General features: G+C 50.9%; 3 protein-coding genes across 3 annotated transcripts; 1 reads left to right on the forward strand and 2 right to left on the reverse strand.

Annotated features, from left to right (window-relative positions):
• Positions 1 to 16,535: 16,535 nt before the first annotated feature.
• On the forward strand, positions 16,536 to 23,534 carry GIPR (gastric inhibitory polypeptide receptor). The gene is made up of 13 exons (XM_044667300.1): positions 16,536 to 16,597; positions 16,900 to 17,033; positions 17,690 to 17,797; positions 18,596 to 18,699; positions 18,822 to 18,925; positions 19,314 to 19,443; positions 19,806 to 19,965; positions 21,143 to 21,203; positions 21,402 to 21,471; positions 22,117 to 22,205; positions 22,285 to 22,423; positions 23,154 to 23,195; positions 23,288 to 23,534. The coding sequence occupies exons 1-13, from the start codon at positions 16,536 to 16,538 to the stop codon at positions 23,468 to 23,470; spliced, it is 1,386 nt and encodes a 461-aa protein (XP_044523235.1). The 3' UTR covers positions 23,471 to 23,534.
• A 7,197-nt stretch (positions 23,535 to 30,731) lies between these two features.
• SNRPD2 (small nuclear ribonucleoprotein D2 polypeptide) lies at positions 30,732 to 35,649 on the reverse strand. The gene is made up of 3 exons (XM_044667305.1): positions 35,536 to 35,649; positions 31,234 to 31,413; positions 30,732 to 31,018 (listed from the first exon to the last, which is right to left on the reverse strand). Coding segments are annotated over exons 1-3 (357 nt in total). The 5' UTR covers positions 35,538 to 35,649; the 3' UTR covers positions 30,732 to 30,843.
• A 1,756-nt stretch (positions 35,650 to 37,405) lies between these two features.
• Positions 37,406 to 46,506, reverse strand: QPCTL (glutaminyl-peptide cyclotransferase like). Its single transcript, XM_044668574.1, has 7 exons — positions 46,234 to 46,506; positions 40,790 to 40,939; positions 40,247 to 40,528; positions 39,985 to 40,137; positions 39,274 to 39,373; positions 39,086 to 39,202; positions 37,406 to 39,003 (listed from the first exon to the last, which is right to left on the reverse strand). The coding sequence occupies exons 1-7, from the start codon at positions 46,504 to 46,506 to the stop codon at positions 38,855 to 38,857; spliced, it is 1,224 nt and encodes a 407-aa protein (XP_044524509.1). The 3' UTR covers positions 37,406 to 38,854.
• Between the last annotated feature and the right edge of the window lie 4,422 nt (positions 46,507 to 50,928).

Below are 50,928 nucleotides of genomic sequence, written 5' to 3' on the forward strand. Positions count from 1 at the left end.
GCCCTCATATTCTGGAGCCCGAGGACAAAGGGGGAGGGAGCAGGGCTTTGGCCCGGCAAGCCGGTTCTCCCGGTGTGGATACTCTCTCCACTGATGCAGGTGGATTTAGTCATTCATTTTGTTCTCAGCCTCGCCTGGGGAAAGCTGTGGAATGGCAAGTGACTTGCCCAGGGTCACGTATCCAGTGGGTAATAGCGGCAGGATTGAACTCAGATCTTTCTTTGTCCAAGATGCCAGGACATGACATGTACGCAGATACAGAATAGAATCAATAGTGTGATGGGAGGAAAAGCAAGACCTGGAGGAATGTGTGAGGAGCCCTGCAGGGCCAGGAAAGGATACCAGGCCAGAATGGGTCAGGGAGAGGCAGACATTCTAGGAGTTGATTGAAATTCTGGGGTTCTGGGGCAGCTGGGGAGCACAGTAGATAAAGCTCCAGGCCTGGAATAGGGAGAACTTGGGTTCAAATCCGAACCTCAGGCACTTCCTAGCAGTGAGACCCTGGGCAAGTCACTTGACCAGGATTGTTTAGCCCTTGTCCCTCTTCTGTCTTAGAACTGATACCAAGACAGAAGGTAAGGGTTTAAGAAAAAAAAAGAGGGGACAGCCTAGGTGGCTCAGTGGATGGAGTAGCAGGCCTAGAGATGGGAGGTCTCAGACACATCCTAGCTGTGTGACCCTGGGCAAGTCACTTACCTCCCATTGTCCAACCCTTACTGATGTTCTGCCTTGGAACTAAAACACGGTATTGACTCTAAGATGGAAGGTAAGGATTTTAAAAAAAGAAAAGGAAAAAAATTCTAGAGTTTTGTGGGGAATAAAAAGAATTAATTTGTTCTTCTCAGGGTGGACATCCATCCTAGACCCCATTAGGGGATCAAAGCCTGTTTAGGGTTACAGAATGAGACCTCAGGGGCATTTGTGAGTGGGGAGGCCGCTGATCTCACTCCCAGGAGGAAAACCATGAGGCTATCCTACCTCCTTTTCTCCTCAGACCTTTAGGAGCCAGAGGGGGCCCTCCTGAGGACATGGCTACCTTTCCCCTCCCAGGTGGAAGCTCCGGATGAGCTCACGCTCTCGCTGGTTTCTGATTGGGTAGACTTTCGCGCCTAGATTCGGACCCCAGACAATGGGCCATCGGAGAGAGGGGGAGGGGAGGGGGGAGGGGCGCTTGCTTCAGGAATCGACAAAACGTTTCTAAGTGCACTCGGGCTCTGGCATTGCCATTAGGGCAACGGCCTCTTCCTCGAGTTAAAGAATAAAGCCGGCTTCTACTCTCCACGTCTGTAATTGTAATGTGGGCGGGCGCTCATTTGATTTTATCCCACTCAGGGCCGGGATTGCATTGATCCCAGTCTTAGCGGCTCTCTCTCGGTCTTTCACTCGCTCCCCTCCCCAACTCTGTTTCTCCCCTGCCCCGCCCCCTCAGTGACGGCCCCGCCCCCTCAGCGCCAGCCCCGCCCCAGCCGTGGCCCCGCCCCTACCCGTCCTTCTTGGCGCTGCAGTTGCTGCTGGAGGAGGTTGTACGGCTGCGCTCATCTCGGCGGACCGAGGAGAGGCGATCCGGGGAAGGGCAGCGCCGCCCGCTGTGGCTGGGGACCAAAAGAGCGGGGCTGAGGACTGGGGCGGCGGGCTGGAATACCTCCTCCTCCTCCTCTCCGTCGACCTCCTTCTCCCCACGTCTTGCCCTCTCTCTCCTTGCTCTTCGCCTCCTAACTCTCTCCGGGGCGCCTCGCCCCTCCTGCGGCTCCTTCCCTTCCTCCTCCTCCGCCCCTCTCGCCCCTTCCCGGCCATAGGACCCCAGATCTCGAGGCCGAAGGAACGGCAGAGACCATCTAGACCAGCCCCCTGATTTTAGAGATGAGGAAATCAAGCGAGGGCCTGGAAAAGGTGGACTGGAACAAGGTCACACAGATAGAAAAGGCTCCCACAATTCTACTCCCCCTGCGCAGCCTCAGAATCCCAGAGTCTCCCAGCCTCAAAGCTTACCTTCTCCCCGAGGTCGCTTCCTTCTTGGGAGAGGAGGGGGAGGTGGCATAGCCCCCAGGGCGGCGAGGAGTCGTCAGGCCATTCACCGAGGGCCGGGAGGGGAAGCCCTTCAGGAGCTGGCACACTGGGGAGAGGAGAAAAAGGCCAGTGAACCCCTGCTGGGACCTGAGATCGCCTGGGCCGGCGCTCCCCTTTTACAGATGGGAAGCCTGAGGCCCTACAACTGAAGGGGTGTGTCCAGATTCCTTGAGCTGGTTTTAGACCGTAGAGTTAATTCCAGCCTCAAGCCAAATGCAAGCCCTCTTTTCTGTATGCCTGGCTAGCTCCCTACCTGGCCCATTGACTCTATGGGAGCCCTTCCCCTCCTCCGCTCTCCCTCAACAGCCCTCCTGTCTGTTCTGCTTTGGATTTTGGCCCTCACGTTTCAGATGCTTTAGGATTAGATGTGAAGAGTTCAAGATGGGATAACTTCAGTATTGCATAGTTCTGTTTCTAAATGAGGAGAGAATCAGGTGTAATGGGAGCCTGGGCTCTCAGGTACTTCACGAGCCAAGTTACACTGAAGAAGTCTCTTCCCATCCCGGAGACTCAGTTTCCCTTTCTGGAAAACACAACAATAATACTTGCCATCCCTGTCTTAGAGAAGTTTTATTTAGGAAAGTGCTTTGTTCATCTTAATGTCCTAAATAAACTGAAATTATTAAGAAGATTCTATGGCTGGTGCAGCTAAGTGGCACAGTGGATGGAGTGCCAAGCCTGGAGTCAGAAAAACTTCGTGAGTTCAAATCCAGCCTTAGCCACTTACTAGCTGTGTGACCCTGGGCAAGTTTCTTTTTTGCCTCAGTTTCCTCATCTTTAAAATGAACTGGAGGGGCAGCTGGGTAGCTCAGTGGATTGAGAGCCAGGCCTAGAGAAGGGAGGTCCTAGGTTCAAATCTGGCCTCAGATACTTCCCAGCTGTGTGACCCTGGGCAAGTCACTTGACCCCCATTGCCCACCCTTACCACTCTTCCACCTAGGAGCCAATACACAGAAGGGTTTAAAAAAAATGAACTGGAGAAGGAAAAGGCAAACCATACCAATATCTTTGCCAAGAAAACCCCCAGATGGGGTCATGAAAAGCCTGAAAATGACTAAACAACTATCTATCCTCCAACAATCTATCTTCCACCTTCTATCTACCTAACAATTCATCTATCTACCTACTTATCCATCTATAGCCCTTCCTATCAAAATGCCTATCTATTTTTTTTTTTTAAGATTCTGGGGGCAGCTGGGTGGCTCAGTGGATTGAGAGCCAGGCCTAGAAGGAGGTCCTGGGTTCAAATCTGCCTTCATATACTTCCTAGCTGTGTGACCCTGAGCAAGTCACTTCACCCCCATTGCCTAGCCCTTATCTCCCTTCTGCCTTAGAACAATATACAGTATGGTTCTTTAAAAAATTATACAGCTAAAAATGAACCTGAGGAAGTCAAAGAAATGTGGGAAGACTTGTATGAACTGATGCAGATTTCATTCTAAGTAGAATCAGGGAAATAATATGAACAGTGTCTCCAACAATGTAAACAGAAAAAAAAATTTAAAACTTAAATTCTATTTAAAAGACAATTATATCCCATTTCTGTGCCCATTTTTAAAAACCCTTCTCTTCCATCTTGGAATCAATACTGTGTTTTAGGTTCCAAGGCAGAAGAGGACTCTAAGGGCTAGGCAATGGGGGTCAAGTGACTTGCCCAGGGTCACACAGCTAGGAAGTGTTTGAGGCCAGATTTGAACCCAAGACCTCTCATGTTTAGGCCTGCTCTCTACTCACCAAACCACCTAGCTGCCTTTCCATGCCTCTTAAACAGATGTGCCCTATGCCTGAAATGTTGTCCCTTTTCACCATCACCTTTTGAATTCATGGTTTCCTTCTCAGCATAATAAACTACACCTTCGGCGGAAGACCTTTCCCAGTGTGTTTTTCCCTTCTCTTCCAGCTGCAGCAGGAGGGGAAGAGTGCCTGCCCAACTATTGCTTTGTGTGATATGTACCTTGGCTATATCTATATATGTGTTCATCTCTTTGATAGAATGTAAGCTTCTCAAGGGCAGGGGCTATTTCCCATCAAGCTTTGTTTTTCTAGCTTCTAGCACAGTGACTGGCACAGAGTAGGCATTTTAAAATACTGACTGCTTGATCTGAATGTCTGGGCTTGGACCCAGAGAAGAACTGAGTTCTCCCTTCCTTGTAGAGAAGGAAAGACCATAGCAGCATCTCGGGCTTGGTATTAGGAAGGACCTGGGTTCAGATCCCATCTTAGACACTTCTTAGCTGTGTGACCCTGTCCAAATCGCTTAACCTCTCTGATCCATCATCTACACAATGGCACCTGCCTCCTGGAGTTGTTGTAAGGCACGAATAAGAATCAAGTCTGCCCAGTGTTCTGTAAACCTTAAAGCCAGACTGCTTTATAAATGTGACCTCTTTTGATATAATATCACATATATGAGGACCTCTGATTGGGGAAGACCTGAGTTCAAGTTCTACCTTGATAAGTAGGGCTGTGTGACCCTGGTCAAGTGACTTACCCCTTCAGTTCTCCCAGCCTTAATAGAGTGCTTGGCACACATTAGGAATGTGAAATAAATTCTTATTGGCTCATATACTTCCAATTTAGACCACAGTTTTGTTTTGTTTTTTAAAGCCCTTAGCTTCTGCCTTGGGATCCATCTTGATTCCAAGACAGATTAGCAAGGACTAGGCAATTGGGGTTGAGTGACTTGCCCAGAGTCACGCAGCTAGGAAGTATCTGAGGTCAAATTTGAACACCGGATGTCCTGACTTGAAGCTTCCTGCTCTACCCACTGAGCCACCTAGCTGCCCCCAACTGAGGCCCTAAATTGCAGGGCAGGGGCATTCTGCATTTCTGAAGGGGTTTCCTGGATGGGAAACCTAGACCAGGGAAAGAAGACGCCAGGCTCCAAGGGGATGGGAGTGGAGGCCGAATATGCTCTCAGACTGGCTCCTTCCACTGATTTTGCCAAATTGAAATGCTGGATGGGGGAGGGTCATATTTAGAAATGAAGGCAAGGAGGGCTTAGCATAGTGGCTGGTACACAGTAGGTGCTCACTAAGTGCTTGTTGACGTCATCTGGCCTGAAAAGACAGAAGGGGTCGCTCGAGTGCCAGTTCCGGGCTCTGCGACTAAGATCCCCTATTCGTGTGGGGAGCCCAGCATCCTCCGAGCATTCGCGAGGGAGAGGGGAGGGAGGGGGATGGAAAGCCAGTGCCTTGGGGCCGGGCCCTGGTACCTGTGGCTGCGGGGCCCAGGCGCAGCGGGGCTCGCCCTTTGGGGGTACCCCGCGCGCGAATCGCCGTCCCCTGCTCCTCGCACACGCGGAGGCGGCGCAGGGCGTCCGCCAGCGCCGCCTTCAGCACAGCCAGCTCGTCCTCCTGCAGCTGCAGCCGCTGCTCCAGCGCCGACACGCGGTCGTCCACCTCCATGCCGCTCCCGGACAGGCTGTCATCTAAGGGATGGAAGGAAAGATGGGAGTGGGGATGCGGCTCCCGTTCCCACCCCAGGCCAACTGGGAGAAGAATCTCCCCGCCCCGCCCCCTTCGTCTCCTCCGTGGGGGAACAGATGAGGCCGTCAGCTCCAACCCCATCCCTTTACAGAAGAGGAAACTGAGGCCCAGGACGCTTAAGTGCCTTGTTTCAGGTCACGCAGAGAGTAAACTGCGGATTCTGGATTTGAACCCAGGTCCTCACACTTCAGAGTGTGCAGTTTGAAGGAAAAGGAAGCGGAGACGCGGAACCCTCTCTTTCTTCCTCAACCTCAGCTATGGGAACCTTTCACTAGTCTTGGAGGGTCCGTCCCGAGGACCCTTGGGCAAGTCAGACCCCACTCTTGGCCTCGGTTTCCCCTTCTGGGCAACGAGAGGGCCGTTTGAAGCAGGTTGTGTCTAAGGGACCTTCCAGCGCTGCCATTCGAAGCTTTAGAACGCCGAGAGCCTCCGGTTCTAAGTTCTTTTTCCTCTTGCTTCTGATGCCCACATGTGCTCCCTCCCCCGGGCGAGTTGCAAGGACTGGGTTAAGGAACGCAGCGGCGACCCCTGGCGGCAAACGATGGGGGTGCCGGCAGAGCGGCGCCAAAGGGGAAGAGGTAGAGAGAGGCAAAGGGTCTAGAGCCCTAGGCAACCCCTTCCCCGGTTTTTCGAGTCAGAAACCTCCTCCAGGTCTCATTTTCCCCTCCCCCAGAAGATATTTCCTACGCTCCGCCCCCTGTGCCAGCCCGAACCCCACTTGTCTCATCAGCCACCTCTCCCAGCCCTTCCAGGAGTGGGAGAGGCTGAGGACCTTCTCCCCTTTCCCCCATTTCCCAGAGACCCAGGAGTTCCCTGTTCCCAGTCTTCCGGGTTGGTAGGGGTTTTTGGGGGGGGCACCTGCCATCCCGAGGTCCGCTAGCTCCTCCCGCTAGGTCTGGACTCCGCAGTGCCGCCGGCCCCGCCCCCTCCCTCTGCCCGCTGCCCAATCTCCTGCCCGAGCCTCCCCTGCCACCCCGCCCCCACTCCCCTCCCTTGGCCCGGAGCCAACAGCCTGCAGCGGCCAGAGGAGATGGGGGCTGGAAAGCGTCCCTCAGCAGAGGGACAGGAGGGTCCCTTTAGGTGGGGAGGTGGAGACGGAGAAGGGGGCGGCTCCACAGAGTCCGCCATCCTCTTATTTCTAAGCTGCCCAGGTTCCATCTTCCCAAGATTCCGGTTCTAAGCGTACTCACTCCAGGAGAAGGGCAAGGCAGGGGAGTGGTGTGGGGTCTGCATCGCGGGCACCTCGCCCCGCCAGGAGGAGGGAGCCAGGCGCCGCGGTCCTCCAGCTTTGCTCCTTCCAGCCCATCATCAGCCCACCCCCACCCCCACCCGAAGCCGCGTCAGGCCCTCACCCTCTTAATCTCTCAGGAGGAGTAGCTGGCACCTCTCACGGCTACTCTGAGGAATCCCCGAGTGCTTGGGAGAGGAGGGGAGGTGTTATATGGGGAGGAGAGGCCCCAGAACTGGAGATCTTTCCCTCAGTTTCTCTTCTCTTTTCCCCAAGAGGGCCCCACCCCTGAAACACTTGCATCTGGAGGCATGGAACGAGGATGTCGCATGCCACCCGTGGTCCAGTGCAGGGTAAGGGGGGTGGGCATCCTTTCCTCCAGTCTGGGCCTTTCCTGCACAGGAATCTGGCAGTCTCCCCCCACAGTTTTCCCAGGAGCACCTCTCCTTCATTCAGCCCCAGGCCTTCCTAGCTAAAGTCCTTTACCCATTTCCCCCTACCCCTTTGCTGCTTTTCTCCCCCCTCTTTATCTGTCTGCCTCCCACCCACCCCCATCCCGGTTACCCAATTTCTTTCAGGCTTCCTCTTCCTCTCTGTCCCCTTGCCTCTATCTCTCTCAGTGTTCTCAACCTACCAAGCCCCCTTCACTTCCCCATGGTAGTTTCTCTCTCCTGATCAGAGAGCTCATATTCCCTTAGTTGCCTCAGTTTCCCTTGTGTTGTGGTCCTTCTGCTCTCCTGTCTTCTCTTCCATTTTCCTGCCTTCCCCAGGGGTTCTCTGTGCACTGCTCCAACACGGGTCTTTCTCATCCTATCTTCCCTTTGACTGACCCCTCGAGGATCTTTGCCTCAGCCTGCTACCCCTTAACCCCTAGATCCCACTTGGACTTCAAGTCTCCAGTTCCTCCCTCAGTCCCCATCCACCAGGCCTTTGTCTCCCTCGGCTGCAGGTCACCCCCACCACTCCATCCTTCAGTTTCCTCTCATCCTCCTAATCCATCATCTCTCAAGCCCCCAGTTTTCCATTTCCCTTCAGTCATCTCTCAGGTTCCTCAGTCACCCCTCCCCAGATCTTTATCTCCCCTGCTCTTTCCCCTAGGCTCCCTTTGGATCCCTCTGCCCTTTCCAGGCCCCCGTGGCTCTCAGTCCCCACCTTCCTTGTTTCCTTAGTGACCCCATCTCCTGTACCACCATGCTCATTCTGGCAGGGAAAGGAAAGGGAGGGAGGGGGTGGAGCTAAAGTCCTCTCTCCCCAGGTTCTACATCCCCCTGGCCCTCTGCCCCATTCCCCTAACATTTCTCAGTTCTACCCTGCTCTTGTCACCCATTACCCTGATTGCCTCAGTTTCCCCAGCTCCCACACCCATAACCTCTTCCAGTCCATCCTCTGCCCTGCTCTTCCCAGGTCCTGGGTCTCCCCTTACTCTCCACAACCCCTCTGTTGCCTCAGTTTTCCCAAGTCCCCTGCTTTCGTCCTTCTAGTGTCCCCTGGCTTTGCCTCCTCCTGTTCCCTGCAGCCCCTTTCTTCTCCTTCAGCAAACTCTCCCTCTGGACTCCCTCATCTCTCAGCCCTTTCTCCCCCTCCAACTCCCAGTGCTTGGCTCCCTCCTCCCCAGATCTTTCCTTTCTTGGCCTCAGTTTCTCCCCAAATTCCCTCCCCACCACCACCACCTTTGTGTCCTTGCCAGTGGGGAAGGGTGGGAGGGGAGAAGAGATGTAGCAACGACAGCCCTGCCCTCTCCCCTGTCGTCCTCAGTCTCTCAACCTCCAGGAACCCCCTTTGTTGCCTCAGTTTATCGCCAGGCTCACCACCACCACCACTGTGCCCGCCAGCCCAAGGCAAGGAGTGGTAGGGAAGGAAAGAAAGATGAAACGGAGCTTTGCCCTGTCTTTTATCTCCCCTACACACGCCCACCCCCATTTATTGCCTCAGTTTCCCCCCAGCCTTACTTCCCCCAGTCCCATGGGCGGGAGGGTGACAAGGAGGGAGCAAGGAAGGGATGGAGCTGGGACCCCGAGCCGGGGACTGACCGTGGCAGAAGCGAAGCAGAGAGGCGGTGTCGTACAGGCTGGGGGGGCAGGCCGGGCCCGGCTCCCGCTCTCGCTCAGACATCGCTGCGATCCCAGCCCGGGCCCGGCCTCCCGTCGCCATGGCAACCAGATCCCCCCCCCCCTTCCCGGTGAAAAAAAAAAAAAACTCCTCCTGAAACTACGGGCGTTGGGCTGCGGAGACTGGATCGGCGCCCCACACTACCTCAGACCCCGGGCTCCCCCCACCTCAGCCTGCTGATTGGCTGCCCTCCGGCCAATGGGGCTACAGCAGAGCCAGGGATGCTAAGAGCCAGGGGCTGCCCGGATCCCCAACACCTTCCCCCTCCCCCACCTCGGGGAACCCCGCCCCCGCAGTCCTCCTAGCTTTTCATACTCCGATCCAGCCCCCAAATCTTAGCCCCGCCCCAGGACACACCCTGTGTTCTAGGTTCCTGCCCCACCCCCACAGCTGCCTCCAGAACCCTCCTTCCGTTCGGCTCTCTTAGCTCCACCCCCTCCTCAGACCCCTTAGTCGACTGCAGCTCTCCTCCTGGTCCTTGCGCCTTGGTCCACTTACTTCCAAACGCCTTAGCCTGATCTCGCTTCCTGTTCCCTTGGGAAACAGGCTTAGAAAAGCCGTGACTCCTGGCAAAGAAGTCCCTGTCGAAGCCTGAACGCAACCGTCTTCTAATTCCGCCACTTAAGTCCTTTCCATTTCTAACATGCTGCCTCTGAACCTCCGAACTGTCCAATAAGCCCGGCCCGTGAGACCTGCGTCCTGAAATCTTAGAACCTCAGAACATCACTGAGTTATACAGTCTACTCATAGAACCTTAGAACCTCAGAACTGCAAGCACTCAGAACCCTAAACTTGGGAATCTTGGCTTAAAAACTATAGCTAAAATTAAAAACATAGAATCTCAGATCTTTATTTAGCCCCTCTTCTGGACAATTCTCCCAGCTTGAACTTGCACTCGGAGCCTCTGTTGCTAGTCCCAGATTCTGAGGTACCCTCATGGAGTAAGACTATTTAGTGTTCCCTAAAGTCAAAAGTAAGACACAAGTAGTTGATGGCAAAGAAATTTACTTTGAGGAAGAGGAAGAAGAGTGGTGATGATCTCCCCATAAATCTGGGAGTTACCTTACAAAGACACACAACATCCATGTGAAGAGTCGTCACAGATTTAGTGAGGTACATGTGAGGCAATACCCATTGGGAGCAGCATCTCTGAGTGGCAGGTTGCTTGGCTGGACTCCTGCACTGGAATTGTGTGCTCTCTTCTCTGCTGCCAGGGTTTTCTCTCCTTGAAACTGTTTCTTGCCCACAGAGTCATTGCTTCTCTGTGTCTGGTCCCGTCTGGAGGTTGTGTTTCTCTGTTCCCTGCTGGATGAGTTATCTCCTACTACCAGGGGAGTAGCTTGGATACTAAGGGAGGCTTCACTTCCCAGGTGGGGAGGCATTCCTTTCCAGGCAGAGCTCTCTCTCTCTCTCTCTCTCTCTCTGTCTCTCTCTCTCTCGACTGCTCAAGGGTCTCCAGGGGCATATGACCAAGCAAGCATCCTCTCATCAGGAATGGGCTTCTCTTCCAAGTCTCCTCAGGTGTCAAGAGGTGATAAAAGGGTGTAAGGGTGTATAAGAACCTTAGATCGTCAGCACGCTGGAATCTCTCTGCCTCAGAATTTGGCAATCTCAGAATCTGACCATAATGCAGTGGAAAGAGGGCTCCCTTGGGAGTCGGAGGACCTGGGTTCAAATCACTACTTTGCCACTAAATATTTGTGGAACTTTGGGTAACTGCACAGTCAAGTCATTGACCCAAGAACCCTGGAATTTCAGAACTATCAACAATCAGAAGCATAAACACTTCAAAGTCATAAAACTTATGAACTGATTGATCCCTAGAACCTCAAACCCTCAAGGTTCTCAGCCTTAAGCTCAGAGGATGCGAATCTTCGAGCCTTATAAGCACTGAATGTTTGAACAATATCCAATAACGTTCTAAGAATTGGTATTAGAGGTGATTGCCCACCATGGAACATCTCAGAGATTAGAACCTTAGAACATTAGAACCTCAGAGAACCTTAGAACCATTAGAACTTTAGAACCTCAAAGAAACTAGGGTTTGGGAGAAAAGATCTTGGACCTCTAGTCCAAGGGGAACCTGAAAGCCAGAGAAAGGAAGTGACTCATGAAGGCATTGAAACAGAATGATCCAAGCTGGCTCTCCTTATTTCCATTGAGATGATCTTTCTGACCCAGAGAGCTGAAACCTGAGTTTTTGTGTATGCCCTTGGGAAGAGGAAGAGGAAGAGGAGCCAGCCGGCTCACACAACACACACACACACACACACACACACACACACACTCAGAGGAGTTAGGGAAAAGAACCCAGGAACCCTCCTTCCTTCACCTGATCCAATCTAAGGTCAATATCCTCTCCCCCCAATGGCCACCTTGGGATCTTGGGCAGACAGAAGCCCTCCAGTTTAAGACTCAGGTGAATGCCCACAGGGGCTGGCCCAGATCTTTCCTCATCTCTCTCTCTCCCCAGAGGCCTAGTGCCGAGAAAGAAGGGTTGACTCCGGAACTGACAATATTTGCTCCCCGGCTTCAAGGGAGTCACTATGACAACGAAAGGATCTGGACTCCAGACTCTGAGACTCTGGAGGACATAGACAGGCATAGAGAGAGGGGAAAATAAAAAATTAAAAAAAAAATATATATATGTATATATATACACATACACACATTTCTATATATATACACATATATAGTAATTCACATCAATTATATATCATACATATTATATTCTATACTAGATACACATATAATATATATGTAAAGACACATAAAAATAGATACAGAGATCGATATGTATATATGTAGAGAAATAGAGACAGATCCAAATACCCACATTTCTCCAAACACATGTAGCCTAATTCACATATAGAATATGTCCATTATAGTCTAGATACATACTAAGAGATATGTAAAAACAAGATCTAAAGATTGACACAGAAATATGTGTGTAAATATGTAGAGCTTCTGAGACACGCGCACACACACATATATGAGTCAGAGAGTCAAAGAAAGAGAAAGCTAGAGGCAGAGAAGATGGCATGTAAAGAGAGAAAGTCAGCCAGGGCCAAGATCAGACCCCTGAGGTTCCCTCAGCTGGACCCAGCCTTCTAGGTTCTCGGGCTCCCCCCAAGGGAGCAGAGTTAGCATCAGCTGGAGTGGTTTCTCTACCATCCGTGTGGGTGGCATCCTGATCCTGGCTGGGAGTAGGGACTACAGGGATCCGGGCATGAACAGAGGAGTGCTGGCTGCCTTGTCTCGGTCTCTGTTTTGATTCCGATCTATCGTTAGCTCCCCTGCCACTGGCTCCCTCCATCAATTCATTTTCTTGTCTCTGAATGTGTGTCTCAGCAGGTTTCTCTGTCTCCCACCTCCCCTCCCCCTTCCCCCCCCTTCAGCAGTGCCCTCTCATTTCTCTGCCTCATCGACCTTGCCATCTGCCCGGGCTCCAGGCCCCTGCCTCTTCCCCCAGGATCTGTTTCCTGTCCCTTCTGTCTTTTCAGCCCCAGGCCACAGCCCCCTGACTAGCCTGGAAGGCCTAAGGGGAGAAGGAGAAGTTCATTTAGGGGAAGCTCTCAAACTCTAAGCCAAGAGGGAGAAGAGTGAGAAACAGTAGGAGAAAGCCTGAGACAGAGACAAAGAGAAGCAAAAGCTCACAGAAACCTTTCGAGACAGTCTGGGGTGGAGACAGAGAATGAGAAGAAACAGAAAAAGGAAGAAAGAGATCCCCTGGCTCTCCTCTCCTAACCTTACTGGATCCTAATGGAGCAGGAAAAGGAGAGTCTTAGATTTAGGGGTCAGCCCAACCAGCTCCCCTCCACCCCACTTCCTTACTGTTCTTCTCTTCCATCCATCTTGGGTTTCTTTTTTTTTTTTCTTTTCTTTTTTAAACCCTTACCTTCCGTCTTGGAGTCAATACTGTGTATTGGTTCCAAGGCAGAAGAGTGGTAAGGGCTAGGCAATGGGGGTTAAGTGACTTGCCCAGGGTCACACAGTTGGGAAGTGTCTGAGGCCAGCTTTTTTTTTTTTTTTTAAACCCTTACCTTCTGTCAAGGAGTCAATACTGTGTATTGGCTCCAAGGCAGAAGAGTGGTAAGGGCTAGGCAATGGGGGTTAAGTGACTTGCCAAGGGTCACACAGCTGGGAAGTGTCTAAGGCTGGATTTGAACCCAGGACCTCCCATCTCTAGGCCTGGCTCTCAATCCACTGAGTTACCCAGCTGCCCCCCCTCCCTTGGATTTCTTTAAGTGCTTTGAGACATCAGAGATTTGAGGAGTAAGAGTAAGAGGGACTTCACACTAAGCAGTCATTTTTTTAAACCCTTACTTTTAGTTTCAGTGAAAACTCGAAGACAGAAGGGCAAATGGGGTTAAGTGACTTGCCCAAGGTCACACAGCTAGGCAGTATCTAAGTTCAGATTTGAACCCACGTCCTCCTACTTTCAACTCTGGCTTTCTATCCACTGAGCCAGGTAGGTATGCCCAACTAGGCTCCTCCTTCCTACTCCACCAGGGCCTCGGGCTGCTAAGGACAGATATATTTTCCACAGTGTCTTCTTTTTCTCCCTCTGTACTTCAGTTTTCTCATTTACCCTTTTTGGTGGCTCAGTCTCCTCTTCAGTGAAATGGGAAAATGGGTTCCTGATGGGCTGGTGTAGGTGTTCATGAATATTCAAGACACTGAATGTGTATGAATTATTTCAAAAATGAAGAGGCAGTTTGTGCTACTTCCCAGACTCAAGGACCACAGGGTGGGAAACAAGACATCCAGAAACAGGTCAGTAGCATCAGAGATCAAAATAGAGGCAAAATACTGGATGTCCCGAAAGACAGTTCAATTTTTGTTTATTAAGGACTTTTTGGGACACTTTACATTTGTGTCTGTTGATGCTTGTCAAATTTTCCATGAATCAAAAAAAAAAAAAAAAAAAAAAAAAGATCCCCCGTAGTATAGCATATGCTCTACTTGGAGTCAGGAGGAATTGGGATTGAATCTGGCTGTGTGACTCTGGGCAATGTAACCAGCAAAAGATGAAATGACTGAGGAAATAAAGGTTTGATCTTCTGAGCCTGTCGATTTATTCAGCAATGCATGCCAATTGCCCAATAAATCGGGACCAAGCCTCCTCCTCGGTTTAGGGCTGGACCCCAAACACAGGGTAGATGGACAAAAATAATTAGTCAAATGAAGCCAATTCATTGAAATGAAACCATTCACTAGGTTATCTGATTTCTAATTAGATGAAAAATTAGGGACTCTCCAAGTTGAGAGGGGGAGAGAGAACAGGTACAATTCCTTAAAGTCAGGAAAAGTGGTGCTTCGGTTCCTCCCCAAGTGTTTGTAAACAATCAAAGGAACATGGAAACAATAAATGATTAACCCATATGGGGCCAGTTTTCAGATGGCATCTGGGATGCCAGAAATGTTCAATTATGAGGAAACTCTTTGCATCCATCTTGGGAGCTGACTGTGTTTCTGGTTAGTTTCCTCTGCATTCTTGATTAAGGGTCTCTAAACAGCAGGTACAGGAAACCAGTTCTGTTTTCCAGCCACAGAGGACTGGATTCAAACACTGCAATAAGGTTTTCTTCTCATTCCTACAACTGAATAAACCTTTCTCACAAAACAGAACTTAGACTAGATCCATAATTGAATAGAAAGAGAATTGAGCAAGTTCCAGAATTGAGTCACAAGATGGAGTCAGTGGGGGGTCACTCAATTCCCACAATTAACCACTTCTTGTCCTGATCCCCTCAATTTTCTCCCAATAAGTCGCTTGACTTTTTTGGGTCTTTGTTGCACTTGCCTACCTTTAAGATCCTTCCCAGCTCTGAAATCTTTGATCTATCACTTCACAATAAAGCAAAGAAAAATAAGGGGGAGAAACTGAGACCAAGAGAAAAAGGAGAAGAGACAGAGACTCCAAGACAGAGAAGAAGGAAGGACCAGAGTGGAGAGAAAGAAGCCCTGTCTTGTTTGTTCTGCCTTGTTTTCCTTTCATCTGTGGGAGACCTAATATGACTGAGACATTGAAAGGGATGGAAACCGAGATAAAGTCTAGTTGAAGGGGAAGGTCTCCTCCAGCTTCCAAATGGAGAGAGAGAGAAAGGGGAGAGGAAGAGAGAAAGGGAGGAAGGAAGGGGAAGAGAGAGAAAGAAAGAGAGAGAGAGAGAGAGAGAGAGAGAGAGAGAGAGAGAGAGAGAGAGAGAGAGAGAGCACCCTGGATAGGTATGGGAGGGCTGAGCCTGTGACTGACTCCATGTGTGACAATGAGCGCTTGCACCCACCCCAGGGGCGGAGCTCAGAACCCAGAGCCTGGAGGAGAGACCCAGAGGAAGAAGAGGAAAGCAACAGCCACAAGTGAGAGAACAGGTAAAGGAGAAATCGGACCTTTTTGTCTCTGCCTCTGTGTGTGTGTGTGTCTGCCTGTCTGTCTGTCTCCCTTGGTCTGTTGGTCTGTCTTTCTGCCTCTCTCATAGCATTGAGCTCTGTTCAGGACCTTAGGAATGACCTCATATCTTGTCTCTCCTCCCTTGCCCCCACCGACCTTCCTTTCCATCCCTTCTGTCTCTCCAGGTCTTGGTGTCTGATGGGGATGTGGAGGGAGGTGGGAAGGTGTTGGAGGGATGGAGGCAGAGGAGAACTGTTGGGACAAAGATGGAGCTACCTTCTCTCCTTCGTTCAGACTCCTGGGTTCCTCCCTCCCCACCCCAATCCCCCTCTAGCCTCCAAAAGTTTTATCAAATAAGAGGGAAGTAGATGGAGCCCCTCTTGAGGGAGGTGAGGCATGGGGGCAAAGCAGGGATTCTGCAGGCAGGGAGCCTTGGCCATTCCTTCATTCTCAGGCTGGGAGGGGAAGTGCCAGAAGTGGCTGAGACGGGAGGGCAGCTTACAGATGAGAAACTGTCAAGCAAATCCTCAGTTTCTTTGGTGGATCTCAAAGCGCCTTCTGGAAACTCCAGAAAAGGCTTGATCCGGGGAGGGGGTTGAAATCCCGCTTCCTTCCCTTTATCTTGCCTGTAAAATGGGGCTTGGAATGGCATCTGCCATCAGGAGGAGACCTATGGTTTTCATGGGCGTAGAGAGCCGCCGGGGGAGAGAATTCCCTTTACCAGTAAAGGTTAGCTCTTCCCTTCAACCTAATCACAGTCTTGCCAAATTGCATAGACCACAGCACTAAGATGTGAAGAGACTCGTTCAGGATCATCTTGGCCAAGGCGGTATTTGAACTCAGATCTTCCTGGCTCCAAAAGCATCTATCCCTCATGCTTCTGTGACCCCTACAAGATTGTTGGGGATCAATTAGGAAGTGCTTTTTTGTTTGTTTGTTTGTTTAATTAACCCTTACCTTCTGTCTTGGAATTAATCCTGTGTATCGGTTCCAAGGCAGAACAGAGGTAAGGACTTGTCTAGACTAACTAGAGTTAAGTGACTTGCCCAGGGTCACACAGCCAGGAAGTGTCTGAGGTCAGATTTGAACCCAGGACCTCCCATCTCTAGGTCTGGCTCTTTATCCACTGAGCCACCCAGCTGCCCCCCTATAAAGTGCTTTCAAACCTAGAAGCGCTCCAGGGGTTCCTTGTCCCCCCCTCACTCCCGCAGCTCCAAGGCACCCGTGGGGTCTTGGGCTCTGAAGACCTGTGATGTTGAAGCCTCCATCTCTCTTGATTCTCTTGCTGTCCTATTCAGTCCTGTGGAGAGCACAAGTAAGGGGACGGGGGGGGGGCGATGACCCCTTAGACACCCCCTAGGAGTGGAGTGGGGCGAGGGATAAGAAGGGGCTCCTCCTCCCAGGAGAGCAAATGGCGGGTTTCTAGACACCCTCCTCATCCCCAAATAACTACGCTTTGGAGGCAGGCGTGAGGGAGGACGTGCAAATAGGCTAAAGGGGGCCCAGGGCCCGTTTCAGGGCCGGGAGGAGGAGGTGGGGGGGATGGGGAGAGCTTGAGGCCCCACGCCAGCTGGAGTAGAAGTTCCAAGAGCCTTTCCTCCTCCCCTGTGTCCCTGGGGGTCTGGGGAGGAGGGGGCTTCTCCACAGGCCAGCTCTCCGGGAAGTACAGCCTTCGAGGAGCTCCGACATCGGTGGGCCCAGTACCGGGATCAGTGCCTGGAGGCTCTAGCTGCTGCCGAACCCATAGCAGGTGAGCTGGGGCTCCCGGTGGACAGAGACGGGGCCCATCTGGAATCTCAGGGAGAATCAGGGGGGAAGAGTCACACCTAGACCAAGTCACTGCTCTGAAGTGGCGACGCCCCAAAGTGGGGATTGGTGGATGGGTGTGGATGGGTTTGAGCAGAGAGTGAAACATATGTGTTGGAGGGGGGCAGCTGGGTGGCTCCATAGACTAAGAGTCAGACCTAGAGACAGGAGGTCCTGGGTTCAAATTTGACCTCAGACACTTCCTAGCTGGGTGACCCTGGGCAAGTCACTTGACCTCCATTGCTTAACCCTTCCTACTCTTCTGCCTTGATCCAATACACAGTATTAATTCTAAGATGGAAGGTGAAAAAAAAAAAAAGAAGTATTTGGGTTGGAGAGGGAAGGTGGGAAGGAACTGGTGAAGTGTCTAGGCTTAGGGGAAGGCACAAGGGTGGACATTCCATGGAGCAGACATTTCCCAGATTTGGGGGTCACGCTTGTGAGCTGAGGAAGGAAGGGAGGAGGCAGTCGGGAGTAGCCTTTGGGTTTTATGGATGGAATGGGGGGAAGAATCCATCTTCTTCCCTGATCCCTCGAGGGAGCCTGGGAGAAGGACCTGGGAGTGAGCAGCTTTGCCCCCTTTCCCGCCTCGTCCCTCAGGCCCTGCCTGCAATGGAACCTTCGACGGGTATGCCTGCTGGCCCCGCTCAGCCCCTAACACCACGGCCAGTGTCCCCTGCCCCTGGTACCTGCCCTGGCGCCAGGAAGGTAAGGATCCCCTCTCTGGGAGAATAAGAGAGAGGCCCCCCCTTAAGGCTCCCTCTGAGTTTGGGGCCTCCTCGATTTCCCTTCTTCTACCCGTTTCTGGTTTCTCCATGTCTCTTTGTGCTTCGGCCTCTGTCTGTAAGTGTCTCGGCTCCATCTCTCTCTATTTCTCCCTTCTCTCCTTCTCTGTGTTCTCTCTGGTTTTCACTGTCTCTTCTCTCTCCTCTCTGTGGTTCCGACTCGCCTGGTCTCAGTCGATCTCCAGCTCTGTGTTTCTCTGGTTTGAACGTCTAAGGATTATCTGCATCTCTGGTTTTCTAAGCCCAAGTCCTGGATCTGCCCTTCGCTCCCTGTGGGACGTGGGGAAAGTCACTCTTCCCAGATGGGCCTCAGTTTCCCCCTCACCCTCTGTAAAAAGAGGGATTGATTGGCTTAGCCGGTTTCTAAGATCCCTTCCCTCTCTGTTCCAGAGGGCCTTGAGAGCTAATGCCCTGTGTGGTAAGGAACCCCCAGTCTGACATATTAATATTGTGCTTCCCTTTTCCTGTGATCTTCTCTGTGTTTCTGTCTAGACTGGCACAAGGACTGACTTGAATGGGTTCAAATCCTGCCTCAATCTATGTGACCCTGGCCAAGTCACTGATCCTTCTAGGTCTTAGTTTCCCCATCTGTAAAAGGAAGAGGAGGTACCCGACGGCCTCCGAGGTCCCTTCTGCCTTAAAACTGATGACTGTGTGACTTCTCTTTGGCTATCTAGGTGCCCACCCCAACGTTACACGGTGTCTTCCATCTTTTCCTCAGTGGCCACGGGCTCCGTGCTGCGTCTCTGTGGGGCTGACGGGGAGTGGGGACGCTGGAGGAACCATTCCCAATGTGATGCACCAGAGGGAGAGCAGGTCTTCCAGGTGAGATGGCAACATAGGCCTGTCCTTAGGGGGAGTCTGGGAAAATCTCACTCTCCTCTAGGGACAATGCCCCATCGGTCTCCGTGTGGTGCTCCGACCTCTGGGGGGCTTCCTTCCGGCAGGGCCAAAGGCTCATCCTGGAGAGGCTGCAGCTGGTGTATACGGTGGGGTACTCGCTCTCCCTGGCGGCCCTGCTGCTGGCCCTGCTGCTCCTTAGCTCCTTCAGGTAAATGGTCCTGGGGAGACCCCCGGTCTGAAGGGTGGGACCAGGCCTTGCTCTAGAAGGGGGGTCTTCAAGCATCTGAAGGGCCTACGGTCGGCAACTGATTACTCTTGTTCTTGTCTGGCTCTGGGGGGGAGAACTAGAAGGGTTGGGGGGGGCCTACACGGATCTAGGGACCGTGTCAGGAGAATGTGGCTGACGTAGAGCCGTCCATCTCGGAGCGAGTGGCTTCTCCTCACGTGGCGGCACTCTTCGGGCACTGGTGGAGGGTCAGCCCGGGGCACCCTTCCTTAAGGGTAACCAGAAAGGAGGCATTTGGGAGCACGAGGGGCTGCCTTGGTGGCCAGTGGGTGGTAGGTCAGCAGATTCTGGCATGATCCCATCCCTCCAGGAAGCTTCGATGCACCCGAAACTACATCCACGTGAATCTGTTCATCTCCTTTGTCTTTCGGGCAGCCGCCATCCTTACTCGGGACAAACTACTGCCCGCCTTGGGCCTTCACACTGGACACCGAGCCCAGGTGCTCCCTCGTCAGGCAAAGTCTTGGTTCTCCCTTCATTGCCCCGCCTAGCGTGTGCCCAGAGCCCGAAGTTCTCTTATGCTAACGTTCTAGGTTCTCTCGTCCAAGGAGCTTCCCAGCTGGGACGGTGGTCTAGGTTTTATCTTCCGACGTTCTATGCTCTATGAGCACTGGACTCTTCCTACCTGCCTTGGCCCGCTCCCCGCTATTTCACTGATCACACTCTCCCTAGACCGGGTCTGGAATGGGGGCCTTCATCAAGGGAGGGAGCATCTGGGTGATGGGGGGGGGGAGATGGCTGGTTAAGAGGGAGTCTCTCCTGGGAGGGTTGCCCGGATTCTGATCGTCCCACCCTTGTCCAGACCCTGGCCACCTGCCGAGTGGCCCAGATTGTGACCCAGTACTGTGTCAGTGCTAACCACATGTGGCTGCTGGTGGAAGGCGTGTACCTGTACAGCTTGCTGGCGCTCATGGCCTTTTCAGAGGAGAGACACTTCAGATGCTACTTGTTTCTCGGCTGGGGTGAGTCTTACCCCGAAGGCTTGGAATACGGTCCCTCCTCGCTCTAGCGAGACCCTTCCCCCTCGGATTCCAGGCCGGCCTTCCCTTCCCTCTTAGGAGCAATACTGTGTACTGGTTCCAAGGCAGAAGAGCAGTAAGGACCGGGCAATGGGGGTGAAGTGACTTGGCCAGGGTCACCCAGCCAGGAAGTATCTGGGGTCAAATTTGAACCCAGGACCTCTCCTCTCCAGGCCTGGCTCTCAGTCCACTGAGCCATCTAGCTGCCCTCTCAGCATTTATTAAGTGCCTTCTGTGGGCAGGAGCTGTGCTACACCCTAAGGACACAAAGGCAAAAAGTAGTCCCTGCCTTTCAGATGGAAAAGACGACATGTGAATAACTGGAGGGACAGAGACAGAGAGAGAGAAAGAGACAGAGACAGAGACAGAGACAGAGAGAAAGACCAAGACAGAGACAGAGACAGAGAGACACAGAGAGAAAGACAGAGAAACAGTGATAGAAACAGACAGGAGACACAAAGACAGAGGGAGACATAGAGACAGAGGGGACAGAGAGACAGAGGCAGAGCCATAGACACACACACAGACAGAGAGAGACAGAGATAGAGACAGAGACAGAGAGAGACAGAGACACAGAGACAGAAAGAGACAGAGATAGAGACAGAGACAGAGAGAGACAGAGACAGAGACAGAGAAAGAGACAGAGACAGAGAGACACAGAGAGAAAGACAGAGAAACAGTGAAAGAAACAGACAGGAGACACAAAGACAGAGGGAGACACAGAGACAGAGGGGACAGAGGCAGAGCCATAGACACACATACACAGAGACAGACAGAGACAGAGACAGAGACAGAGAGAGTGACACAAAGAGACAGACAGAGGCAGAGATAGACAGACAGTGATAGAGCCAGAGCCAGAGAGAGACAGTGACAGAGACAGACAGAGGAGACAGAGGCAGAGGCAGAGACACAGAGACACACACACAGACACAGACACAGACACAGAGAGGGCAGCTGAAGGCTCTCTGGAAAAGAGGAAGGGTGGCTAGGACTTCGCCAGGGTTTTGTAGAATTTCACATTCCCTCGCCGAAAGGCTCCAGACACCCCAAGAGCGCCTCCGGCTCTCACGGGAGGGGGTCCCTGGCTTGTGACCTCTGTGCGCACGGCTGGTTTTCACAGGGGGCCCTGCGCTCTTCGTCATCCCGTGGGTCATCTCTCGCCACCTCTACGAGAACACGCAGTGAGTGAAAGGTGGAAGCCAGGAGGCGGAGTCAGCAGGGAAAGTGGGCGTGGCCCGCCCAGGGGCGAGATGATTGGATGTAGTGGGCGGGACTGGGGAGGAATCTGGGTGTGGCCTGCCCAAAGGCGGGACCAGGATGGAAGGGCGGGGCCAGAGAGGACCGGGCTAAGTAGGACCTTGGAGAGTTCCTTCTTCCAGGTGCTGGGAACGGAATGAGATCAAGGCCATCTGGTGGATTATCCGCACGCCCATCCTCGGCACCATTGTGGTATGATCCCCATTCTCTGCCCTGCCAGGGGCCTCTTCTCTGAATTTCGTCTCGCTCTTACTGAGGGAAGACGTCTGTTCCAGCCTCCATCCCAACCCAATTCCCTAGTTCAGGGTCCTTTCCCAGGCCTCTCCCTTCCTCAGAGCCTATGCTGGTTTCCCACCTCTTCCAGGAAGCCCTCCTTGACGGTTCTATTTTTCTAGGTGTCTTCCCTCTTGGTCTCTCACTCCTGACTATGTGGGCACCCCTCCTCAGGCTCTGAGACTGGAACACCCAACATTCCCCAAGGCACCCCAAAGCCTTATGTCCCTGGGCTTCCTCCTTTGGGAGGAAGCTCAGTGCTAACCTAGTGGGGGCCAGGGAGAGAGGAAGAGGCTGATAAATAGGATGGCTAGATAAAATGAGCTTTACCATTCTCGGATTCTACTGGGTTCAAATTCTAGGTTTAGTCCTCCAAAGTTGTAATGGTCTAACATTCTATGTTCTCGAATCCCAACTTTCCACAGTTCTAATAATCTAAGTTCTAACAGTCTGTGAGTCTGGAGCCCTCCTTTCTCTAGCTTCCTACTTGAACTCAAACCCCAACACTTTTGCCCTCTCCCCTAGCATGACCCTTCACTACATTTTTCTCACTCCACTCTTCAGATTAATTTCCTTATCTTCATTCAAATTCTGGGCATCCTGCTGGCCAAGCTGAGGGCTCACCAGATGCGTTGCCAGGACTACAGGCTCAGGTTGGGGACAGGGAGACCTTGAGGCCAGGGAGGGAGGGGTAGAAGGACTCTGGAGGTTCACACTCCCTCTACCCCCTAGACTGGCCAGGTCTACACTGACCCTGGTCCCCCTCCTGGGCATACATGAGGTGGTGTTTGCACCTGTGATGGAGGAACAAGCAGAGGGCACCCTTCGCTACACCAAACTGTGCTTTGAGATCTTCCTCAGCTCCTTCCAGGTAGGGTACTAGGGCAGGAACTGTCTCAGTTCCACTCCAGATTCACCATCTGCCGCTCCTGCCCTTTGGACTTCCAATCCAAGCTTTTGTAATTTTGGTTTTGTAATTCCTTTGAGATGTCCTCTCAGACTGGTCTTTCCTCACTCCCACCAAGGCTCCAAGTACAAAGACTTCACAAATGTTCAAATCTGAAAGTCTGGCTCTAGAGCTGTTTAGTCTACACCATCATATTTTACAAAACTTGGGCCCTAAAAGAGGAAAGCACTTCTCTAGAGGCATCGGTGCTGGCATTTGAGGCCAGATCCGAGGACTCTCACTCTTGTGTGTCACCTGAGAGCTGGCAATGTCATCTAGCTCACCTTTCTAGGCTCATTAAGTCCTTTTCGCACAAAAATATTGGGCATGCAAAGATGATCAGGGGGGTCCAAAGGAGAGAATGTAAGGCAGTGATGGTGAACCTATGGCACAAGTGCCAAAAATGGCACTCAGAGCACTCTCTGTGGTCATGTGTGCCCCCACCCCACCCCACCCTAGTTTGTTACTAGAAAGGCAGAGGGACTTAGGCAGAACTGCTCCCTTCCCCCTTTCCACCATGCCTGAGGACCATCTCTAAAAGGTTCGCCATCACTGATGTATGGTTTGGAAGTCCTGGCCTTTTATTTAGGAAAGGGCTCATGCTTCCAGAAAGCATTTCCATTCATTCAACATCTTCTCTCCCTCTTCTCTCTAGGGCCTCTTTGTCAGCATTCTATTCTGTTTCATCAACAAAGAGGTATGAAGCCCCCAGACCCAATATGATCTTCTTCCCCAAAGGAGGCCAATTGGTAATGGCTGTGTCCTTCCTTTGCCCCTTGACCACCACAGGTCCAGGCAGAGATCCAAAAACAATGGCAACGATGCCAGCTGGGCCAACGAATGAATGAACAACGCCTGTCCAGGAGCTACCAGTCTTCTGGACGTGGGGCTACTCCCTGCCTCTCCATATCCAGCAGGGCCCTGGGTGGGGAGGGAGAGGAGCCCAGCCCAGCCTCTGAGAGCTCCTGCTAGGAAAGGCTCCAACCACTCTCTGTAGCTCCCAACATAGAATCAGAGATTTTTTTTTTTTTTTTAGCAAAAATGTAATAATTGCCGCAACCATTTCTCCAATCCTGATTTGGGGTTTGTAGAGTTCTTTCCTCAGCACAGCCTTAGGCTGGGTATGAAGTTGGTTATCCTTGATTTACAAAGGGAAAAAGTAAGGATCCAGAAGGCTACCTGGCTTCATCAGAAGTACACAAGTAAAATATCTATGAACTGCTAAGGACAGGCAGGGGCCATGGGTGTATAGCAGAGTAGAATTGTAAGATCTGAGAGCTGCCAACATCATCTAATCCAACCTGACCCTGAGATAGGGCTAGGGCTCCCTTCTTTGGCAGGTCTCCTGCAGGAGACTTGCTACAATCCTTTCTCCCTTCTCCCACCCTGGCATTATTAAAGCTCATTATTAGGAAGTTCTCTCTTCTCACACTGTTGTTAGAGTCAGAAGACCTGAATTCAGTAGGGCAGCTGGGTAGCTCAGCGGATTGAGAGTCAGGCCTAGAGACAGGAGGTCCTAGGTTCAAATCTGGCCTCAGACACTTCCCAGCTGTGTGACCCTGAGCAAGTCACTTGACCCCCATTGCCTAGCCCTTACCACTCTTTCACCAAGGAGCCAATACACAGAAGTTAAGGGTTTAAAAAAAAAAAAAAAAGACCTGAATTCAAGGATTAGTTCTGCTACTGACCCGAAAAAACAAACAACTCTTACATTCTATCTTAGTATTAATTCTAAGGCAGAAGAATGACAAGAGGGTTAAGTGACATGCCCAAGGTCACACAGCTAGGAGCCACTGACTTCTTGTGTGACTTTAGAAGAGATCTTTCCCATTCTCTGGGCCTCAGTTCACTCACGTGTGAAATGATGGGGTTTGGATATCAAGTCCAAACAGGAATCCCTGCCCTCTGGGACCAAGCTGAACAAGGCCTTCAGACAGCAGAAGACAGAGATGGTCAAATGATCACACAATTTCAGAGCTGAAAAGAACCTCAATGGCCAAATGCGCCAATTATAACAGACTGGACAAATGGCCTGGAGACCTCCAAAGAGCGGGGATTCACTATCTTCCGAGGCTGTCCACTCTAGTTGAGGGTAACTCTAATCACTAGGACCTTTTTCTCTTTGTGACTCCCCCCACAGCTCCAGCTCCTGCCCTCTGGGACCAACCACAGCAGGTTGGATCCCTCTTCCATTCATAGGATAGATTCCAGTGCTTGAAGAGAGCCATCATGTTCTTCCTGAAACTTCTCTTCTCCAGGGTAAACATCCTTGGATCCTTCAACCCCTCCTTATCTGGCATGACCTGGAGGCCCCTTCCTTGCTCCTTTCCCTTTGAAACAACCTGGTTCATCAATGCCCTTTGTAAACTGTGGTGTCCAGAAGTGAATGCCCCAGATGCAGCCTGGCCAGTGAGGGAACAGCAGGAATAGCAGCATCTCCTGGTTCCTGGAAGTTCTGGCAATCTCGTGGTTTTTTGGGGTGCTGCATCAATTACTCTGTAGAATTACATTGAGCTTTCAGTCCTCTGAAATTCTTCGCACGAACTATTAAAGGTACTTGAGAAGTCTGTTTTTGACCCCGTGTCAAAGACTTGATTTTTATCCCTTTTTCACCTTATTCGTTTCAGCCCAGTTTTCATAGAATCACAGATTTAGAGCTGAAGAGACTTCAGGGGCCCTCTGGTTCCAACTGACTCATTTTACAGATGAAGAAACTGAGGCCCAGGGGGATCAAATAACTTGCCCAAGGTCACATAGGTGGGATTTGGATGAAGGTCTTCTGACTCCAGATCCAGAATTCTTTGCATTGTTATGTTAGCCTATCAAGATCTTTTTGGATCCTGATTCTCTCACCAACTCTTCGGGCTTTGGGGCATCTAAAAATCTGGTAAAGATGCCACTCATGCTTTTTTTAAAAAATATATATTTACCCTACAAATATTGATTCTAAGACAGAAGAACAGCAACAGCTAGGCAACTGGGGCTAAGTGACTTGCCCAGGATCACAGAGCTAAGAAGTTTTTGAGGCCAGATTTGAACCCACACCGTCCTTTCTCTAGTCCGGGCTCTATCCACTGAGTCATCTCGCTGTCCCTTACCTATACTCTTTTTTTTTTTTTAAATTTTATAAACCCTTAACTTCTGTGTATTGGCTCCTAGGTGGAAGAGTGGTCAGGGTGGGCAATGGGGGTCAAGTGACTTGCCCAGGGTCACACAGCTGGGAAGTGTCTGAGGCCGGCTTTGAACCTAGGACCTCCCATCTCTAGGCCTGGCTCTCAATCCACTGAGCTACCCAGCTGCCCCTCCTTATCTATACTCTTATAAGTCACTGACAAAAAACATTCAACAGCACAAATCCCTGAGGCACGTCACTGGAGATCTTTTTGTGAATTAACATTAAATTTTCAAAGACTACTTTTAACTACATTTAACTAGACTGAAGGCTCCCTCTGGCTGTGGCATCATCTGGCCCACATCTCTCCATCTTTTCCACAAGAATATTAGGAGAATCAGTTGAATGCTTTGATAAGTTTTTCCTAGGCAAAGTTATCTTCAGCACTCCAGTGCTGTATCAGCATAGTAACATTGTCAAAAAGGGAAATACCATTCATTTTCAATGACCTGTTCTCAGCAAAGCCACGCGGGTGTTTGGGGATTATTGCTTCTTTTTCTACTTGTTCACTGGCTGTCCCTTTAATGATCCTTCATTCTAGAATCTCTACCAGGAACTGAAGTCAAGGTCACTGGCCTCTTTGTTTCCTTTTGGAAAATCTGGAAATTTGATCTTCTTACTCTGGCAGTAGTTCTTCCACTCTTGGGTCTTTCCGAGTTCCCTGATGGTGGTGCTGAAGACATGCCCATGAATGTAATTCATCTGCGTCAGCGTGGACTCATCAAGAGTACCCATTCTCCTGACTTGGGGATCAATCCCTTGGTGTTTATACCCATTTTGAACTTATCTTGGTATAGTGTGTGAGATACTGATCTAAACCTAATTTTTTCCCATATTTTTCCAATTTTCCCAGCAGTTTTTGTCAAATAGTGAGTTCTTATCCCAAAAGCTGGGGTCTTCAGGTTTATCATACACTAGCTTGCTGAGGTCATTTACTCCAAGACTATTCCACTGATCCTCCCTTCTGTCTCTTAGCCAGTACCATATTGTTTTATTGATCATTATTTTATAGTACAGCTTAAGATCTGGTACTGCCAGGCCACCATCCTTCACATTTTTTTTTCCATTGGTTCCCTTGATATTCTTGACCTTTTGTTCTTCTAGAGCGGTGGTTCCCAAACTTTTTTGGCCTGCCGCCCCCCCCCCTTCTAGAAAAAATATTACTTAGCCCCACCTGGAAATTAATTTTTTTAAAAATTTTAATAGCAATTAATAGGAAAGATAAATGCACCTGTGGCCATCACCACCACCCCTGGATCGCTGCAGCACCCACTTTGGGAATCACTGCTCTAGATGAACTGTTATTATTTTTTCTAATTCTTTTTTGTTTAAACCCTTACCTTCCATCTTAGAATCAATTCTGTGTATTGGTTCCAAGGTGGAAGAATGGCAAGGGCTAGGGAATGGGGGTCAAGTGACTTGCTCAGGGTCACACAGCTGGGAAGTGTCTGAGGCCGGATTTGAACCCAGGACCTCCTGTCTCTGAGCCTGGCTCTCAATCCACCGAGCCACCCAGCTGCCCACAATTTTTTTTAATCCTATAAAAGTTTGATAGGTATGATTTAGGCAGGATTTTCATCTTTATTAAATTAGCTCGTCCTAACCATGAACAATTAATGTTTTTCCAGTTGTTTAGATCTAGTTTTGTGTGAAAAGTGTTTTGTAGTTGTGTTCATAGAATTCCTGTGTCTGTCTTGGCAGATAGATTCCTAAATATTTTATATTGTCTAAACCAGTGATAGGCAAACTTTTTAAAGAGGGGGCCAAAGGAAAGGAAATGTTCATCTGTCAGTCTGTTTCTAAGGCAGCTCTTTTGAAGTTTCATTGTATCATATCCTATTCATTGTATTCGTCAGATTAGGAATAATGTCCCGTAGCTGGATAGAACATTTCAGGGGGCCTTCTGGCTGTAGTTTGCCCATCAATGGTCTAGAGATCTTAAAGTTTCTTTTTCTAACTCTTGCTGCTGAGATTTGTTGGAAACACAGGAACACTGATGATTTATGTGGGGTTTTTTTGCATCCTGCAACTTTGCTGAAATTATTTCCACTAGCTTTCTAGTTGAATTTCTCATATTTTCTAAGTATATCACATCATCTGCAAAGTGAAGCTTAGTTTTCCTCACTGCCTACTTTAATTCCTTCAGTTTTCTTTTTCTTCTCTTATTGCTAAAGCTAGCATTTGGAGTATAGTACGTAATAAGGGGGTAAACTGACTGATATTAGGGGAGCTGGTGGTACCAATGAGTCACCTGGGCCTGCATTACAAGTACTAGAATAGCAGTGGTGATAATGGCCATCCTTGCTTCACTCCTGATCTTACTGGGAAGGCTTCTAACTAATCCCCATTGCAGATGATGTTTGCTGATGGTTTTAAAGAAATACTACCTATTATTTTAAGAAACAGCCTTTTTATTCCTGTGCTTTCTAGTGTTTTCAATAGGAATGGGTGTTGTATTTTGTCAAAGGCTTTTTCTGCATCAGACTGAGATAATCATGGGATTTCTTAGTTTGGTTGTTGATGTGGTCAATTATGCAGATGGTTTTCCTAATATTAAACCAGCTTTGCATTCCTGGTATAAATCCCACCTAGTCATAGTGAATAATCCTTGTGATCACTTGCTGGAGTCTCTTTGCTAGTATTTTATTTAAGGTTTTCAATCTATGTTCATTAAGAATTGGTCTATAGTTTTCTTTCTGTTTTTGGTCTGCTTGGCTTTGGGATCAGTACCATATTTGTGTCATTAAAAGGATTTAGTAAGACTCCTTCTTTGCTTATTTTGTCAAATAGTTTGTCTAGCATTTGGGATTAGTTTTCTTTAAACGTCTGATAGAGTTCACTTATGAATCCAGCTGGCCCCGGGGATTTTTTCTTAAGGAGTCCCTTGATGGCTGGTTCGATTTCCTTTTCTGAGATGGGATTGTTTAAGTATTCTATTTCCTCTTTTGTTAATCTAGGCAGTTTATATTTTTATAAATATTCACCCATTTCACCTAGATTGTCATATTTATTGCCATATGCTTGGGCAAAATAGCTCTTAATAACTGCCTTACTTTCCTCTTCATTCAAGGCGAGATGGCCCTTTCCACTTTGGATACTGTCCTACTCTGAACTCTTTGAAATCTGTGCTCTCAAATTCTAGGCTGCATGTTAGATTATTCTCAGCTTTCTTCTCCTCCAGCACCGAGCCCGGGAGGGAGAAGTCACTGTCCCCAACCCACTCTGATATTCCTGTTGATTCTAATCTAGCAACCGGCTCCTCTGTTGGCTTTGTTTCCAAAATTACTTACGATAAAGGCTAGAATGATTTTATAGCTATAACTGACATCATAGTGCTTGCCTTTCCAATGGGGGGGGGGCTGGGGGGGAGGTGGAGCCAAGATGGCGGCTTCATAGCAGCAAGAGCTGAAAGTGCTCTGACAACCCTTCCAAACCAATCTTTAAAAAGTACTGGGTGGGTAAGGGAGGCAATTTGGAAGTCAATTTTTAAAAATGGATGTTAAGAATAAATTACAAATTTAAAAATACATAAAAAGGGCAAGAGATCATTAGAGGATCCCTGCTTATGGCAGAGAATGGGCATGAGCCGAGGTCTAGCTCTTCCCATCAGGGCTCTCTCTCATGCCTCCTCCTTTCCAGGTATCTCCCATTCCCTCCCCCAATCCTCACTAATAAGCAGAGGAACTCCAGTCTGAGAGATCCTCTTTTATTTCCATGGGTCCAGAGGATTCCTTCCTCACCTCAGGTAAGGCCCCTCCCCCTTCCCTTCTTGCAATGTTTTCAAATCTATACTGAGCAGGTGTGAGGGGACCCTGAAGGAGCAAAGCTTTGTGGCTTTTTGGGGTGGAGATGAGACTCTGGGTCTTAACCCCATAACTGCCCCAGGGCAAAGGGGGGAGCTCCCTGGGGTCCAGTGTTGAGCAGTTTTGAGTTCATGCCTCTGGGGGATTCAGAGGAAAGTCATGTCTGCTTAAATCAAAATTTGGAAATGAGTGAGAGGGGTTCTGGGCCTAAACAAATCCACGCTGCTCCTCAGTTTCCTTTATACAAAGAAGGGAGTGAATGAGATGGTCTATAAAGTCCCTTCCAAGTCCAAGGATCTATCATTCTTTGGCCCTATTCTTAGGGCCCCAGAGCATTTCCCCAACTCTTCCTCCCCCACCCTCTCCTGTTTACAGGAGTCTCAATTCCCTTAACTCTGGTAAAGAATCCACCACCCTAGCCCAATGACTTTACAATACAGCCTGTACTTCTTGGGATGGAAACAGTGGCTTCCTAAGGGTGGGAGGTTTGCTCTTCCTAAGGGTGGGGCGGGGAGGGAGGGAAGAGAAGGGATCCTGCAGTCTAAGTCCTTTAGTAGTACCTAAGAAGGGAAGCTCTTAGGGGCCAGAGCCAGGCCATTTGGAGGCTGTCTACCCCAAATCTAGGAGGGATATGCTACAAGAGGATTTAGGGGTGAGAATTCACTTATTTCTAACTTGTTCTTTGTGGGGGAGATGAAATAAAAAGATCGGCCCAAGGGAGCCAGGCACAGTTCGGGAAAAGACATGTTTGGTTAGGAGTTAGGAGAACTGGATCCCCATGCTGCCTCTGCCACTTTTGAGGTGGGTGACGTGGGGCAAATAACTTGAGCTCTCTGGGCCTCTTTAGCAACAGAACTGGGGGAGGTGGACATGCTTGGGGGAGGTCTCCAGCATTCGGTTAAGGGCTGTTAATTCCTCTGTTCTGGAGATCCAAATGGCATCCCCAAGGCTCAAGATCCCATTGGTGCTCTATGGCAGTCCTCTCAATTGGCCGATTCATATCAGCTAGTGATCAGTCCCACCTGTGGTTACTCACAACCTCAGGGTCTAAAGGTTGGAGGGTTTGGGGATTTGTGTGATGGGGGGAGAGGAGTGACAATGATGACAGGCCTGGATCTTAGGTGTTTCTCACCTGAACTGGCGTCAAGGCACACGTGGACCCCCACCCTTGCCCCATCTGTTCCCTCCCACATGGAGTTTGCTACCCTTACCCCTACCCTCACCATGTACACACTCTCTTTGGTCAGAAGAACCAAACTGAAAAAGAAAAAACAGCAAGGATTTATTCACAAAAGGTAAAACAAGGGAACCCTTGGGGTGCCTTATTGGGCCAAGCCAAGTATCAGTGGGAAGGGAAGGCTCTGACTTCATTACTTGCCAGCAATGAGTGGGTTCCTGAGGACCACAATGACTGAATCCCCCCGCAGGAACATCTTGGAAATGTAGCGATCTTTGTTCACTGGCTTAGACTTCTTCTTGCCTTTGCCGCTCTTGGGGACCTCTGTCCACATCTCCTTCACATTCTCTAAGACCATGTTGCAGTGCCTGGGGCCAGGAGGGAGAAGAGATGAGCAGAGAAGCCGGCTAAGTGTGACATCCTTCAAGAGGGAAGGAAGGGGCAAGAGAGAGGAAAGTCGGGGCTGAAACAGCCCCTTTTGCTCCATGCCCACAGGTCCCAGGACCACAGAACTGCCCTTCTGGAAGATCTCCACCCTCCCACCCCCACACCCCTGTGGCAGCCAGAGAAGGCCATTCCCCACCTGTCAAAGGCCTTCACCCGGCCCAGCAGTTTCTTGTTGTTGCGGCAGTTGATAAGAACCTGGGTGTTGTTCTTCACTGACTGGGTGAGCACTGACAGGGGTCCAGTGTTGAACTCCTCCTCTTCCCTCTTCTGCAGCTCCTCAGGAGTCATCTCGCTCTTGGGCTTGTTTAAGAGACTCCTGGGGACAGTGCACAGACACAGAGATTGGTGTCCCGCCCCCTGGAGGAGCTGGCTCCTTATGTGCCATATCTGGTGTGGGTAATCCCCACGTGGGAAAAGGGAGAAAGCCCTCCCAATGAGTGTTCCTGAGGGATGTGCTGGGCTGAGACAATCCAACCCTGCATCCTTGGAGCCTCATCTCACCCTCAAGTAAGGCCTCAAGACCCCCCCAAGTTCTCCACATTGCCTTTATTTCCCCCAATCTGCTCTGTGAATGATAATATGGCCAAGTGCCCCTTCTATGTGCTCTAGGTCAGGTATTGAGATTCCAACTCAACCCCTGCCCCTCAAAACTCCCTTTTAATCTGGGTTTGGTGATCTGGCAGCTCCTCTGCCACTTTCTCCCTAGTAAGCTATTAACTCACTCAGACCTCCCGGTCCAGGCTCTGCTCTAATCCAGTCAAAACCCTGGCAGTTCAGTGGGAAGGAAGGCATCCCAACCCCTCTCATTCCAGACTCCAAAGAATCCCAGGGATATACTTGGGGAAGTATGAATCCCTAACATAACAGCAGAGTGACCATCTAGCCTGTGTGAACAATTCCAGAGGCAGGGAGCTCATTAGCTCATGGAAATAAAGGAGAACCTTCCCCTAACAACAGGACTATCAGACCTCTGGAGACCACGCTCAGGGCAATCAATTAGGTCTGTATCTCCTCCTCAGCTTTGGAACTCCCTTCTCAGAGTCTGTGTCGTCCCAAATACTTAAGGGCATAAATCACGTAGCTCTGTTTCTGCCTGGCCATATTACCTTCTGCCCTGCTGCTCCTACCCCAAATAATAAAAAGAGCTTGTCAGTTCTCTTCCCTGTGACTCCTCAAACTAAAACTCCTTTCCATAGACACCATATCCCAACACATGCCATCTTCCTCTATAAAGAATGTAAGCTTACGGAAGGTAGGCAGAGATGGCCTCGCTTCTGTATTTACAACCTTTAAATTAAACACTCAGGAAACCAAATGAGATAATTTCTGCACAATGCACCCATTAGGCAGTCCATAAATGCTTGCTCTTTTTCTTCCACTTCATTCAATAGCTCTCAGGCTTTATAAACATCTGGGTGGAGGGTGGGAGGTATTGAGGGGAAGTGTTTCTCTTCTCAAAGAGGCTTCTGCATCCCAGAAGTAGGAAAGAACCACAAGCTCATGAGAAAACTGGTGGCTTGGCTAAGGTCAAACAACTGTGGCAAACAGCAGGATATGGGTCTGAGTTCAGGATCCTGATGGCAAATGGAGGGTCCCACTCTGTTGTGAACTACCTTTGGAGAAGGCCAATATTCTCAAAGGGAAGATGGACAGCATGAGGACTATGGGAGCAAAGGATGATGTCTACTTTGGAAATGAATAGACCAGTCTGGCTGGACTACACACAGCATATGTGAGGAAGATTTCTCAGACCTCCTATCCTGGTAAGCTGTCAATGACTGGAAGCAGAAAGGAATTTTCTCAGACTGTCTAAAAGGAACTGAATGCAGAGATTAAGCTAGAGAAGAAAAGATCATGGGAAAGGATAACTGTCTTGGGTGGGGTTCAATGCATTGAAAGCCAGGCCTAGAGATGGGAGGTTGTGGGTTAAAATCTGGCCTCAGACCCTGGGCAAGTCACTTAACCCTGTTAAAAGATGGGCACCTGCTAGGCCCCACCTTAACACTTAATTACTAACTAATCTTCCTCACAACAATCCCCATTGCCTACACACGATATTGATTCTAAGATGGGAGATAAGGGCTAAAAAAAAAAACCAAATTTAAATAAATAAATTTTAAAAAAAAGGATAACTGTCTTCAGGCATATGAAAGTCAGCTAAGACTCATTCTACTTGATTCCAGAAAGCAGAAATACTGGGCCAGATGTTGAACTGATATTAAAAAAACCCTCATGATCAAAGAGTTGCCTTGAGAAGTATTAAGTTCTTGGTTTCTGAGGGTCAGCAATCAAAGGTTCAATAGCTTTCAATAGTCAAGAGAGATAATATTTCAAGCTGAGTTTAGCCCAAGTAACTTTGGAGGTCTCTTCCAAGTCTCTAATTCCACGGATATGAGTGTTTCCCATCTGGTTTTCTCATTTCACCCTCTGGGCTCCTTAACTGGAAAGATGTCTGAATTCCCTTTTATTTTTCTAACAGTGCCTAACAATGCTTCCTATAAGGCAAGTCACTCCTATGATAGACCATCCTCTGTTGCTTCCCAAACTTTTCCACCATCAAATCTCTGTAACTCAAAATTTTCCTTGTGTTGGCTGGCCTTTATCTATTACTCAACTATTGGCTCCTCATTTCTTCAAGTTCCAATCAAGGCCTATCCTCCTCAGCTCCCTGTATGGCAGCCTCTTTTCTATCATACATTCCAACTCAGGAAGTGAATTCCCTCAGTACTCTGACTAATCACACCTCTCAGTTTCCCCAAGTGGCTAATACTCTTTGGTTCCTGCTCAAGACTCCCTATTTCCCAAGATCTCCTCCCTCACATCTAAGTCTCTATCTAATATCTCTCAATAAGTCTCTGTGGCTAACAGTGCCCTTTAAATTCACCCTTTATGGCTTTTCTATGGAACCAATTCCACCTGATCTTGGATCAATCCCCATCACCCATGGTATCCTACCTACTTCCACATTCACCTACCTCTTGTGGTATCACCTCTGCAGGTTCTCTCACAAATGTCTACTCTTCACTCCATCTATTTGAGATTCCTGCCCTCACCCAGCCCCATGAATCCATTTTCTCTAATATTGTCACACCAAGTTTCTCTCCAGTCCCATGGATCCCAATTTCCTATTCATTTACCACTTATGATTCTTTATAGTCCAATTCTTTCCCAAGGACTGAGCCTACATTGAAGCTGGCTCCCTGTCTGACCAAACAATCCCTCTAAATACAGCAGGATGCCCTCTCCTCTTCCAATTCTTGGAATCTCTAATTCCTTTCAAGATTTATAACATTATATTTTTTTAAACCTTCTGTTTTAGAATAGATTAGTACTAATTCTAAGGCAGAAGAGCAGCAAGGGCTAGGCAACATGGGTTAAGTGACTCATCCAGAGTCACAGCTATGAAGTGTCTGAGGTCAGATTTGTGGCTAGATCCCCCCCCAATTCCAGGTCTGGAATGCTATCTACCATGCTACTTTGCTGCCCCACCACAAGATTACATATGGAGAGCAAGAACAAACCTTAGTCCACATGACCCCTTCAATTTACAGATGAGCAAACGGAAGGCCAGGGAGAATTCTGTTTATGCTCTAATACTCACTTAAACGCATATTTGTTTACCCTTCAGCAAAATATTAACTCCTTGAAGGCAGGAAATGTCTCACTTTTTAAAACTGTACCCCCAAGGCCTGGCAGTGTAGATCCTCAATACGTGTAGAAAATCATAAGGTGGTGTGTTTAGAGGCCCTGGGGTTCATCTGGTCCAGCCCCTTCTTTTACTGAGGCCCAAAGGGCTTAACTCATTTTCAGGGAGTCCCTGGCTGCGGGAGAGGGAGGGCTGGAAGGGCTGGCTGTCTTTTGCTCTTCTCTGTATCCTTATCTACGAGGCTTAACACAATGCCTGGCATACAGTAGGTACCCAACAGGTGGGGGAATCCAGGATGCAGAGCACGAGGCAGTACCTGACAGCCACCCTAAGAAACACACATACATTCTTCCGTCTTTTAGCCCGCTCCCTCTGCCCATTAGCCTGCGGCCCCGCTCTACTGGGCCGTCCCTCCACATTCATTGGCCACTAGAGCCGCTCGCCTGGCTGATCTCCTCTTGTCATTGGCCGCCATGCCTCACTACTAGCCCGCCCCCTCTTCCCATTGGCGGCTGGCGCCTCTCTCCTCTCCACGTGCTGCGCGCGCCCCTTTCTCCCACTGGCCTCTCCCGCTCGTGCGGCGCCCCGCAGCGTTCTATCCGCGCGCTTCCTCCTCATAGGAGCACTCGCCGCTCCGCGCCTTAATAACCAACGTCACCCAAGAGTGTTCCCCTGGGTGGCAGCCTCAGCCCGCCCTCTCCTGGTCCCCACTTTGCTCCCTGAAAGCTCCTATCGCACCCTCTCCCCAGATGGCGTCCCCGTTTTCGGGCACGGGGGAGGACTACCGCTCACATGGTGGCGGTGGCCTCTCGATCCTTCGCGCTCCTCCTTTCCTCGCGCCGCAGCTGCCTCTACGCTCCGGCTCCGTTTTCTCTGCCGCCGGGAGTCACTTCCGGTTCCGGTGAACGGAGCGTGGCGGAGAGGGAAGCACTTCCGGTTCCGGCCTGCGAGGCGCTTATGTGGGAACTGACGCAAGAACGTTAATTACTGAGGAAAGTGCTGTCTGCGCGTGCGTAATAGATGGGGGTTTAGTGCTATGCGTCGTCATAGCGACCAGGGACCAGTGTCGCTTGCGAAAGGGACGGGACCCAAAGTGCCCACATTCCCAGGCTAGTGCAGCCTGGGGTCCCTAGTGAACCTCATTTCCAGCTGCAGTTTTGGGGTTTCGAGAGGAACCGGCTTTTAGCTCCCGCCCATACATAGTGCCCACGAGGTGGCTCTGAATTAGGGCCTGGAGGAATTCGAATTAGTTCGAATTCAGCTCTGCCTGGTTCTATCTCCCATCTCACCTTGGGCCTACCTGGGCCTCAGTTTACTCGTCCATAGCCATAATAGTAACCAAACCTATAACAAACCCTGACGTTTCTATAGCAGTACGGTTTGCAAAGCACTTTAAGAGGCATGAATGAAAGGTCATCTACTAATTAAGTGCAGTGGATGCAGGGGGATTCAGAGTCTGCCCTGCCCTCAAGGTCCCTGCCCCCCCATCTAAAGGGGCAGACAGAGAGGAGGGTGGGCCTGAAGGGGTGCAACTACAGGAAAAGCCCAAAGCCCTCCTTTGACTCTTTTTTTTAATCTCCCCCTTCTGTCTTAGATTTGATATTAAGAATGCTTCAAAGGCAGAAGAGCACAAAGGGCCAGACTGTGGGGATTAAGTGACTTGCCCAGGGTCATACAGCTAGGAAATGTCTGAGGCTGGATTGGAACCCAGGACCTCCAGTCTCCAGGCCCTCCAGAAAACACAAGACGAAACATTTGGGGCTGGGGAGAGAGTGTCAAAGATCACCAGGCAGACAAAAACACAGGTGGTGAGACTGGTTCGGCCGAGGACCGTGGAGGCCTCAGACAGGGAGGGGATCCAGGAGGGACCAGTGTCATGACTGCTCCAGGAAGAGAGGTCCCTGGTATCCTGGAAGCCAGGGTGAAGTCAGTGAGCAAGCAGGAGGGAGGACAGCCTTTCCTGTTTATCCACAAGGTCTGAGGAGATGCCTGAGGCCAGCTCAAGGAAACAGGGAGGCACTCGGGAAGCTGGTCATGGGAAGGGACAGGAAGGGGAGCAGCAGCTCAGGGCCACGTTGTCCTGGTCCAGTGGAGGGAAGAGAATGGGGCAGAAGCCAGACCCCATCACGCCAGTGACTCCTCTTGGGCACCTGAGGGCTGGGGCATCCAGCCAAGGAGGGTAGGGCCCAGGAGACTGCTGAGCCAGCCTGGGCTGAGCAGGCAGGCGGCACCCCCGTTCTCAGCTTGGTGTCTGGCACAATGAATGACCACAGGCAAAGGACAGTGTCAGGTGAACTGGAAGGGGAATCAGAGAGGGGGCACCTGATGGCAAGGGGAGAGGAGGGAAGGAATGTAGGTATCGGAGGGGACGTCACTGAGGGCAGGGGGACAGCATGGTGGGAGGCAGATGCTGAAGGGCCCTAGAGGGGCAGCTCGGTGGCTTAGTGGACAGAACAGTGCCAGAAGCTGCCCCTGGGCATGAGGCATTCTTTTTCCTAGATGTACCATTCAGGAGAGTTGCCCTGTCCCCTGGGCACAGACTGCCCATGTTTAAAGAATGAGGAAAACAAAGAGCTGGAAGGCCAAAAACAGTCTGGGTGCCCGGTTTCCCCTGCTGGGCAAGAGGTCCAGCTTCAGTCACGCCTCGGGCACTGCCAAGCCAATCCAGGTCATTTATTAGGGCCTCCAGGCCACAGAGCTCAGAGGGAGAATACAAAGACGGGGAATCCTGCCCTTGTGGAGCTTACAGTCTACCATGTGCAAACAGAGGTATTTAGGAGAGGACAGAGGGCCAGCAGAGGGGCAGATCCTACAGCAGACACTTGTTTTATCTCCCTGAGCCTTAGTTTCCCCATCTGCAAAATGAGCAGCCCCAAGGCACCGCTCTCACAGAACTCTTTTCTGGGGCCCAAATGAGAGGCACCTGCAGAGGCCACAGAAGTGTGGGATCCCATGAGCCACATGGGGAAGGAAGCCGGGATTCCCTGAGGCAGAGGTGGGAGAGGGAAGGTGGCATTCAGGGAAGAGCCAACAGACCAGGTGGACTGGACAGGAGAAATGAGCGGGAGATGATGGGAGGAGGGCTGGAGCCTGTGTCCAAGGCCAGGCCGAGGAGGCTGTCCCTGGGCCTGAAGGAGCCAGAAATGCTTCTTGAACCAGGGACTGAAGCTCCTTCTGGCACTGACCAGACAGGGCGAAGCTGAGCAGAGAAACCAGCCAGGAAGCTGAAGGGAATCTCACAGCTGGGCTATGTGACTGTGGGCCAGTCACTGACCCTCTCCCACCCTTGGTCTCCTCTCTGTGGGAACCAACCCTGACGTCACCTGCATGAAGGGGAGCACTTGCTCAGCCAGGCCTTACCTCGGGGTGCCTGCTGACTGTGTGCCCAGGTGGGTGCCCCTGTGGCCAGACCCCTGGCAGTGGGTCAGTAGAGGACCCCCCACAGGCGCCTATGACAGACGCCTCCTGCCAGGAGCCAGGAGGCTGGAAATCGTTCAAGGTCCAAACCCCCGAGCCTCAGTTTCCTCAGATGTAAAGCAGGGCAGCAGCAGCTGGCCTGCAGTGAGGATCAGAGGTCTTTCTCACTGTCCAAGAGTCAGGAGAGCCCCTGGGCTGGCTGGAGGGACTAGCAGGCCGGACCCGGCTCTGTCCCAGACACGCCTTCCCTCCCGTGATCCCCACGATGGCCCCGGTGGGGAGGATATTATTGTCCTCACTCTTCCCCCGGGACACTCGGGGCCCAGAGAAGGCAGCCTCCCCGGGGTCCCACCAAGAGGAAGTGCAGGGGTCGGGATGTGAACTCGGGGCTCCCCGTCCAGGGGGCTGCCATCAGCCTGCGAAGGGACCCCCCCCTGCCCCCGAGGCTGCGAATCACGCGAAGCCTGGAGAGACGCGAGTTCTTGGAGGCTTTTCATTTCTGGGCCTTGTGTCCTCGGGCGCCAGCACAGAGGCGGGCAGCCGGCAGGGCCTGGCACTCCCCGCGGGCAGGAGCGGAGGCGAGTGCAGCGACACGACAGTCATGGCTCCCTGAGGTTCGCAGGCTCCTGCCCCGCCGACCCTCCGGGGCCCCTCCAGGCCCCCTGGGCCGCCCCCCCGCCCCCAGCACCGGGGCCTAGAGCAGGCCCAGATACTCTGCCAGGAAGACGGCAAAGATGCGGCTGAGGTTGTGGACGGTGGGCGCGTGCAGGTTGGCCTCTGTGTCGGCGGCCGTGTGCCACACCACGGGGAAGGGCGTGGGGATGACGTGCAGAACGGGCACACCTGGCGGAGGAAGCGGAGGCAGCCCGTGAAGGCAGGGCCTGCCCGGCCCCGGCCACCCTCCCCACCCCGGCCCCGCACCCACCTCGGCGCAGGAAGGGGACGTGGTCGTCGTCCACGGCCCCGAGGGGTGGCCCTTGCTGGAAGTACATCAGCTCGCGGGGGTGGGAGGCCAGGAGCCCCAGCCGGTGGAGCCGCTTCTCTGCGGGGCGACAAGAAGGGTCAGGGCGGCCCCCGCGGCGGGGCTTCCCGCCTCCCCCGGCCCCCCATTACCTATGGAGCTGAGCCGCTGGAACCAGGAGGCCGTCTTGGGGAAGTGACTCTTAATGACGGGGTTAGGGGCTCCCAGCAGGTCCAGGAGGACAAACAGTTCCTGGGACGGACACACAGAGAGGAGGGACGGAGGGAACTTCAGCGCCTGCCCTGCCAGCAACCAGGAGGGGCCCAAAGCAGGGGAGAGCAGCCAGGCTGGGATCCCCACCCCGATGGGCCGGCTCCGGCCAGGCACCTGTGGCCCCTCGAATGCCTGAGGTCAGTCAGAAGGCCAGCTAGGCCGGAGGGGCGGCTCCCTCAGGCTGACCACCTGCCATATAGGCCCAGGCTGTGGAAGCTTAAGGTTCCCCCAAACCCCAACACCGGGGGGCCTGGCGGGTAAAGGGCTGGGCCCAACGAGAGCTCTGTGACCCCGAGGAAGGCGCCTGACCTTGGGCAGCCTCAGCTTCCCCAGCTGTAAGATGGGGAAAATCACGGCATCAGCATCGGGGGATTGGGGGGGGGCTCTGTGACATGCTCGGCACACAGTGGGTGCTTAATGAATGCTGATTCCCTTCCCCTACGGAGGAGGCCTACCCCTCCATCCTCCCAGCCCTCCCCTCCCTCCGAAGTCCCCATGTTTGTCTGGGGCAAAGGCCCAAAGAAAGTGGGGAGTGATCCCCCTGGCTGCTGAGCCCGGAGGAGGGATGGGGTGCCCCCTCTCGCACTCACAATCGCCTGAATCTCTGAGACGCCCAGGCCATGGGGTGTCTGCTCCATGCGCTGGGCCAAGTGCCGAGCCCCATAAAGAGAGTCTTCTGGCCCCCACTCCTTCAAAGCCTCCTCCCCATCTAGGAAAAGGAGCTGAAGGGTCACAGGAGCCCCCTGGAAGTCATTGAAAAGCAGTCACCAGAAAGGAGGGGGATGTGCCCCGAAACATGTGCCGGCATCCCTCAGAAAGTCCTCCCTCCCCCAGCTCTGGCCCCCACATTACCCGGTCCTTGGAGCGGCGGAGCTGCGGGTCCAGGGCTCGGGCCAGCTCGAGGAGCAGAGCACAAGGAACAGCGGAGTCTGTGGCACCCAAGAAAGGGGGCACACCTGGAGGGAAGAGCTTGGAGTCGAAGTGGCAGGCCAGGGTCAGGCGTCGGGGGGCTTCTGGGGACAGCGTGGCCACCACGCTGGCGAAGGCCATGGGCCCTAGCGGTGTCGGGGCTGAGAAGGCATCCACCTTCACCTGCCAGCCAGCGCCTAGAGCCCGGAGTTCATCCTCCAGGAACTGTGGGCACAGGAGGTGGGCTTGGAGAGCCGGGAAGCCTGGGGGGCCTAGCGGGAAATCTGGAGGAGACAGGGAGGAGGGCCGAGGCCTCTGCCTCCTGGTTCACACAGGGAGGGGGGCAGTAAGGGCACCTGGTTCTCCAAAGATCAGGGAGGAGGGGAGCGCAGAAGATGGAGTGCCAATTGCCCTTCAGGGGGCCTGAGAAGAGGCTAGACCCCCAAAGACCGCCCCCCCCGCCCTCCCAGGCCTTCTCTTCCTTACCTGTCGGACCTTCGAGTTCCCAGGACTGCCTGGTGTCCTTTCAACCAGTAGGGGCTGAAGGTACCTGCCCCAGAGGCGCTGGGGGTCCAGCTGTCCTAGCAGTGTCCGAAGGTGGACTTCAGGGAGGCTTCGGCCTGAGTGAGCTTGAGCCTGGGAAGAGAATGGCCAGGCCTGGAGCACGGCCTCTTGGTCCCTTCCCCATCCCCGCCCCATGTTCTGCCTCCCAGAGGCCGTCCTCTGCCCACATTCTCTCGAAGGGCCCCCAGAGTGTGAAGCATCACAGATCCTTGGAATGTTAGGAGGCACAGAATGTCGGGGCGGTGGGGGAGACGGGCCAGAGCTCGGGAGAGACGGGGCTGCGTGTCATTGGAAACAGGACCTGAGGAGATCAGCCAAGGGAGAATTTAGAGGCAGGAGAGGCCCCGGGCCAGGGCTTGGGCAATGCCAGCATCCAACGGACGAGAAATGACTGAAAAGCGGGCGAAGGAATCTGAGCGGGAATGACCGGCCAGCTGGGGAAAGAGGAGAGCCGTGGGGTCACAATCCACAAAGGACATCGTGTCAAGAAGAAGAGGCCGGAGAAGACGGACTGGTGGGAACTTTGCCGGAATAAACAAAGAGGCTGGAAACAAGGTGGCGGAGGGTTTCAAAGAAGAGGACAAAGATGAAGAAGCAGCAAGTGTCGCAGATGGAGCAAACGGCAGGGTGGTCAGATCCACGGAAGGTTCCTTAAGGATAGTGAAGTCTTGGATAAGTATTTGTAGGGAACCAGGAAGGAGCAAGTAAACAAGGAAAGAATGAAGCGTAGAGAGGGGTGGGAGTGCGAGAAATCTGCCGGAAAAGACAGGCACGTGCCCAGGAAGATGGGCACCTCTTTGTGAGAACCCCATCACCTCCGGGATCAAAGACAAAATGCTCAGTTTGGCATTCGAAGCCCTTCTATCCTTTCCATGTACTTTCCAATCCAGTGACATTGGCCTCCTGAGTGTTCCAAGAACAAGTCGCTACGTCCTGGCTTCCTTCAAGTCCCAGCCAAAACCTCACCTTCTACCAGAAGCTTTCTAGTTCCTTCTCTCTTTTAATGGTTTCCTATTTATTCTGTCCTTAGCATGTCGTCTCCCCCATTAGACTGTGGGCTCCTCAAGGGCCAGAACCGTCTTGGCCTTTGTATCCCCAAGACTTAGACCAGGGGTCAGCACATAGTAGGTGCTTCAGAAATGCTGACTGGCTTTGTTGGCTTCTCATCCACATCTTGCCCTCTGACAGTAGGAATTCCTCAAAGCTTAGACCTGGCCCTCTTCTTTTCTCTCTATTCTCTGTCTTGGTAACTGTGCTGTTGAGTCTTTTCAGTCACTTCAGATGCTTCAGGACACAGATTTCTGCTGGCAAATATACTGGACTAATCTGCCATTTCCTTCTCCAGCCTCACTTTACAGATTAGGAAACAGAGGCAAACAGGATGAAGTGACTTGTCCAGGGTCACAGAGCTAGGCAGTGTTGGAGGCTGGATTTGAACTCAGATCTTCCTGACCAGGCTTGGTGCTCTATCCACTGTGCCACCAAATTGCTCTTGGTAATGACCACACGTTTAACTATCATCTCTACACAACTCCTCGATCTATATATATAGCCCCACAAGGCAATACTCAAGGGAACGCCATCAATATATTTTACCAAGATGTCAGCCAAGTGATTGCTATCGCTTCTAATGCTATTCCTGTGCGAACTACAGAGGACAGTGTGATTGGTTAGATTCAGAACCAGCTGAAAGACCAGACACGAAGGAGAGCCATTAATGCAGTAATGGTTTCCACCCCCAAATCCAGTGCTGAGAGGAAGTGAATCCCCCCATCGCCAGCTGCCTAGACTTTCCAACTGGACAACCCAGAGACATCTCAAACTGAACCTCTTGCTCTTGCCCCCAAGCCCTCCCATCTTCCAAACTCCCCAACTCTTTCTGCCAAGGATACCACCATCTTCCTAGCATGACCCTAGCTCCCTCACTCTCCTCATCCCACATCCCACACGTCCAGCCAGTTGCCAGATCTTGCCCTTTCTATCTTTCCTCCTCTCTGCTCATGGAGCTACCTCAGTCCTGGCCCTCAGCACTTCTTACTGGTTCCCTCCACCTTGGTCTTGCTGACCCAGGTCTCTCTCCCCACTCGTCTGTTCTAGACACTGCTGTTCAAATTGTTTTCCTTAAAGCCCAGAGTTGACCTAGTGGCAACCCTACTCAGCCAGCTCCAATGGCTTCTGATTGCCTGTAGGATCAAATAGAAACTCTTCTGGCCCCAACCCAGCCTTAATGGACAGTACGGCTCCCTCCTGCCAATACTCTGCAATACAGCCAGTGACCTTCTCATATAACACACTGTCTCCCTTTGTGCTGGCGGCCCAATGCCCAGAATCCTCTCTCTCTTCCTTTAAGATGTACCTCAGGCACCATCTTCTGCAAGAGCCCCTCAACTCTTCCTCCCTCCCAAGCTACTTTGTGTTTATCTTGTAAATATATATGTATATTACGCCATATATATCTTTATGTGCTTATCTTTTCCCCCTAGAACAAGTACAGCCATTTTGTACATAAATATGTATTTCTTAACTTTAGGTTGTATTTTTATATTTTAAGCCATTAAAGCTTAAACCTACAATAAGACTTTTGGGATACCCTGGCTCTTTGTTGGCCTCCTCCACATGGTGAGTAGAGATTGTTCCTTTCTTCGTATCAACTTGAAAGAAAATGGAGTGCCCCAGCGATGATCTGTGCCTGGCTCTGATGCTTAAGATTTTTCATCAGTTACTTGAATAAAGGCATAGATGGCACCCTAACCATATGGGTGGGCAGGACCCAAGAAGACCTTGAGAGGCAGAATAAATGGAAATTTAATCAATATGAAGTCTGACACTCCGGTTCAGGATGCCAGCTTCACAAGTAGAGTATGGGGAAGGGGAAGCTGGATAACGGTTCATCTGAAGAATATGCAGGAATTCCAGGGGGCTGTGAGCTCTGAGTAGGATGTGGGAGATCTAGCAACCTAGTGTGCTCCCTCTACATTCAGGGAGGCCTAGCCCTTGGGAACAAGGAAGTGATAGACTGTATTTAAGTATGGGCACCATGTGTGAGGAAAGTCCCCTAAACACTGAAGAGCATCCAGAGAAGGGTAATCAGAATCCAGATGGGCCCTGAGCCAATGCCAGAAAAGGAGGGGTAGAAGGGGCTGGTAATGTTGAGCCTAGAGAAGAAAAGGCTCAGGGGCCTCCAGAAGAGCTAGGTTCTGTCTATAATTCGAGGAAAAACTGAGAGGTCTGGGATTTGCAGTCTTTCTATGAGAAATTATTTGGCATGCGGTAACATCCTGAGAAGCTACAAGCCTTGATTAAGTCTGGCTTCAGTTCTAAGGCTAACCTGGGTCTCTTACCTAATAAGATTAATAAAAGTGACTTTAGAAGTTGTCCAAAGCTCTTATGCTATCCATGGGGAAACATCAAACTATGGAGATTGAGGTACTTGGGGGCAGCTGAGTAGCTCAGTGGATTGAGAGCCAGGACTAGAGATGGGAGGTTCTAGGTCCAAATCTGACCTCAGACACTTCCCAGCTGTGTGACCCTGGGCAAGTCACTTGACCCCCATTGCCCACCCTCACCACTCTTCTGCCTAGGAGCCAATACACAGAAATTAAGGGTTTTAAAAAAAAGAGATTGAGGTACTTGCTGAAGGTCATGGGGGAGTATTGCTGGGATTCTAAACCAGCCAATGACTCCAAAGCCATCAGCAGATGGACATACACCTGTACTAGGTCTTCCCCCACCTGCCAACACAAAGGGCTAGCAAGGAAACTGGACCTTTCCTGTGCTGAAGTGTTTGTCCTTCCTTCTGAGACCACTAGGACAGCTATGCCTATAAGAAAGGGAGGGCCAGAGGCGGGGAACTGGAAACCATCCAATGAGGAAGAGCCATATCAGCCACCAGAAGATTTGACAGATTTTGTGACCCTGGGCTGGAAAGTGGGAACCATAGCCCTTTGGGTAGAGAGGACCTTTGAAATAATCAGGTTCACCAATTCTTTTCTAGAGACCCAGGGAAGGGAAGAAGTGGCCATCAAATAGCCCAGGTACTTGGACCACCAACCCAGGACTGTTTTCACTGGAGAGAATTACAGACCAGTCTGAGCCAGTTATAGAAGTACTGGATTCAGTCTCCAAAGAATCAAGGGTTTCCGAGAGCAGTCACTACCAGTTGGGTCTTGAGAGGAAACACGTCCTTACAGCCTTGTTAGTGTCCACAGAGGGATGTGGACCATTCTTAAAGTCTCAGTCTGCCATGATCCTGCACTCCACACTCTCTTAGCCCCTGATATCCAATGAGTTGCCAGATCTTGCCATTTAATCTGACCCCTTCTGGCCACTCTTACAGCTACCCCTTTACTTTAGGCTGTCATAATTTCTGCAATAGTCAATACTGTATGGGCTCCCTACCCCGGGTCCCTGCCCACACCAGTCTATCCTACACGATGCCACTGCTGCCAAGTCACTTTCCTGAAGCATAGATCTGACTTTGTGACTCCCCTGCCCAATCCACTCCAATGGCTGGCTTAACTCTCCTGCTTAGCCTATTGAAAACCTTCAGCATCCCCCCCCCCCCCTCCATCTTTCCTGCACTCTGGACCTAGCCCCACTTTTGCAGTCTGCTGTGCAGCCAAGCTGGCCTATCGCTCATGCATGAAGACTTCCCATCTCCATTTGCAATGTCTTTGTGTTTTGGCCATGCCTGGAATGCATTCCTTCTTACTTCTGCCTCACAGAGCCCTCTGCATTTTAGACAAGGCTTAACTAGATAGTTGTTGTGTCAAAATATATCCATCTGTTACATATAACTACAAGCATGTACACATTGGGATGCCTAGCAGAGTGAACATTTAATCAAATACTTGATGATTGTCCCATGAATGGCAGGAAGGGCTGGTGGTCTCCCTTGTATCAACATGTGTGGGATCACTCTTCTGCCCTCTAGGAGGCCAGTATTCCCTGAATTTATCCTGGGGGAGGGGAGTGCCCAAGTTTCAGTCTTCCATGGATGGGGGAGGAGGGAATAGATGCAGGGGGCCTGGAGGTTAGTCTCTCAGACAAATGTGTTTAAAGGGGTGTGTCAGTCTCTTTCAGATGGGTGGGTAGGAGGGTGTCAATCTTTCCTAGACAAGTAGGGGCAGAGGGGAATCTCTCAGCCTCTGGTAGATAGGTGTCAGTCTCTCATAGAGAAGGATAAAAATGGTGATATTAGTTTCCATGGAATTGGTGGGAGGCATTCATTGTCTCTGGTGGATTGGGTGGGAAAGGTATCAAGTCTCCCACAGGTCAGTTTGGGGGGGGGGGAGCAGTCTCCCATGGATCTGTGGCGGGGAGTGTCAGTTCCCGCATCTCTCCTTGGTTCTCCCACCTCGTCTCACCTGCAGCTCCGGGTTGTTCCTTCTCTTGGCCGCTGCTCTTTGCTCTCCGACTCCTCCTTCTCCCACCGCTCCTGTCCCTCCTCCCGGCCCCCAGGCCACGTAGAGCCCGGTGCCCAGGGCCAGTGCCAGCAGCAGCAGGGGCAGCGGCGGCCGGAGCAGGCGGCGCTGGAGCAGTGGTCGGGCTTGAGGCGGCTCGGACAGACCGCGCTCCCCGCTCCGACGCCGGGGTCGACCCCCACCGCCCCCGAGACCCCCGCCGTTGCTTTTCCTCATGGTCCCGGACCTGCAGAGGCCCGGAAAGCCGAGGTGCACCCGGCACGCCACGCCTCTCCGGAAATAACCCGGCCAATGAATGCAGGGAAAGTCGCAATCAAGACCAATGGGAGGCCCCAACTGGGAAACACGGAGACCCGCCCCCTCCCGCCTCCGGCGGCACGATGAGGATTGGCTCCACGCGAGCCACGCCTATCCACGTCGTCCAGGCGACAAGGCCTTTGCCACGCCCTCCAGGTCTTACCGGTTGCCAATGGGATACGCCCCAAAGGAGTGAAATTCTAATTGGTTGCACAGACACACCTCTCGACCTTGCCGGATCCTGATTGGAGGAAACGAAAGCGCGCTCCCCTTTAAATGGAGATGGCCAGGTCCACGCCCAGATGAACTCATTTGCTCCTTCTGGGACGGGTACCTCCAGTGTCTTGTCCACGTGGACCAGTGAGACCCTGGGGTCCTTGAAGCCCGAGCTATTCCCATTTGGAAGCCACATGAGAGGGCATCTGTCCCAACAGCTCCCTTGACTGCACCAAGGGGAGGCACCACATTCCCAAGCAGCCACAGGCATCTAGGGCAGTGCCTATCCTTGGGAACCCCGGGACCACAGAATACGAGTAAAATATTTATATAGTGCTCAGTGCTTTGCAAAGCACTTTGATAGGCTCTCCTTTGATCCTCACAACAACCCTGGGAGGCAGGTGCGGTGATTCTCATTTTACAGAGGAGGAAACTGAGGCAGACCAGCTAAGGGACTTACCTAGGTTTGCATACCTAGTTCAAGGCAGAGGGTAGATTTGAACTCAAATCTTTCTTGATTATGTCAAGTATTCTATCCACCAGGGATTACCTATCTGCATATGTTTATGCAAACATAAAAGCACTGTGTTCTTATGGAAAGAGTTCCAGAGGTCCTTGGCTCAAATTGTGCCCTTATCATACATGATAGTCTCTCTTCCCCATGATGATCCTTACAGCCCATCAGCAAGTACTCCTCAAGGTGAATCATCCCCAGTTCTTCAACTCATCCTCAGAAGGTGGGATTTCAACCTGACCCAGGACAATTCTGCAACATCCTGGCAACCATCTCGGCCACCCTCCTTTGAATGATTTTATTTTAGGATCCTAGAGACCATCAGGTCAAATGCTTTCATTTTATAGAGGAGGAAACAGAGGCTCAGGTAGCTTAGTTTCTCACCAAGGTAGAGAACATCAGAGGTGAAATTTGATTGTATGCTCACTGCTTCTAGTCTAGATCCTCCCTAAAATGTGGCTTCTATAGCAGTCAGAGGGAGAAATGTGGTTTGACCACATCACAAAGTAAGCAGGGTATAGCCTTTTTTAAAAAAAACAGATTTGTCATTTCATCAATATGAGGGATTCCTAATGAAAACTCACTTTCCCATCCACAAAGAGTGGGATTGGTTTTGCAATTTAGAATTCTAAAACACTGTCTGAGGGTCAGGAAGAAACCATATATATGTCTTACCCAGGTTGACACTGTGCCTTAGGAAGGGCCCAACAACCTGGGTTTTTCTGTCTGCCATATCACACCACTGATACCAATTACACCTTATATATCTCTTCCCCTTAAACTGGTTGCATAATTCCTTGCCTTTGCATGAACTTTCCCCCAAGTTAGGTGAAATATGGACAGCAGGCTAGACTCAGGGCTGGGAAGCCTAGGCTTAGAATGTCCTCTCTTCCCATGCTCATGTTTTAGAATTCATAATTTCCTTGAAAGCTCAGATCAGATACAATTTGCTGTCGGAAAAATTTCCTGATATTCCATCCCCCTTGTTATTGCTCCCACTCCTCACTGCATCCCCCTTCAAGTTACCTTGTATTTATCTGGGGATTTAGAGGCAGCCTGGTCTGAATCCTGTCTCTAAGGCTAACTGGGATGCTGGGAAACTCCTTCATCTTCCTTGTTTTCTACTTCATAATTTCAAAAATGTGGTTAACAGTATCACCCAACTCTCAGGGTTCTTCTGAGGATCAAATGAGATTATAGACACCGTGTACACCTTAAAACACTACAAAACTGTCAGCTATAATATTGAATTGCCTTAGCTCTTAAAATTTTAATTTGTAACAATATTTTATATTTACTTTTATGCAGGCACTGTCTCCTCCTAATAGCATATAAGCTTCATGAGGGGCAGAAGGTGGTTGTAGTTTTTGTTTTTCTATTTTGTTTTTCAGTAGCTACCAAAATGCCCAGATGACAACAGAAAATGACTAGTAAGTGCTGTTTGGTTGACTGATGGGTACAGGGGATGCAGACCAACAAAACCCTGGGATCTTTTTACAGAGAGAGCTAGAAAATCTAGCCACACCACAGAGAGTATATGGTCAAGTGGCTTATCCATGCTGTAGTTCTGTCAGTCATTTGCTTTTAAATCATGACAATCTTTGGAAATGACCTTCCTATTCTCTACTCACTGCTCTTTGTCAAAACTGGTTATTGTTGTTAGGTCATTTTGGAGTCTGGTTCAATTCTTCATGACCCCTCTTGGGGTTTTCATGGCAACCGGAGTGGTTCTCCAGCTCAGTTGATAGATGGGAAAACCGAAGCAGACCAGATTAAATGACTTGCCCAAGATCACACAACTAGAATGTGTATGAGGCTGGATTTGAACTCAAGAAGATGAATCTTACTGATTCTAGGCCCTGCACTTTATCTACTTCACCACCTTGGTACCCATAATTTCTTTAAATAATTCAATCCTGTCTTAAACACTTATGGGCCATGTGAATGACTTCACTGTAGTCTGTTTCTTTTCTTTCTTTTTTTTTTTTTTTTTTACAGGTATGTAGCTGTAGCAGCTACCTCAGTGTGTTGTTGTAAGGGTCAGATGAGATTATGTACAGCCTAGATCTAATCTTTAAATGCTGTCTAAATGTCAGTTGTTATCAAAAGGTTAATTCAGAAACTACTGGTTCTATTTCAGTCTTCCTGGATTCCCTGGGGAGCACCAGTGCAGGAAGAGTTTGGTGTCAGAGGACCATCCCTGGCTCCTAAGGGTCTCTATGAACCTCACAGGGTCATAGAATTTGAAAGGAAAGTACTACCCAAAGTCATCCTGAGAGGTTCAATGATCTCTCTCATGGTTGCCTAGAGAGTTAAGTGGCAGCTTCTGGATTCGAATCCAGGTCCTCCAAATTTCAAAGTGATCTCCACTTTGGCCATGATGCTAATGCCATTTTTCAACCCTAAGCCCTGGAATCCTTATATGTCAAGTCAAGGGGACTGGTTGTTGTGTCCAACTTTTTATGACTTCATTTGGGTTTTGGGGTTTTTCTTTGGGGGGGGCGGGAACAACACCAGTGGCTTGCCACTTTCTTCTCAGATTCATCTCTCAGATGAAGAAACAGGCCAGTAGGGGTTAAATGACTTGCTAGTAATCGCTTGAGGCCAGACTGAACTCAGAGGGGAGTCTGGTACTTTATTCACTTCACCATCTAACTAACTAACTGCAGTGAAGGGGGCCAGCCTAGATTTCTTAGGGGCCTTGTTAGATCTGATTGCACATAGCCTGTTAACCTCTTTCTGATGCACTCTTCCCGTGTTGCTGTTATCAGTGTTGGTATCTAGACACGAAGCTGTGCCATCAGAACGGTCGGCCTCGGTCCTGTCTGGAAAGTGTCACAAGGAGACGTGGATGCAGCATTAGCTGTCAGACACAGGGCACATCTGAAAAGGACTGACACTCTCCAAGTCCGGGATAAGCAAAGCTTCGCAGAAAGTTGATGGACTCAGGCTTTGTAGCTCTAAATTCGAAGATTCTACTTATTAAAATGGGGCACCAACCCCCTGCCTTCCCCTGTACAAAGACCAGCCCAGGCCCAGGCTTATAAATAGTTGCTTTATAGAAAGGGCCGATTCCCAAACCGGCCAGACTGCCACACATGAGAAGCATTCAGAACCACAAAGATGTAAAAACAAACGAACAAAAACCAAAACAAAAAATGGAAAAAAATCCACCACGAAACAAAACAAACAAAATATTAGAATGTCCCAGATCTGACTCCCAGCTTCCCCCAGAAACCCAGGAGTCTGATTTTCTGAAGGGAGCCAGGTTGGAGGTGATCCTGGCCCAGCAGAGAGAGGACCAGAGACCCCCCACCTCTGAGGGGAAGTGGGAAACCCAGAAATTCAGCCCAGGGTTCCCACCATTCTCAGAAAGGATTCACAGCTTTGGGATTGGGGGTTGCTTTAAATTGTGTGGTAAGGAGGAAATGAATTCAGATCCTTGGAAAGAAATGTTTTCCCCTCCTCCCCACCCCAAAGAGGCAGGGGAAAGATTATGGATGAGCCAGGTTTGGGAGATGCTCCAGAGGCTGGAGAAAACTATTCAAGGGGGGCGGGGCGGGTCTAGAGGTCTGGACACCGTCCTTGGAGTGGAGGGGGGTGGGGGGGCA

This window comes from Gracilinanus agilis, chromosome 3 (genome assembly GCF_016433145.1).
Source record: "Gracilinanus agilis isolate LMUSP501 chromosome 3, AgileGrace, whole genome shotgun sequence".
NCBI lineage: Eukaryota > Metazoa > Chordata > Mammalia > Didelphimorphia > Didelphidae > Gracilinanus > Gracilinanus agilis.

Excerpts from the sequence above, each read along its gene's own strand:
- QPCTL (XM_044668574.1), bottom strand. The coding sequence starts at position 46,506 with ATGAGGAAAAGCAACGGCGGGGGTCTCGGGGGCGGTGGGGGTCGACCC. Across the intron at positions 40,940-46,233 it reads GGAACAACCCGGAGCTGCAG|GCTCAAGCTCACTCAGGCCG; the intron begins GTGAGACGAGGT and ends TTCTCTTCCCAG. Across the intron at positions 40,529-40,789 it reads GGAACTCGAAGGTCCGACAG|TTCCTGGAGGATGAACTCCG; the intron begins GTAAGGAAGAGA and ends CTGTGCCCACAG.
- SNRPD2 (XM_044667305.1), bottom strand. Across the intron at positions 31,019-31,233 it reads CGGGTGAAGGCCTTTGACAG|GCACTGCAACATGGTCTTAG; the intron begins GTGGGGAATGGC and ends TCCTGGCCCCAG.
- GIPR (XM_044667300.1), top strand. The coding sequence starts at position 16,536 with ATGTTGAAGCCTCCATCTCTCTTGATTCTCTTGCTGTCCTATTCAGTC. Across the intron at positions 22,424-23,153 it reads TCTTCCTCAGCTCCTTCCAG|GGCCTCTTTGTCAGCATTCT; the intron begins GTAGGGTACTAG and ends TCTTCTCTCTAG. Across the intron at positions 23,196-23,287 it reads TCTGTTTCATCAACAAAGAG|GTCCAGGCAGAGATCCAAAA; the intron begins GTATGAAGCCCC and ends TGACCACCACAG.